Below are 63,575 nucleotides of genomic sequence, written 5' to 3'. Positions count from 1 at the left end.
GGCAGCTGCAGCCTTCACCCTCCTATTGCGGCGCGGGGCAGCAGTGGGAGAGTAGCGAGGAGCAGGCTTAGCACAGCCCCCTCTGCTAGTCATATGTGGGAAAGAATCCCCCGGGAGGAGAGTCCGCCTGCAGGCAGGGGCAGCTTGGCGGGTGAGCCAGGACCAGACTCATGCTGGGGAGGGGAGGAAGGGGAGATAACGCTTAGACAAGTTCATCTTGACCACTGCGCCCCAGTTGCTGCGGGACGCTCCCCAAGAGAAGAGCAGGGTCAGCTCCTCTCCCTACTCCGCCTCTAACCGTGCTGTCCTCGTTGACCAAGACAAAGCTTGGCCGTGAGCAATACTGCCAGCTTCAGTTCAAAAATCATGCAGCAGCCCCCAGAAGTGGTGAGATTTTTACAGAGGGTTGCATTGGCTTGTTTCGCTCTGACTTTGGAATGCCCCATCCCCAATGTGTGAGGCACATTTAGCATTGCCCAAGCTCCCAACTGTATTGGGTGAGGTGATTTTTGGCCCCTGCTGCAGGTTTCCCTCCCACATCTGCCCATCCCTTGCCCAGCAATTAATTTTGCTCCCAACCTCCCAATCAGCCCTGTCACTTCAGCCCATTCCCCTGCCCAGTTTACAATGGAGCCAGCAGTGCCATGGAGCCGGGCCCATGCTCAGAACGGGCCAGGCCAGCTCTGCTTGCACTGTGCCCTGAGATCTTGCCAGCCCCCTGACTCCCCCCGCCCCCACTATTTGCTCCTCTCGGCGTGCCCACCGGCCAACCGAGGGCTCCTCTCCACCCCCTGGCCCCACCCACCAGTTTCTCTCTGTGTCCTGTCCGGACTCCAGTGTACCTCTGGCTCCGGGCAGTCTCTGCTTCCCACCACATGTGGGACCCCACTTGTCTCCCTGGAGATGAGCCGCGTGGGACTGGTGCCGCCAGGGTCCCTTTTCGACCAGGCATTCCGGTCGAAAACCAGACACCTGGCCACCCTATTTGAGAAATATAATGTAGATAAAGTACATTGCTTTTAATGTGTGCTAAATTAGTTAAGTTAAAGCTTTAAATTCTAGTCTAGGCAAGGCCACAATTCATGTGCAATGAAAGGCAGAGTTTGACTGGCATTTTCTGAATGCCTATCCATGCAGTCTTAATGTTTTCTTGGCTGTTTTTTGTATGACAGTTCCTAGATTATTAATTTCTTTTAAAAGAACAATCTGGAAAAGGAGACTTTTTCAAGCTTCACTGGCTTGCAAAAAAGACTGACAGTAGCACATGTTAATCCCATAATCATACTGTTTGGATAGACACCACTGGAACATGCACACCTTAGAAAATCTGCAGAACAGAGCCTGTCTCCTGTTCACCTTTGCACCTTAAGGTGCACAGGAGACAAGCAAGGCTTCCTGTGAGGGTTCTGCTTTAGCCCATATATAGCATCAGTACTCTTTTGCTGTGCGAGCTAAATTATCTACACACAATGGAACTTGGCACGTTTTGAGCTTAATGAAAGACCTTATGCAAAATGGACTGTATGTATACAGTTTCAGATGGCCATAGGTCAGACCAAAAACAAATTTCACCATAACACTTTGTGACACTTGAGAACTACTTTTAATGCCAGCTTTCAACTTTCATTCCAACTGTTCTGGCTCCTCAAAGAAAGGAGTCACATTATATTTACTCAATTTTTGTACTGAAAATTGTCTGAACCATTTTTGCCCAAAATTAAAAACAATCACCTTTGGACAGAGACCAATCCTTGTAATGAAGAAAGATGGGAGGAGAGGTGGTTTAAAAGGAAAGACAAGAAGTTTATTTTTGACATGTTTAATAAGAGGAAGCAGTAGGATTTCCATGAGGAGGTGGTATCAGAGGGACATGAACAGTCTGTATCATACATGTATGAATGTAAGCCTGGACAGGCACTCAGATGCTATGGTGCATCACTATATAAGTACCTAGCTAGATAGCGAGGGAGAGCTAGATATCAGTATAAATGTGATGAGACCATAGGAGTGGATGAGATCGCTCAGATAGCAAGTGTAAAAGGGGGGTACCAAGAACAGACTCATTAATATCAACATAGGTGGGAGAAAAGAGGATCAAAGGCAATACTATAATGGTCAGAGAGGTAGGAGAACCAGGCAAGGGGAGAGTCACAGAAGCCTAATAAAAAAACTCAGGGAAAAGTGGATGGATGGTGCTGCCAATGGCAGTTGTGAGAAAATTATGGAGAAGTCGTCTTAAGACTTCAAAAAGGATAGTGGCATTAAAATATATCCCAGAGGTAATGCTGATGTTCATGTTGTAGAGATCATGATTGCTTTTTGATGGAAAGTTAAATATCAGTTCTGTAGAGCAGCAATTTTTGTGCCCTTTGTCTCAATTAAACACACACACACACACACATTTGGCAATTTCACATTAATGATTTGTTATCTATTGGTATTTGTAGTAAGGAGCTACTGAACAGAGCTCTAGCATTAGCTAGGCAATAGATAGGAAGCTATCATAGGTTGTGATTCTTCACATTATGGGAGCTAGTTGTGTGGTTCTACAGAAATTTGAAAGTAAAAGAAGGAGGGAGTAGAGAACAACTCTATATTCAAACTAAACATTAAAAGAGGTAGGGGGATCAGATCTACTTGGTCTGGAAGTTCAATGAGTTTTCATGAATATGCATAAGATTTAATTAAAATTAGAACACATCCTAATTATGCAAGAGAGCTGATACAAAGAAGCTGCTTCTGACTTTTGGCTAAACAATATTCACTGCCTCCTCCCTGTCACCCATTTATTTAAAAAAATAATAATTCTGCAGTTACTAATTTGCCCCAGAGACTTGAATGGCTCTGAACAAAGCAACTACTCTAACATGCTCAGATACATAATGCACTTTGTTTAATGAAGCATATATATATATGGTTTTGATCTCTTGCTAAGTAGTACATATTTCATAAGCTTCCAGTCAGATAGGTTTCTAATTTGCTGGAACCAGGGGCCACACAAATCCCTCTACTAATCATGTGTATCAGAAAAGACACTGACTCAATGTGCCTCTGCAGCAAGCTTCCACCTGATCTCAGACACAATAGAAGCCCCTCCCATCAAAGGTCTGCTGGATTAGACCTCTAAGTATGTCTGCACTGCAATAAAACACCTGGGGCTGGCTGGTGTCAGCTGACTCGGGCCAGCTGGGCTCAGGCTGCGGGGCTATAAAATCACAGTGTAGAGGAGGGTTCTCAATCTTTTTCTTTCTGAGCTCTTCCCCACTGATATAAAAACCCTACAGCCCACCAGTGCCACAACAACTGTTTTTCTGCATATAAAAGCGAAGGCAATTGCCCAGGGCCCCATGCTGCAGGGGGCTCTGCAAAGCTAAGTCGCTCAGGCTTCGGCTTCAGCCCCAGGTGGCAGGGCTCAGGGCCCCTGATTTCAGCCTTGCATAGCAGCACTTCAGCTTTCTGACTTGGGCCCCAGTGAGTCTAACACTGGCCCTACTTGGTGGACTCCTGAAATCTACTTGCAGCCCCCCAGTAGGCCCCAAACCCCTGGTTGAGAACTGCTCGTGTAGACAGTTGTGCTTGGGCTGGAACCTGGGCTCCTCCTCCCTTGGAAGGTATCAGAGCCCAGGCTCAAACATCTAAGCCAAATTTATGGCCCAAGTCAGCTGACATGGGCCAGCCCTGGGTTTTTATTGCTGTATAGACATACCCCAAGAGCCTAGTGGGATGACCATTTACATAGGAATTAATTCTGGTTTCACCAGCAGTAAATCCTTTCTTTGCCTGCTCTCCCAAGTCCTCTTAAGGAACAAGATGGGCACAAAACAGTGCTTTTAGGGTGAAGTGGCCTAGAGACCCTTGTGGAATCATAGAATATCAGGGTTGGAAGGGACCTCAGGAGGTCATCTAGTTCAACCTCCTGTTCAAAGCAGGACCAATTCCCAACTAAATCATCCCAGCCAGGGCTTTGTCAAGCCTGACCTTAAAAACCTCTAAGGAAGGAGATTCCACCACCTCCCTAGGTAACCCATTTCAGTGCTTCACCACCCTCCTAGTGAAAAAGTTTGTCCTAATATCCAACCTAAACCTCCCCCACTGCAACTTGAGACCATTACTCCTTGTTCTGTCATCTGGTACCACTGAGAACAGTCTAGATCCATCTTCTTTGGAACCCCCTTTCAGGTAGTTGAAAGCAGCTATCAAATCCCCCCTCATTCTTCTCTTCTGCAGACTAAACAATCCCAGTTCCCAGTGGAGGGGAGGGCCATTACAGTGATAGGCCAGGACCTTATGGTTCTGTGCAGACTTCCCAGTGGATGTGATGGTTTGGTCCATGGAGAAGGGGATGTGGTGTGTAAAACTCCCTCCCTTCCCAGAAAGAAATCTGTGCCTTTAACTCACAATCTGAGGTGCATGTTTTACACATGAATTATTTGTGGAAAGGTAGCAAACAATTCAAGCAACCCAATAAAAAAACCTGTGTTTAAATAGCAACAGCTGTTACAAAACCAACTAATCTAGGAAATTCAGAGTTCAGCCTGACTGACGCTTTGGGGTCTTTGATCCACAGAGAAATTCATATTCATGTCAGTGGGAATCACATACAGAGGGAAATATAGCCCATTCTGTTAACGACTTACACCATTTTGATTTTCAGAAATAATCTTCCATTTGATATATATTCTCTCACAAAATGTTTTACAAACATAGCCTGATCCTGCAGTCTGTACACACAAAAGATTCCAACCGACTTCAACGTATTAATATGGGTTACAGTACGGAATTATACTGGAATAACTTCACCCATCAGTGAAATGCAGCAGCTGTTCAAATGTGTCCAGGCAACATTAGTTCTCTAAAAGCCAGAATCAGCAGCCTGTCTGATATTTTTTGCTTTATCAGGCCCTAAGTTGGCAGTGTTTAATGCTGCTATCAACTTCATTGATCACAATTTCTTGCCAATTTCACAAAGCTTTAATAAACATTCCATACAACAAGGACTGTGCTAGGAAAACAGTAAATATGCACAGATAAGCACTCAAGAGTCAGAAAATGCAAAGTTCACAGTTCCATGTAAACAACCTTAACCCTATCCTTTTGTGCATATATTACAATATAGTCTTCTAGTTATTACAGGCAGAATTACACTGGTATCACTGAGGTCAGGGACTCTGGAGTAGAAAAAACAAAACTTTAGACTGGCAGGAAACTCCTATCTGATTCACTGCCATAACAATCGAGATGTCTCAACATATCATAGGAAACCCATTATTGGAGGTTTCATTAAAGATAACAACATCGGTCCTGATTCTGCTCTACTTAAAGTCAGTGGTGAGCTGGAGCCAGCCCGCGGGACCGTCCTGTCTGGCCTGCCTGAGCTCCCGCCTAGGGAGGCTCCCCCAGCCTCTCCCCCGCCTTCCCCCCTCGCAGAGCCCGGTGCCAGCGCTCTGGACTGCTCCTGGGCAGCTCTGCAGCTCCTGCCGCTTTGAGCGGCATGGTAAGGGGGTGGGGCTGCGAGCTCCAGCGGGCCGCGCGGCATCCATACACGCTGCCCTATGCAGCACGGTAAGGGGGCCGGGCCGGGGCTGGGAGGAGGGTTTGGATAAGGGGCAGGGAACGGTTGGAGGGGGTGGAGGTTCTGGGGGGGGCGGTCAGGGGACGGAGAATGGGGGGGTTGGGTAGGCATAGGAGTTCTGGGGGTCTGTTGGGGTGGTGGTGGATGGGGTCAGAGCAGTCAGGGGACAGGGAGCGGGGCGAGTTGGGTAGGGGGTGGGGCCCTGGGGGGCAGTTAGGGTGGGGGGGGTCTCGGGCTTGTACTCACCGGGCGGCTTAATAACCGGTTCCCTACCGGGTCTTCGGCAGCGGGTCGTTCACTCGCTCTGGGTCTTCGGCGGCACTGAAGGACCCGCCGCCAAAGTGCCGCCGAAAACCCGGAGCGAGTGAAGGACCCGCCACCAAAGTGCCACTGAAGACCCGGTAGGGAACCGGTTATTAACATTCTGGCAGCTCATCACTGCTTAAAGTCAATGTAGCTGTCTTCTATATAAGTAAATTCTCCCCTCTCCCTTTTTTCTTTTTTTCAGTATTACAAGTAGTTGTAGAAAGCCTTTGCCAATAATAGCTAGTGTGTTTATTCCGTAATCTTTACTATGCATATAGTAATTGACAAGAACAAAAATTATGCAGTGTGTTTAGAATATATGCAGAGTGTTTCAATAGTTAGTTACAAGTAGAGCAGGATGCTTGATGTGGACATTTGCATTTCATTACCCAGAATTCTCTTCCAGCTCACAGCTATTACATAGCATTGCTATTGTCTGAGCACAAGGAACACGCTGAAAAGATTAAGAAGGCTTTTGAATGGACTGAGCTCTTTTAAAGATGCTCTGCTTTCTTTAAAACCATTGGGTTTTATACTTTATGATAATGGAAGTATTTTAAAGCTATTTATGAAGTTAAAATGATTGTTTCCATAATTCATGCAATTAAGACAGGGGTTCTCAAACTGGGGGTCGGGACCCCCCAAGGGGTCGCAAGGTCATTACGTGGGGGGGTCGCAAGCTGTCAACCTCCACCCCAAACCCCACTTGCCTCCAGAATTTATAATGGTGTTAAATATATTAAACAGTGTGTTTAATTTATTAGGGGGGGTCACACTCAGAGGCTTGCAATGTGAAAGGGGTCACCAGTAAAAAAGTTTGAGAGCTACTGAATTAAGACAAATTGCAGCTACGTATTAAGATGTGAACATAAGAGAAATATTGAGTCAGTTCAGAAACATTGCCACTCTTCTATACATCCCTGTTTCCATCATCATCTTTAAAGGGATATGTATATCTGAGTAAGTATCTGAAGAATTAGGCCCCTATTCCCTACCTTGGATAGAATGTGGCATCACAAGTCTGAATTATGATCATTGTCAGTATTTCCTTTCTAACTTTCTACTGTTAACTTTCTCCCCATTTGGATTTTGCAAGTTTCTTTGGAAGCAAAATTGACAGCATCCATCAGCTTTGCATCCCTGTCCCCAAACTAGAGTCCTTCCTCCCCCCGTGTTCACTGCCAATGTTTCCCTCCTATTTGCCAAACCACTAAAGTGTAGTATCAGAGTGGTAGCCGTGTTAGTCTGTATCCACAAAAACAATGAGGAGTCCGGTGGCCCCTTAAAGACTAACATTTATTTGGGCATACTCATGCCCAAATAAATCTGTTAGTCTTTAAGGGGCCACCGGATTCCTCGTTGTTTTCACTAAAGTCTATTCACTTGTCTGCTCACCTCACTAGCACCCTTTCCCCTGATCTCATTTCATCATTAGCCATTCTCTCCTCTCTGGCTCCTTTGCTTCTACCACACTCTTGTTTTCTCTGTCCTTAAGGAAATTTCTATGCATACTACCTCAGTATCTATTGATCCTTTACCTAATCTTATTTCCAAATTTCCTTTCTTGCTTCCTTGCCACCTCCCATCTGCTCCACTCAACCAAGACTGCCCTTACCAGAGCGACTACTAGGTCAGGTTTAAGGGTCCTGGTCAAGTTTAAGGGTCTCTTCTCCATAATCATTTTCCTTGATTTTTGTTGCCTTATAGGCGAAAGACCATACAATTCTGATCAGTCCTTTCTCCTTTTCTCCCCCTACACTCACTCTTCTGGTGAATTTATTCACTTACAGTTGCTATCTTTCTGTTGACTCAGATCTACATCCAGGATCACATCATTTCCTAACCAATGTGTATGAACTGCAGGAATTTACATTTATTTCTCTATTCACCTACCTTAGTTACACAGAGCCAATTTACTGAAGTCATGTAATAATCAGAATCTTAAAAAGAATAAGAAAGCAAAGTTTGTTAGTGGAATATCCTATTAATCTTGGCCAGTGCTGCATTAAAAATATCCAGTGCATTGGCACCCCAGGACAAGGGAGACCCCCATGGCTTCAATCTTGTGCCAGGGCCATGCCCCCACTAGAAGTGACGGGGGTCCTCTCTCCTTCCTGAGAAGCTTGGAAGCAGCAGGGGTGGCAATAGCGAGCTTTCTCCACCACTTACCCCACAAGAAACAGGTATAGCAGCAGAGGGACCCTCAGTACTTGCTTCAACAGCAGAGGTGTATCTGTTTGGGTGGGTGACGCAAAGTCCTCTGCTGGGGTGGTCAGGGGCCCCAAGAGCAGTGAATCTGGGAGTTAACAGCCACTGAGATAATGGAGCAGCTCACACCTCTCTGAGCTATTGTTTCAGGATGTCTGCATACCCTGGTAGGTGTTTTTGCAGCAGTAATCTTGGGTCATGCTTTCAAGTTTTTTTTTCTTCCTAACCATGAGGGAAAAACGTTTTCTTTAAAAAAAAAAAAAAAAAAAGAATCTGATGTAATATTCAGGAGCCAGGGCGCTACCCAGCCATCAGCCTATAGTGCTTATACCATGATCTTGACCAAAAGCATTGGGAATCTCACAGGGAAGTCTTGTTTTACACGACTTTTTGTCTAGACAGATTTCCTACATAACTTATGTTTTCTGTGACAACATGGATTTTTTTTTTCTCATCTCCTTCCTTTTTATTATTTGGGTTCTTTTGGTCACACACCACCTTCCCAGCATAACATTACACTGTGCCCCTTTACCTCTCCAACTGAAGACTCAAATAGGCTCTAATCATGTAAGCTGATCTATATGGATGGACATTTGTGCCCATCCAGAACCCCATTGACTTCCATGAAGGTCTGCCTGAATAGATCAGCTTGCAGAACAGGGGCCTTAGGTGTCAGTAAGCATCATTCCTCCAGCCTGACCTTAGATCCTGGCTAGTCTCAGCCTTGAGTACTGGTGTGACACTGGCAGGATCCTCCACCAGCACTGTGGACTCCCCCCACCCGCAGTCACCATTCCTGCCCCATCCTGGGCAAGAGGCAGCCCCTTCCTGGACCTCAGAGGGGCCCTAGTAGCATGTCCAGTGACAGTGATACAAGGTGAGTGTGCTGCCGGGGGGGGGGGCCTCCCCCGGAGCTTGCTGCTGCTGGCAGGGGGAGGGCTGGGGAGAGTCCTCTCTGGCCCCAGCTGGTGGCAGCCTGCCTGCTCCCCAAACTCCTCAACCCTGGCCCCACCCTACCCCAGAGCCCTCACACCTCAACCCTCTGCCCCAGCCCTGAGCCCCCTCCTGCACTATGAACCCCTCATCCCCGGCCCCACCCTGCAGCCCACACCCCAAACCCCTCATCCCCAGCCCCACCCCAGAGCCCTCATATTTTAACATTTAAAAATATATATCGGCTTACAAGGCAAGCAGGGGGGGCGGGGAGGGCTGGACTTGGACCTGTTCTGGGCACCACTAAAAATTATACAAACCTGCCACCCCTGGAAACAAGCTGAACTTGAAAAATAAACCAGTACAGGTGACTTTTAATCTTAATATAGAATCTGTTTAGCCCACACAAGGTTGTGCTCAGGTTTATGTGGCCCTCCTGTGTAATAAGGGTGGGTAGTTCTAGGTTAGAGCATTCAGCTAGGACGTGGGAGACCCATGCTAAATTCTGCCCTCTTTGCTAGAGGAGGAAAAAGGATTTGAAGTTGGATCCCCCACCTCTCGGGAGAGTTCTCTAATCTCTGAGCTACGGGATATTTTGATGTGAGGCTTCAGTCTCTCTCCTGTTGAAGCTATTCTGCTGTACTTAAATAATGAAAGAGTGGTCAGAATCGCCACAGTGTTGCAGTGCCACCCCACCCTTTGTATGCCCCCTATGCCAGGGCTTGTGGGAGGGTCTTCAGAAGACAGTCTTGTAGCTGTCCACCTCAGTTCCTGCACCAGGGGAATCCTCTCCCAGCCAGATATAGGGCTGGAGTTGGGGGGTGGGGGGAGGGAATCTCACTCTTAATTTGTTGGCAGACTCAGGCCCACAGATTGTGTCAGGTCACATTCTGAAAGTTTTCCTCACACCATAAAGGCTAGACTTAATTAACATAATAAAGGTTTAAATTATGCAGAAACTCACTGGGGAAGAGGCAGCACCATCAACATGTGTGTCACTGCATCATGATGCAACATCACTGACACTTTGAGGCACAGATCTTTTTCCATAGGACAAATAATTAAAAGGTAAAAGCCTTAGTCTGTCCCCTTGAGCTCTGTTTTTTTTACATTCTCTTCTAAAACATCTAGAGAATCATCAGTATTGAAATAACTTTGTAACTGTAACTACATTTTAGAAAACCAAAACATGCCTCAATGTGTTCTAAGTGGATATTGGGAACAAAAGAAAGAAATGCACATTAATAATTAAAGTGAAATGTACTGCATACATCATATTACAGCTATTAATATGTGCTGCAGGGCCACAAAAAGTATACCATGACCATGTGTCTGAAAACTCTCATGGTTCAAAAACCAGGCTGAAGAATAATGGTTTCTCACCTTCATTACTGTATAACATTGACCACAAATCTACCCAACAAAGGACCCCTTTGTGTGCAGCAATTTAACATTCCCCCCCCCCCCAATTGTGTTTTACAATGTAATTGTGAAAATGTGACTGCGAGGTTTGTAATTCATCACTGATGGAGGAACATATGCATTTATAGCCATAAAGGATCACACTTTTTTTTTCTTTTCTTTCCCTTCTCTAAATTGGGACCATGAGCTAATCCAGGATTAGAATTCAGTGTTCTGGGCACTACTATTTAATTTGATTTACCTTCTTCCTTTTTGTTTTTGAAATGTAATATATGGGGCTTTTATTAAGAAGTTCATGCTGTAAATAAGTGCAATTGCTGTTCTAATTTCCACAGAAGTGTATAATGGAACTAAAAATTAGAATGTAATTGTTAATTATATGTTAAATGAAGTGCAGGGTGCTGACTAGCTGTTGGGTAATGACTGTGATTATTATGGGCTCAAGCCGGCAAACAATAATCCTCTGTGACTGCTGGTTTTACAGAAACAATGCAAAACCTCCCGGGCTTCAAGAGAAAACTCCCTGTGGTAAAAAGGCTAGTACCCTTTATCTGATGGCTATTCTACAGCCAGCCTCTCCCAGGGACAGAGTCTTTGATTCCTCCCAGCCCAACTGCCATATACAAACATCAACCAGATTTATAGCAATCATTTTGGGGGAATTATTGAGCATGCTCAGTGAGTCTTTTGAGATCTGACAGATGCTCCCGGCCCTTCCTGTAGCTGTAGCAGACAAATCATTGGGGAAGGAGAAAAGCTCTCTCACTGCTGGAAATGTAATTAAAACATACAAACAACTCAGCTAGCTGGAGTACTGGGTGTCGTCAACCCCTAGGAGAGTTACTCCAGGTTGGTGTAATCCATACAAGCTACAGCACCCTAAAATGAGGGAGACAGATGAACTAAGCATAGGGGAGTATTGGAGCATGGCAGCTGAGGAACTAATTTGTAAAAGCTTTCCTCAGTTCAAACAGCTGTAAAACATCCCATGACAAAACCTGAAGTTGGGTGAGGTGTTTTCTTTTGACTTCTCCCCTGGTGTGGAACCCACACTTGTGCCTATTTACACCTAGGTCACCCAAGCCCCTCATATCATAGTCAATTTGGCATTTTGTTCTGGTTTTCTGGTTATAATTTTATGCCTTAGGAAATTGGAAGCTTTCCAAAGGGTTGGTGTTGAGGGTGGATATGATTTTGCTTAATACTGGGGAGAGGTGCCTGCCTCATTCCTTAAATATCCTTTGGAGCTTTGCTCCCCTTTCATCCTTTCTTCGCTCCCAGATAGTATGGACAGTTGAAACAGTTTCTTACATAAATATTGGTAGCATCAACAATTATTGGTGTGAACAATGCACAATATGGTCTTGCCTTTAGCTCTCCAGAGAAAATTTTACGTTGTATCATGCCATCCATCTTGTGACTAGCACTCCTAAAATTGTGATCCCTAATTGTATTCAAGTTAGACAGCTACCAAGCTAATTAATCTATTTTGAAGTTTAGAATTCATTTCATGAACTTTGCCTTTTAAGGTTGTTGGGCCCCAAAGCGTGTGCTTTTTTATATATGCACACACACAAATCAGACAATTAAATTATTCAAATAATTCTAGAACAGTAACTAAGAAAATCTTTTCTTAAAAGATTCTAAAATGGACAATGTGCATTACATAATGATCGTCATGTGACAAATTGTTCAGGGAGAGGCCTTTAACTCAACAGCAGATTTAAAGCTTTTCAACCAAGTGCTTTAACAATGAGATACAATTAATAATCCTAATTTTTCCATCTCTGACAGTATACTTCAAAGACTTTAACAGAAAAATACAAATCTCAGAGACAAAGCTTCAGCTGGTGTAAATTCTCATTGTTCCACAATGGAGGATTTGCCCCTCAGTGTGGAAGACTGTTTAAACAGATGGCATTTTTATTGCTGCTTATTCAGTAAACATCCTTTCTTATGACATAACATGTATGATCTATTTATTGGGTTTGAAATTGATTGTTCTTTAGGTCCTTTTATAAATACTGGAATATTAGATTATTAAATGCCATAGTGACAGTTTTGTGACACATCCCCTTTGTGCTGCTGTATGTTGGGATCCCCAAGTCCCTCTCCACTCAGTTTGATTCTGGAATTTGTCACTCAGGTACTTTTATCTGGCATACAGCAACACTATGAACAAGCAGGCCAGGCTCAAATGCAGAGGATTGATGCAGGGTACAGTGCAAATCCAAAGTTACACAGCAGATTTTTTCCTTATATTCATCTTTACTAGAACCTGCATTCCTGGCTATACATTGCATCATATGGTTTCATGACTGGCTTGGTTACTTTCCAAGAACCAGTTACTTTACAGCATTCTTTATCCATGTATCACTTGATCTCTACATTTCAGGTTTATCTTGTCCATTGTCCCTAGTATCAGCATGTTCCTGCCTATTTCAGCTAGACTGACTCTAGCCTAATGCATTACACCCTTATTTACAACTTAATCTTCCATTCACCTTCCCAGTCATGCCCACTGAGAAATGAGGTCTGTTTTAGGTCTAGTTATGCCTACATTTCGGTGACACACAGGATCTGTAAAGCTCCTTCGCCAGGCATCTGAGGATTTTCCTGGCATAGAGAAATCCTTGGGTGACATACAGCCAATTCTATGCTACTTCCTCCTCCCAGCCATCCCTAGCCCCCTAGCTCTCTGGAGGAAGGGGGCATGGACAGAGCACTGCTGCGCTCCAGTGATCCCTGGGTGGCATAGTGGTTCTTTGAACAGTAGCCCTCAGGGTTTCTCTAATTTATCCTAGGTATCAGAGAGTGCAAAGATGGCATACCACCACTCCCTTGCTGTCTCCTTTCCATCCAAGGCCCTATGCTGAACACAAGTTGGCCAGATCTGAGGAAGAGCACCTGTGTCTCTCTCACAGAAGATCAGGGTACATTTCCTATATCCAGAGAGGCAGAATACTGCACTAAATGGACCTATGTTCTGATCTAGTAAGGCAAATCAGATTGTATGCTGTTTGGGGAAGAGACCATATCTTAATATGTATATGTACAGCTTGTAGTAAGATGGGGCCTGGATTCTCATCAGGGCTGCTAGTGCACTGAAATATTAAAAAACACTAATAAATCATATTTAGAGAAATTATTCTGTTTACCATCACTATTTCTAGCCAATAGTACTGTTTACACTTCTACAGCATCTCCCCTTTGAGTATGTCAGTCAGCTAAGCCACACAACACTTGGGAGAATTAACCCTATTAACATACATAAAATTGAGGCACAAAGAGGTCATTTGACTTGCATAAATAACTCTTATGAATTGCTGTCTTAAGTGTATTATATTTAAAATTCAACAGACTGTATAAGAAAATAATTTAAAAACAAATATGGAAAACTAAGATTTATTTCTGTTCTGAGAACTCCTTTGGGTTCCTAGAGCTCAGGACCACTCTTGGAGAACTAGTAGATTACAGTGTCCCACAGGTATTGGTATCTTTACTGTAGAGATATAGACCACAGCTCCCAGCATCCAATATTCCATCTTGCAGTTAAGTTTCAATTTACCTGGTTTTATGCAAAAATGTGGTGGTGAAGCTCCTGGCAAACAGCAAAAGAAATCCTCATTTAGGCTAAGTCTGGTTGTCCTAAGGGGCACTCTTTGTTGCTTAGCAATGGACCTGTGAAGCTGAAAACTGGCTGACGTACAGTCCCTCCTAAAATGACAAGTTTATGAAACATATGAGCCAAAAGTGCTAGCTTACAAATGACAACTCTGACTTTTGAACTAGTGATTTTTTTGGTGGGGCACTTAATTTTCAGAGAAACTTAGAAAATATCACAATAGGAGCTGACATTCTCCTACTAGATTTCTGGGGAGTTTTATTTCAAGCTTTCCTTGGATAAAGTTATTTTGAGATTTATTAATCTTCTCTATTAATCACAAGGGAGCTATAATCACAGCAAGCCCTTCAAAGGAGCCTTTAATCTCCCTTCTCATTCCTTTTATGATACATCCTCCTCTTCTAGTCTACTGAAATATATGCCTCACTAGAGAAGAAGTGTAGCAAATAGCAGGAAATACTAAGACTGTTGGAACATAATAATTTAGGTGATTGTTGGGAAATGGTTAACTATTTGAATATCACCAAAATGTTGCTGTATTAGATCCTTGCAAAGGAGAGACAGATTAAACAGTACATGATACTGCTGCTATGTGAAATAGGAAAATGTATTTATTTCTTTTTGATAGGATTAATTTAATACTTAGTTGGTAAAATAGCTCCTCTGCATTTTTTCCTCCCCTCATAGGGAGAGCTGGTGCACAGAGAAGTTACTCTTTGATCTTTCCACCAGCTTCTGTTGCTATAATAGTCCTTTATAGACACAAGAATTTTATTTTCAACAGACCATGGAAGCTCCATATTCTTTTTTAGATTTGATGCACAGCAGATATTACTGATAAATCTTAACACAGAAGGCATCATAACTGTGCCTTGCCTGAAGAAAAAATAAATAAATGTAATGCTGTCAAAATGATATAGCCTCTGGCTGCTCACAACACTGTCTCCATAAATTAATGTGGTTTTGGTAATGAGCAAATTTTACAGGCATTATTTTTAGCATCTTTTCATGGTAGCTTTTTTGGATATTCTGAATTAATATCTTGCACTTTGCAGGATTGAGGCCTTATGCTGTTTGCTATGAGATCCATACAAACATCTCTCCACCCAAGCAGAACCTTACTGAAGGAAATGAAGTTGCACATCTGTGTAGGGGGGCTGCCCACGTGGAGCTCATTGCAGGAATGGGACTTTAGTTTCCATCACCTACTTCCTAACGGTGTCCATCATTTAAAAAAAAAAAAAAAAAAAGCTCAGTAAGATCAGGCTCTGGTGAGCCAGAGAGAGAGTTCTAAAAGTGGACCCTTGTCACTGAATGTGACTGGGAGCATTTTCAAATGCTTCACTTGAGACAGATTGGGCCTGATTTTCAGAAGCGCTGCACAGCTGGCAGCTCCACTTTAGTCACAGAGAACAGTAGATTCCGCCTTTCAAAGGTGGAGAGTATCAAAGTGTTTCAGGTTGTGAGCCCTAAAACTTGAGGCACTCAAAATCAGCAGCCACTTTTGAAAATACTGACCTTTGTTTTCCACTCTCGGAAAGGACTAAAGCAAAAGCATCTCAGCTGATCAAACCAACAGTGATGAACAAGTCAAGAAATCCCACAAGTGGTGTCTCCCTCCCCGCCCAGTATGGACAGTACATCTAACATACCAACTACTGCTGAGCAAGAGATCAATGGAAAAGCTGAAGTACAGCTGGAAAACTTTGCCTTGTAAGTATCTTGGACTCAATCCTAATCCCACTACATGGATGCCTTAGGGGCCAATGCAGTAGTAATGCCGGGCCCCAAAATTATAGATATCCCATATAGCTCCTTATTGCAGTTGGCAGATGACTGACATTTCTCCATAAAGCAAAGGAGAGGGGTAAATATGGACAGATCAGCAGAGAGGGCAGCAGATTCATGCACAGTCCAAATCTATATGTCCCAGTTTAGGAGGGGAAAGGGTAGGCTGTGGCTGATACTCTAAAGTACTTCTCTACCAGGCTTGTATTTTGATTTTGAACCCGAGTGTTGATTCCCCCGCTCTGCTAAATGTGAACAAACTTCTTTTATGGGGACTGTGCTTGTTTTTTCAGGACTGGGTTCTTTGAAATTCAACAACATGTAAAGGCCACCCAAACCTGGATTGTAGAAAAATATACTGCAACTATGAGTTCATGAAAAGACTTGGAGTATTACACATAACATGTCTAATGTTTTATTTCAAGATAAAAATATTCTGAAAAGGATAAGACATTTCAAACAAACAAATATACAGCAGGGACAGTTCCAAGCTTAAACTACTATGTAATATGCAACTTTCATAACCATTATGTCCAAGGAAACATAGCAGTATTACAAGAGAATGAGCAAAACAGGTTGATACAGCTTTTGTGTTGATAGAAATAAAAAAATAGAATCCAAAGCAGGAGAGTTCACCTGGATATTTAGATTTACATACAAAATTTTCTCTTATGGATTTAAGTCCGATCACAATATTACTGAAACATGTTGTATCAGGGCTCATAACCACAACTTGAAAATTAACAGATCATTTAGCCAACAGATCATTAACCCCATAAGTCATTATGTGGGTGCCCTGACATAAGTAGACCAGATTATGGGGCCATTAGTGGGTCAATGCAGGAACCACACATGGGATTTATGTGAAAAATCTTTACAGAAAGAAAGAAAAGCTGCATGTTTAATAATTTACTTGCATGGACTTTGACCTTCCAAATTCATGGATGCCCTGAGTACTGCAAGATTATTCTGTGGATCTCAAAACATCTCTAGAGGGCTGAGATAGTAAGCCTTGGCCTATACACCCCCTTTGAGGGGGTATGACAGCATGAAAACAAATGCTAGCAGATGATGCTCAACAGAGATGTCCTTTGGCCATTCCCCCTCATCCCCCAGACCCACCCCCTAAACCTGCAGAACTCCAAATGTGCTGTTTTCACAAAGTAACTTTTGCAGGGCTGGAGGGTGTGTACACACATATGCATGTGGAGGAAATATTGTGTTGGTGCCCATTCCCACCTAGAGTTTTGAGGAAATATATTTTGTCTGTATATTTGGATCTGATTATTTTAATAGAGATATGGACCACCTGATGAGGATTGCTACCCTTGCTGATGTCAAGCAATCGGTCAAGCATGCAGTGGCCATGTGATCAAGCTCCAAACAACTGGGAGGAGATAGGTCTCTACCACTGGGGACCACTTGGAAGGGTGAGAGAATGGTAACAGGTTTGGCTGGCCCCAAGAACTTCATATATTTGCTGTGGATTTTTCAAATCCAAGAATGAAGCATACATTATTTTCCACCAAATATTTGCAGTTCTACTGCTCTTTACCATTGTATCAAAAATATCACCCCTGGAATTCAAACATTCACATTTGTCCATACACATTCCATTCAGCAGAATCGACTTATCAGGTACCAAAGCAAACAACACATCTGTTCAACTTCATTAATGGGCAGGAAACACCCTCAGTGCAAGGTCATTTCTTTTAAATAATACAGAACTGGTACAATGAAATTGCAAGAATTAGTTTAAATAGCACACCTGACTAATGAGACGGCATTCCTTGAGCACCCAAAGCCCTCTGATGCTAGCAGGACTTTTGGGTGCTTAAGGAACCTGGTGAGAGCAGCAAGTGTTTTGAGGGTAATTAACAGGCATGAATTGGCATTTACTAGCACTTTTCACCCTCTGTATTCAACTCCCTTTCTATCATAGCTGCTAAATGACTGACAATGTTTACATTTTATTTGCTTTAAAACTAAAAAACCTTAAATTTATTCATCTGAGCTCTGATAACTGAGATCACTTAGTCAAGTTTGTTTTCACAAGAATAGATCAATTAAGAAGATTCAGTTGTTTTGGTCATTTATAAGGGTATTAAATCTACATAGTATTTTAAGTGTTACTTTAAAAAAGGGATTCTAATCACTCTAAATAAGAATGTGTTTAAAAATTTAAGTTAAATTTAATCAATGTACAATCACAAACTGCACTTACCTCTACAATGATTATACCAGGGTGGGAAAATTGTAGCCCATGTAGCCAGTGCAGACCATGGCCACTTCCATCTTTTATATACTGATATGGCCCATGGAGACTACAGGATGTGGAACAAGATGAATCATGGTATGTTGGATCATATCGTCTCTATGGGCTGCACCGCCAGATTAATGACGAGGGTGGCTGCAATCTGTTCCATTGTGTGTAAATTATGTGCAGCCCTTCGGCTGTTGGTAAATTGCCAATATAGCTTTTGGTTGGGCATACTTTTGAATGTTCCAGTGTAACATGGTAATGCGAAGTCAAGATCAGCAGCTATTTTCATTCACGTGGCCCGGTATACAAAGTAAACAGTGAATTACTGCCACAGCAACTAGAGCCTGAATGTGACCACAGACAGTGTGTCAGTCCAACAGTCTTTACGGTGTTGTTGTATTCTATACGACACGGTGAGCGTTAATTTCCAACTTTCGTCTTTTTCCAGCCAAGCCTCCTCCATGCCCTCTCAAAGGCCACTTGTCCCATGAGGAACGTGATAGTAAAATTACGTTTGTACCATTCTCTAGATTCCAGCACCAGAAAAACAATCAGTACAAGAAGAAAAAACAGAGAGGATGGGGGGGGAGAAAGAGGTAAATAATTGCATTAGCTATCCTAGAGGCACTGATACATGACAATTCAATTATGACCTACCTTTTCTTTCCTCACAGCATTGATTCCCCTGTCTAATTAGGGCTAATTTGCCTATGAAAATTTGTAAGTACTACTATTAAGTACATGGTTAAAAAGAAGTCACACATTGTGTAATCAGTCTATGGAATGCATGGCTGCAGGCACTCAGTTTAATACGCTACTAGAGTTAAAGAGGGGTTGAAAGTTTTATGGCCAATTATACCAATTACATTTGAACTTATGCAAGCTAAGATAAGGGTTATCAAGCCTCATAGTTTAGAGGGAAAGTTGATCATCAAGCATTCAGGGAGAATTTTCCTCCTTATACAGCGCTGTACTATTAGCCAGGTGTATGTGTATATGCATGCATTTGGATGGGCAGAGTTGATCACTGCCAAAGGCAGAAAAAAGTCAGTCCTGAAAGGTCAAATTATCTGATCCATTATGACAAATGCTAGGTTTATAAGTCAATATATATTTTATTCAGCCAGTATTCTGCTTTGCAAAGTTCATGTTCTTTAAAATTATATTTATTCTTTTACCTTTTTTTTGGGGCGGGGGGAAGGAGGCATGCCTTTAAGAAATAATTCGGGATCTAGGTTAAACAGTCTGCACTAGTCTTTCACCTCTTGATACCTGATTTCAAATACTTTCATTTGTGAGAAGGGTATGGATGTTTTGTCATATCTTTCTAATTCCCAGTGGGCATCTGTCTATTTCACAAAACACTGCACAATTAGTAGGATCTGGTCAAAACAGGCTTAGTGCTGGAATAGTAGTGATGTTACTGATCAGGATCAACTGGCAGAGCTCTATGGGAAAGCTTTTATGTATGGGCCTGGCACAATAAAGGCCTGACCCTGGATCAGGCCTTAATTAGTAGCAAACTACACATAAAATGTAACAAAGATAAAACCCAACAGCTCTCTTAAAATGCATGTAAATCAACAGGTCACACTAATAATATTGTAATTGTCTCTCTTTCCCCTTTACTTCCACAATTATATATATGCTACAATCTCATTTCCTGTTTATTTCCTTTGCTTACACTTTTACTCCAGTTTTCAAAACTAGATAGTGTTTTCGGTATAAATATTGCTAAATGCATATTCCTGGAGCCAATGCAGTCATAGTATCAGTTAATTTTTAAAATACACTAAAAAGCATGATGAATTTTCAAATTCCAGCTCTACTGCAGCCACAACTCCCAGTCCAACTGGCAGTGCTCAGAGTGTACAATTGAACGCATGAATAACAGATTCTATAAGCTAGGCCCTCAGAAATCAGAATGCCTATAATAAGCACTGCTATCTTCTGGGCTGTACAATTACACTGTATAATTAAAATGATGTAATTATAGCCAGCTGAGCTGATCGCAGCATAGCAACAAGGACTACATTCAGGAAGAGATTCTGAACTCTTACCTGATAGGTAGAATATTAGTCAGTTCACTACAGTGAGCCTTCTGATGGCCAATTCAGGGAGTAGCACTGTCTGCGTTCCCAAGCACCAGGCAATACATTTGCTACAGCTGTAACCATCTTGTTATTCAAAATAAATAACCACAGCATTTTTGAGTGTCAGTGTTTTAAGGCTATTGCTGTGTGTTTTTCTGTAGTTAATAAACATTAAGGAATTTTTTTTAAATGGTTCTTATGGTAAAAGTACAAAGTTACTGTACATATAACTCCAAACTACAATTCATAGTAAATGTGTAATATTAAAGATCAGAATATTGTAGCAGAAAAACACTACTTCTAGTAGCACCTTAACTCTTTTGGGTCCAATACCGTTCAACACAACAGAGGAGAAAGAGATGCTGCATGCAAGAATAAAGATGCTAAGGATCTCTCTCAGGAGTGATCTTAGCTTGGGTTCACATACAGCAAAGAAAAACCCATACAACTTCAAGTACCTCACCCTACAAAGCAAAACTAATCAATTTCAGTTTGGTAAGCTTATAGGTAAAAATGGTGAAAAATAAAAAAGAATAAGTACAAATGCTAAATATTATTTAGTTTACATGGCAAAATTTTCTATTGAACGCAAAAACATTCACACATTGTCACTGCCTAATTCAATGTTTAAAAGGGACACGGTCAACTAGAGGTCTACTCAATTTTTCAAAAGTTAAGTGGTTTTACAATCACATTTCCAATTGTAATTTTTTCTCCCGTAGCTGTGTGAAAGACACTGTACAATAAAAAGGGAAACTGACTGACTGAGGGCTGATTCAGCTCCCATCTAAGTCCATGGAGAGACTGATTAATTTCCAGGGGAGCTGGATCTAACTATAAATAGTGGAAATTCTCAAAGTGACTATACATGAAGTTCTGTCACATGCAAAGTAAACAAATTTAAGGGAAAAATGTATTTTTTTCTAATCTCTTTCAAACAACCTTAGGTACTACTTCTAACAGCAGGCAAAAAGTTTCAGACAGAAGAGCGATCTAAGTTGATGGTGTCCCTTTAACTTGGGTAATACACATAATTAACCTAACAGGAAGAGCACACACCTACCTGTTATAACACATGTGCTTTTTAAAATTTTTACTTAAAAAGTCCTTGTAAAAATCTGCCATTTCTTCTGCACTCAATGTTACCTTTTGACCTGAAAATAAATTTCAACATAAATACATCAAGGTTGTTCTTGTGATTAACACACTGAACTGAGGACTCAGGAAATCTTGCTCTGCTACAGAATGTGTGTGTGACCCACAGGCACCATTATGCAAAGAGCTACTGTAGAGATGAATGGTCTACCACACACCTGCACAGCCTTTCAAACCCTGACCAACCCGGCCTTGTTGGGCCACAGAACTGCATTGGCAGTACTGCCAAGTGATGCTCTGCAGCCATGGAGGCAGAGGCAGGATTTACTCTTAAGTTTTTTTTAGGAGAGTTTAAACTATTTGGTGAAAACTTAAAATTAACCAGAACCCTCCCTTTCAGAAAGCATTTAAAAATTTAAAAACAATGATCTCACTAACCTGTTTCATCTTTCATTTCCAGACCTTTAGCCTTCAGTCTTGAGTAAACGAATTCCTCTTTTCCCTAAGACACATTTAACATTATAATTAAATGTATTTAATTCTTGAAGTCAGCTATCTTACTGATCAATAGTTTCAAGAATCTGAGCAATATTTATACACCCGATAATGACTACCAATAATCAGTTAACTGGATCCTCTTCAGGAAACAATCATTTGGTCAGTATTTGGTCCTGCCATGCGGGCAGGGGACTGGACTCGATGACCTCTCGAGGTCCCTTCCAGTCCTAGAATCTATGAATCTATGAATTTAGACCCAATTCTGTAAACTCTTAAGAATGTGCATAATTTTATTCAGGCAAACAGTCTTACTGAAGTAAATGGCACTACTCATGTGAGTAAAGGTATGTATATGCTTACCTGTTTTCAGGATCAGGACCTTACATTGTAAGTTTTAAATAAGGCAACATATCACCTTTTGAGGTCTTCCTGACTTATGCCTATTATGGTTGAATTCATAGAAAGATCTTAAGCCTTTTAAAATAAATTCATAGTTACTTAATAGAATTTTAAAAATTGGTTGCTATTTTTTTTAGTTAAAAAAAATTTCTATCTTAAAAACAAAAACAAAAAACCAGAAACAGTTTTCATCACAGCTGGAGGTGAATAGATGAGTTGGTCCTCTCCAAACCTAGAATTCAACATATTCTTCCCATGTAAGAAAAAAAAAATTGAGAGGGACCAGGAGTGAAATGTACTGCTTGTAGCCATTATTTAAAAAACACATCAACAGGACAGTAAAGTTGGTGAGGGGAGCTATGTCCCTCATTTTCCCCTCAGTGATTGCATCTATGCCATTGGAGTTAGAACAATAGCTCAGTTTTCAGTAACGAGCTTTAATCTCACATTCCAGATCCTCCAGAAAAGAGGATAGTCACAACCGTATATTTCTAATGTAAAAAACAAACTGCAAAAAGTTTGGAGAATCTCTTTATACATCCTCAAGCAACAGTAAAGTACACACACTTTTTAGCTTTGCAGCTCATCTTTATATGCACTCCTCAGTATTGATAAGCCTATTTAATGGCAAAAAGACTCTACTATTATATTAATCAACTATAAAATCAGTTTAAAGCAAGGGATAAATAATTGCAAAACCACAACATTTAGTAATAGTTTATAAAGGTAAAATAATTAGTTGTAGTGCTCTCAACTATTCTGAACAGCTATACAATACAAAATGATCATGGTTCAATGTCACTATACAATGCAAATTGTGAAAAATCTTTCATCTAGCCAAACAGAATCATGTTTTCTATCAGCTGCTAATGCCGCAAATTCTTAAGGAAACTCAGCACCACCAAGTGGCTTAGTACCTCATCTACATGCTCACCTTTCTGAATGACACATTTTGGCTTGCCCAGAATTGTTGGTTCCAAACTTGAGTTTCCTGTCTAAATTCCCTAAGTCTTCGTCCCAGTGACGATTCATTTTTAGGAATATGAAATACTATTGGTCGGAGGTTTGACTGTCTGTCAGGAGGACCAATCCAATCATTGCAAGAATGTGCTGGAGGGCAGAATCTTGAAGCCTTAAAAAAAATTACATTTAAAAAAAAAATTTGCATAGTGTTTCTTAGAAAAGTATAATAAAAATGTCTCACACAGTTGAATCTAATCTTAAAACACAATGAAAACAAAAAAGTTTTGAGAGTTCAGGTTAGCTTGATTTAAGTTTACATCAGTAATTCACTTTTATGATATGTTTATCAATCTGTCAGAGAGGCACAAGTGACTTTGGGTTACAATCAAAGACACAGACTAAAGAAACCCTTAGATCACACTTTCATTTCTTCATGTCATGGACATTCTGTCTTGTTAATATATTTGATGGTAGCATAGGAGACTGTTAGGTACAGGATCAGTCTCGTATATATTTTCATTTGCAGTTTTCCTTGCAGTTTATTCTTTGCTTGTGTATGCTTGTAAGAGTGCACAAAGGAGATACTAACCAGTGGTTTGTTGAGGGCGGAGTAGGGAGAACTCTGGACTACTACCATACTCTGTTAATGACTCACTTTTTGATTTTGGACAAGTAACCTACCTTCTCTGTTCTACAGTTTCCCAATCTACAAAAAAAGGGTGATATTTGTCGGAGAAGCATTCTGAAGTATGTAAAGCACTTTCAGATGAAAGGCAAGGCACTATAGAAATATAAATTATTGTATGCTACCAGCATTTTTAAAGTTAAGCTTTAAAAGGGACAAAGTTATTAAACAACAACACCACATTCTTATTTCTCCATTTATAATTAATCTTAGTTGTATCTCGTAGGCACGTAAACTAGTGCCCGTATGTGGTTCACGCTGCAGGAGTACTCTCACTGATTGCAGTGGGACTATGCACAGTGCATAAAGTTAAGTGCATGTATAAATATTTACAAGATCGGGTCCCTAATCTCATGTTCTTTATTTAGAGAGCTGAGTGAACAGGTAACACCTGCACTGTGCTTAGAAAAAAAAATTCTAAACCCAGGTCTTGTGGAATCAACATTTAGAACAGGGATCGGAAACCGTCCCAGGCCAATGGGGGCTGCGGGAAGCGGTGGTCAGCACATCCTTCAGCCCGCACTGCTTCCCGCAGCCCCCATTGGCCAGTGGGAGCTGCGATCGGCCAAACCTGCGGACACTGCAGGTAAACAAACCGTCCCAGCCTGCCAGCGGCTTTCCCTGACGGGCAGCGTGCCAAAGGTTGCCAATCCCTGATTTAGGACTTCGCTAATTTTGCTATATTGAGGAAATTTGGATTGTGTAAAGATTCTCAAACTCTAGCTTCTACTTGTATGATAATGTAGTAATTAGGGTCTGATTCCAAATCACTTGCTGGTTGGGTTCCACCAGACCTTACTGTTTCCTAAGCAACACGTTCATTTATTTGCTAATCAAGAACCACATACAATTAAAAAGCAGCTAATGAGGTTTTATGAGACTTGCCGTGACCCTTGGAAAATGTTTCATTTCTTGAGAAGTGCTGTCCAAATACTATTGACGGTTTTACAAAACTTCTTCAAACAATTAAACAGGAAATGCAAGTAAAATCCTGTCATGAGAAGCCCTGGGAATACGGGAAGCATGATAATCCAGGGAAAATATAACCCCAGAATCCACACACATACACCCCCCCTTCTCTCACCAGAGCCAGGAAGAGAACCCAGGAGTCCTGGCTCCCAGCCTCTAGCTGCTAGAGTCTAGCACAGGGGTAGGCAACCTATGGCACGCGTGCCAAAGGCAGCACGCGAGCTATTTTCAGTGGCACTCACACTGCCTGGGTCCTGGCCACCAGTCCCAGGAGCTCTGCATTTTAATTTAATTTTAAACGAAACTTCTTAAACATTTTAAAAACCTTATTTACTTTACATACAACAATAGTTTAGTTTATCTGTTATAGACTTATAGAAAGAGACCTTCTAAAAACGTTTAAATGTATTACTGGCACGCGAAACCTTCAATTAGAGTGACTACATGACGACTCGGCGCACCACTTCTGAAAGGTTGCCGACCCCTGGCCTAGCAGATTCCCTGCTGCCCCCGGGGGAACAAAGCGCACGAGTCCTGACACCCAGTGCCTAGCTGCACCCAGCAGGGCCCCAAGTCTTGTACCCAAAACCATGGGGCAATGAGGCTCCATGCAGGTCCAGCGGTCCACCTGCCTGGAGCCTGAGGCAGGGGTGGAGTCCCCCCTCCCGGGAGAGGGGGATCGAGAGTTCTGGCTCCCCGCTCTGCCTACAGGACTACCCAACTCAGCACTACAACCCCGGCGGGGTGGGGGATCCCTCCCCCAAAACAAGGGGACAGACCCCGGGCGGGCCGGGCCGGGCTCTCAGCGGAGACTTTCCCCGTCACCCTGCGCCCCCTCTGCCTGTTTACCCGGCTCTCCGGCTCGTGCCCCCTCTCAGCGGCCAGGAGCCCCGCGCCGCCACCGGCTCCGGAGAAGCAGCGGCGCGCCCCGCTACACACGCGCCCCGCGCGCAGGCCCGCTCTAAGCGCTGCTGCCGCCGCTGCCATCGCGCCTCTCCCCGCCGGCGGCGGCTTTACGGCCTTGTCGCAAGGAGAAGGCCGCCCAAAACTTCTCCCTGCGGTGCGGCAGGCGGCGCAGCTCCGGCCTCTGGGCGGCGGTAACCGGGGATAGAGCGTCTCGCTCGGTCTCTCGGCTGCGCAGCTCCGGCTGCCCTTCGCTCCCTTCCCCGTGCGCCCCCCCGCCGAGTGAGGGCGGGGACGGGGGTCCTCGGGTTAGCCGCCGTTTGGCCTGCGGGCTGCTGACAGCCGCCGGCGGCCCACAGGTGAGAGGCCGGCGGGGAGGGGGGGACAGAGGGGCCGGCCCGGGGGACTGTGTAGCCGGCCCATGTTCCGTGTGCGGGAGAACCGCGTCTGCTGAGCCGGGTGAGGGGCGGACGTCGCGGGGAAGAGCAGAGCAGGGGCTGCCTGGGGAGGGGTCGGGCTGCCGGGGCGGTGCGGGGCGTGGAGAGGGGGCGCTGGTAGGGAAGGGGTCCGGGCTGCCGGGGGACTGAGGAGAGGGGGAGGCGGGGTCTCCACGCGGGGCTCTCAGCCACCTGTGGCCCCGGGGCCGGGCTTTCGCTCGCTGCCGACGCCGCTAAGGGGGAGCCGGCTCTGGGCCCTGGCACTCGCTCTCCGTTCCCCCGGGACGCCCCCATTGTGAAGTCACCACCTGCCGGCGGTGGGGTGGCGCAGCGCGGCCCGGCGGATCCCGGCCCCTCCTGCAGGGATGTAGCGAGTCCGGGCTCCGGGGGGATCGGGGCCTGCTCCAGGGGACTGTCTTCCCCCAAGGCTGCTGGCTGGGGTAGGCGCCATGTGGTTATCCCGATCTGTGGGGACTAGGGACCATCTCACCCCCCCCCCTCCTATTTTATGCAGGGGCCGCAGTGCTGGGGATGGTTATGGATGATGCTTGGGGACAGATGGTGCTGGAAGGGGGACCTCAAATGAGCTGGAAAGAGTGAGGAAAAGTGAAGAGTGAAAGTGATTAGTGAAGGGCTGCCGGGAGGGGTGGGGGGTGAAGGATACTGAATGAGGTAGGAGAGGGGTGCCAGGACTAGATGGGCACAGGTGAAGAGCGCTGGATGAGGTGGATGCGGGTGAAGGGCTCTGGGTGTGTAGAAACAGGTGTAGATTGTCAGGGGTAGATGGGTGCACGTTAAGGGCACTGGATGGTGGAGGAGGCTTGTGAGGGTTGCTGGGGGTAGATAGATGTGGGTAAAAGGCTGACAATGTTGGTTGTTTATAATCCCTATTCTGAATAATGCAAGTGAATGGGAAGGGTGTATTTATTTACTAGGTAGGGGTGTGTGTGTATGTATGTATATTGTACTAAAAAAATTAAGGATTGGAAATTGCCTCCTTAATTTTTTTCATTGCTGAAGTAACCAATTTGTTTTGCATTGCTTGTAATTGTTATAGCTGAGGGAGTGAACAAAGACTTCTAGCGGTGTAAATTCAAAAGTGCATATTAGGGCTGGTGTACTTGTGGCACCTTAGAGACTAACAAATTTATTTCAGCATAAGCTTTCGATTGTAAGAGGCCAATCAATTGGCCTCTTCCAATTGGTATGCGTACTTCCACCTTTTCATGTTCTCTGTATGTATAAATATCTTCTGTCTGTGTGTTCCACTCCATGCATCTGAAGAAGTGAGCTGTAGCCCACGAAAGCTTATGCTGAAATAAATTTGTTAGTCTCTAAGGTGCCACAAGTACTCCTGTTCTTTTTGTGGATACAGACTAACACAGCTGCTACTTTGAAACCTGATACTAGGGCTGGTGATTAATCACATTTAACTCATGCGATTAACTCAAAAATTAATCGCAGTTTTAGTCGCACTGTTAAACAATAGCATACCAATTGAAAATTATTAAATATTTTTGGATGTTTTCTACATTTTCAAATTTATTGATTTCAGTTACAACACAGAATACAAAGTGTTCACTGCTTACTTTATATTATTTTTGATTACAAATACTTGCACTGTTAAAATGATAAAAGAAATAGCATTTTTCAATTCACCTCATACAAGTACTCTAGTGCAATTTCTTTATTGTGAAAGTACAACTTACAAATGTAGATTTTGGGGGTTTTTTTGTTACATAATTGCATGGGGTGAAAGTAACTTAAAGGACTTATTGGTACGCAGGGTGGACGGGGTCCTAGGCAAGGTTGGGGAGGGTGGCTCTGGGCCCCCAGAAGGGGAGGGGCCTCAGGCAGAAGGGGCAGGGCTGGAGCCAGATTCCCCCAGCCAGTGCTGCCTGGCCAACGCCGCCCGGGGTTCCAGCAGCGATTTAAAGGGCCCGGGGCTCTGACCACTGCTGCAGTGGCAGTGGTGGCTGGAAGTGCTGGGGCTTTGGTGGCGATTTAAAGGGCCCGGGGCTCCGGCCGCTGCCGCGAGCCCCAGGCCCTTTTAAATCGCCAGGCCCCGGTGGCCCCCCGTCAGTGGCGCTGTCGGTACAGCGCTTTAATGTTGGCTGTGTACCGGCCCATACTGGCAGCCACTTTTTTTACTGGTACACTGTGCCGGCCCGTACCAGCTTACTTTCACCTCTGAACTGCACTCAAAAACAAAACAATTCAAAACTTTAGAGTCTACAAGTCCACTCAGTCCTACTTCTCGTTCAGCCAACTGCTAAGACAAACAAGTTTGTTTACTTTTACGGAAGATAATGCTGCCCACTTCTTATTTACAATGTCACCAGAAAGTGAGAACAGGCGTTAGCATGGGACTTTTGTAGCCGGCATTGCAAGGTATTTACTTGCCAGATATGCTAAACACTCATATGCCCCTTCATGCTTTGGCCACCATTCCAGAGGACATGCTTCCATGCTGATGACGCTTGTTAAAAAATAATGCCTTAATTAAATTTGTGACTGAACTCCTTGGGGGAGAATTGTATGTCTCCAGCTCTATTTTACCTGCATTCTGCCATATATTTCATGTTATAGTAGTCTCAGATGATGACTCAGCACATGTCATTTTAAGAACACTTTCACTGCAGGTTTGGCAAAATGCAAAGAAGGTACCAATGTAAGATTTCTAAAGATAGCTACAGCACTCGACCCAAGATTTAAGAATCTGAAGTGCCTTTCAAAATCTGAGAGGGATGAGGTGTGGAGCATGCTTTAAGAAGTCTTAAAAGAGCAACACTCTGATGCAGAAACTACAGAACCCAAACTACCAAAAAAAGAAAATCAACCTTCTGCTGGTGGCATCTGACTCAGATGATGAAAATGAACATGCGTCAGTCCACACTGCTTTGTATCGTTATCGAGCAGAACCCATCATCGGCGTGGACACGTCCTCTGGAATGATGATTGAAGCATGAAGGGAAATATGAATCTTTAGCGCATCTGGCATGTAAATATCTTGTGACCCCAGCTACAACAGTGCCATGCAAACACCTGTTCTCACTTTCAGGTGAAACTGAACAAGAAGCGGGCAGCATTATCTCCTGCAAATGTAAACAAACTTGTTTGTCTGAGCGATTGGCTGAACAAGAAATAGGACCGAGTGGACTTGTAGGCTCTAAAGTTTTATATTTTGTTTTTGAATGCAGGGTTTTTTTGTACATAATTCTACATTTGTAAGTTTAACTTTCATGATAAAGAGATTGCACTACAGTACTTGTATTAGGTGAATTGAAAAATACCGTTTCTTTTGTTTTTTACAGTGCAAATATTTGTAATAAAAAATAAATATAAAGTGAGGACTGTACCATTTGTATTCTGTTATAATTGAAATAAATATATATGAAAATGTAGACAACACGGAAAAATTTAAATAAATGGGATTCTATTATTGTTTAACAGTGTGATTAATTTTTTTAATTGCTTGACAGCCCTAGTGCAGATCATTTAATAGGAAGAAGCTTGCAAACAGCATTAGAGATATATGCACCAAAGAACAGGGAATATTGTATGTTTTGAAGTTGTGGTTCACTCCTCTTTTTTAAACTTACACCAGTAAATAAAGTCTCTGTAGCTTTTTAGCTCAAATTACTTTATTAAATATTTTAAAGTGACTTGAGGCCTTATAAAAGTTGTTAAAGGTAGTATGAAATATGTCTGTCAGCGTCTGATATAATTTTGTCAGTCATAGTTCTTATTCTTGCCTTATTTGTAGTTCAGTTGGAACTGGAGATATAAGATAATGGATATGGGTAACCAACACCCTTCCATCAAAAGGCTGCAAGAAATACAGAAAGAAGTCAGAGATATTGAACAGCAGGTGGTGATTTTCAGTGGCCTGTCTACTGACAGGGATTACAAGAAACTGGAGAGGACTCTGACTAAACAGCTTTTTGAAATAGATTCTGTAGATACTGAAGGAAAAGGGGACATCCAGCAGGCGAGAAAACGAGCAGCCCAGGAAACAGAGAGACTACTCAAGGAATTGGAGCAGAATGCGAACCATCCACACAGACTGGAAATAGAGGCCATATATAAGGAAGCTCAATCATTGGTGGAACGTGAGATCACACCTTTTTATAAAGGTGGCAACTGTATAACTGATGAATTTGAAGAGGGTATTCAGGATATTGTATTGAGACTCACTCAAGTGAAAACTGGAGGAAAAATCTCGTTACGGAAAGCAAGATATCGCACTCTGACAAAAGTGTGCGCAGTTCAAGAGATTATAGAAAGCTGTATAAAGCAGCAACCTTCCCTGCCACTCTCCAGTGATGCACATCCTTCGGTCTCAAAAATTAACTCAGTTATGTGTGATGTGAACAAGGCTAGGGGAACTCTTATTGCAGTCTTAATGGGAGTAAATAATAATGAGACTTGCAGGCATTTATCCTGTGTGCTTACAGGTCTGATTGCTGATTTGGATGCTTTGGATGTTTGTGGTCACACAGAAATAAGAAATTACAGAAAGGAAGTGGTGGAAGAGATCAACAAATTACAGAAATATCTGGATTTGGAAGAGGAAGCGGACTCTGCTCATGCTTATGACTTGGCACAAAATCAATCCATTCTAAAAATAGAAGAGATCCGCAAAAAAATGAAAGAAGTTCATTCTTTACTTTTCAAAGCAGAAAATGCTTCTGATTTGTACTTGGGATGCAAGGCAGAACTGCAAGGTTTAATTGCCCATTTGGATGAAGTGAGTCCAGGAAAGAACCCGTGTATCAGAGAAGCCAGGAGAAGAGCAGTAATAGAAGTGCAAACTCTTATAACATATATTGATTTAAAGGAAGCACTTGAAAAAAGACAAATGTATGGTGAACAAACTGTTGTGGAACACCAATCCCATAAGGCAGTCTGGAGTGTTCTTGGACACTTGTCTCAGATTCAGAGGGAAGTGCTCTCTTTTGATGGAAACAGAACTGATAAGAACTACATGAGACTAGAAGAGCTCCTCACTAAGCAACTTCTGGCACTTGATGCTGTTGATCCACAAGGAGATGAGCGATCTAAAGTTGCCAGAAAGCAGGCAGTAAAGCTTGCACAGAATATTCTTTACTATCTAGACATGAAAACAGATGAGTGGGAGTACTAGAAAAGCAGTGGCCTGATGTTAGATATTGCTTTCTTTTTTGCACTTTATGTAGACTGATAGTTCCCATGAGCTGCACATGATTAAAAGTTGTGTTTTTATATTCACTCGGGTTATGGAGATTGTGTAAATAGTTGGCTTGACTATATGGCAGCTATCCCACACTTTCACCCACTTGCCATGGCAATTGTCAGTACACCATTTTTTCAATTTTGGTCACCATGTTATGTGGGAGATATGGCTTTCTTGAGGAATTGCATAAGTATCAGAGTCTAATATTTGGTCAAACTGTTTTTTAAAGAAACCTAATGCAAAAGTCAGAGAATGCACGTTTCTCAAAGATGCAGGAATTTCCTTAAAATACAGTACTGGAAAAACTATTTAAAGAAGACTGGGAATTTAAGATTATTGGCCAAATGCAAGATTAGATCCATCAATTTTACAGCAGCATGGACATACTTCTAATGTGTTATTCTAATCAAAAAATTAAATACAAAAAAATGTTGGCTATTCATTTCTGTGTTTGATTTGGTTCCATCCATTTCACCTTATTGTGTTTTTGGTTTTACAATGTAGCTGTATTATAATACATGTTGGAAATTAACATTTACATACATAAATGACTGGTTGTATCCATTTTCTTGTTGTACTGGACATCTAGGAAAGAGTCCCTCAAATTCAGGCTGTCATCTTATTAGAAGGTAGCTATGAGACTTGAAAGACAGGAAAACTATAGTATACATTGATTAGATAAATGTGAGGGTTTTTTTTACTGCCATCCATAAATCCCTGAAAACTGCACTGGATTATCTTTAATTGCCATTTAGATGTATTTTAACTCAGTTATTGGATCTAGATTTGATGGGTCTTCTCAGCAACCTGTGAAAATGGAAACCACTTTAAAATGAGTTAAGTCAGTGGGTACTTCTGATTTAACCTTGTAAATATAGTTAGTCACAAAATTGTTCATAATTTATGTCGCATTTCATACTGGTCATGTGTGATCTCAGACATAAGACTCAGAAAAGGCTTGTTTTGGTGTGATGTTCTTCCTTCATCTCACAAGCAGTTAGGTTAGTTCTACAGCTTGTTAAATAAACCTGATTCTATTTCTACATGCACTTTCCTCTTCCTTTGTGGATATAGGAATTTAGTAGCCAATATAAATCATACCAAAAGTGTGCTACTGTAGAAGTATCATACAGAATGCTGCACTAAGTGGAATAATGGGTCAAAAATGTTTAAATATAGCTGTTTTCCCATATAGCTCCTTTCATGTTAGATTTATAAATTACTACTTTGTAATGGATTATTTATTTGCAACATTTTAACTAGTGTAAATCATTTCAGATATTTTATATTTTAAATACACTAATTAGAGAAAACAAAATATTTTTTGAGAGACAAGTGCCTTTTAACAACACCTTAAAGTTACACCACCTTAGATAGATACAGGAACTGTTTGTCTAATGGCAGCATGATGCATTTATAGTCATCTCTACCAATTGGATTTTTCTATTTACAATTCAGCTATAATATGTATCAAATGAAATAAAGTGATATATTAGGGGTCAGCTGTGACTAGATGTTTGAGAGTGGGACTTGGACTCAGGAAATTTGGGTTCTGTTCCCAACTCCCCACACAATGACTTGCTTAGTGATCTTGGGCAAGACAGCCAGCGCCTCAGATTGGAAGAAGGGGATAATAATAGTTACTCACCTTTATAAAGTGCTTTGAAATCTCTGGATGAAACAAGCTATGTAATTTCAAAGTATAATTATTTTGATTCACTGAATTTTTGTTCTACTGTTGACTTCTTTGTACATTATTTGTCAAAGAATTTTTTTTAAATTAAATATAGTTGGTAAGTCATAACCCAATACTGAAGATGTATTCTTCAGATGCTTCTCCCTATTTTTTCAATTCATGTGGGCCCTTACCTGTACTCATCTCGTCCTTTTTTTTTTTTTTTTTTCTTTTTTCCAAAATCATATCTGCTTGGAATTACAGTTTAACCTATCTACTTTTGCATTTCTTATTCTGTTGGCTAAAACAAATTGATTATTAATGGTGTTAAACATCTGAATTATTTTGCAAATGTTTACAAAGGTCATTTCAGATTTTGCTAAGTACTTAAATTGTAGTCATAACTTCTAATATACAATTGCAACTTTCATGACAACAGTTGGATAATGCTTATTATATTTAAGTTTAATTACTATGATAATTGTTACTGTCTGGTCTCTTCAATGGTTAGATGTACAGCCATTGTTTAAAAAAAATCAAAGCATTCATATTCCTCTGTAGGTCATGTGAAGCTTTCAGCATTTCTAATTTTTTTTCTGTAAAGGTGAATAAGAGAGTTTATATTTTTTTCTATTTAAGATTTGCTTATCTCAGCTTTTGTGAAAGGTTGATTCTTTAAAAAGGCAAAAGCATCAGATGGATTGAAAAATGATTAACTCAATAAATTCCAGTTCCAACATATTGTGTGATCTTAGCTTTTTGCATTTTTAACAGTCTTCTGCTCATGAGATAAATGTGCAGCATTTAAGATTTGTGGAAATCCTTATCTGGTGCAGTATTTGTAAGCAGTTTCTGCATGAATAGTAAACTAAATAAGCTAAACCAAAAAAAGTATGGTGCATGGATTTTACAGAATCCAGTTTCTGTGCTGAAGAATGTAATTTCTTTGTTTTGTATACAAGATGGCTGGGGAACACACTTGCTTTCTGGTAAGTAACTATCCAGCAAGATGTAAAAGGACCAACTCACAAAAAGCCTACATTTTATTAGTAAGTGGAATGGAAAAGCTTTTGTGTGTGCTGTGCTGTTGCATCTTAGCAAAATAAATGAATGGATGTATTTTTTGTTATGTTTTGAGAAAGTTGTAAATCATGATACTTGTTTGCTGATTATATTGATTTATGAGCAAATTTGATTTAAAGTATCCCAGTCTTGATTTCGTGGTAACCCACGACCATTTCCTCCCTCCTTCTTTCCAGTTTAGTGGATTTTTTTTTTTTTTTTATTTTTTTTTTTTGGAAATTTTTTTACTTTTTCTTTTTTTTTTTTTTTTTTTTAGTGGATTTTTTTTTTTTTTAAAGTATGCTTAATGGAAAAGTTTGTAACTAATGATTGTACATAAATCTTCTTTAAAATGTGTATATCCAAATTTATCTGTATGCATTATACTGCATTGGTACAAATTCAGAGTTAAATATTGTTTTATTATATCCTTAATTATTAATAAAATATTTTGCTGCCGTGTACTTGTAGTTGACTTATGTTCTCTCCTATTGCCTTTCCTTAAATTTTTGAATGTTAATTATCAGAATGTAACTGATTTCCTTGACAGGAAACTCTGAGTTTTTATTAAAGATATAGAGGCAAGTTTGTGTTCTCATCTTTATTTTCCTAAAAAAACGCAGTAAAGAAACAAAATTTTAAAATTCAAGCTGTGGGATTAATTCATCTCCCTTTTAAATCTTGCTTCTTCAGTTTGCTGTATACCCAGACTGTGCACCAAAATAATTAAATCAATTTTAATTTGCACTTTATTTCAGTGCAAAACTGTCCATGGATTCTCTTATTTTTGGTTCTCTCTTGATTGTATAATCTGTTATTACCTTATAAAAGAATCACTCTTCCCACATAGGTGTCACTGTGAACTAAATAAAAAACACATTCAAGCATAAAATGGTGGTTTTAAAAATAATATGATGTATTTAAATAATACTGAAATAATCGTATATCTTAATGGTATGCTTCCACCCAAAATACTATGTTCAGTTTTAATTATCCTCTCTTAACCCCCCTCCTCCCCCCCAAATCTTACAGTAGAAAAAAGGAGGCCCACCGGTGGGCGGTGAAAATTTCTAACAGCATAGAAAGACCTCCGTAGGAAGAGAAACTGGATAGAGAGGAATGTTAGTTTAGTGGAGGGGACAAGATAGACCAGTGGCTCTCAAACTTTTTTACTGGTGACCCCTTTCACACAGCAAGCCTCTGAGTGCGATCCCCTTATAAAATAAAAACACTTTTAAATATATTTAACACCATTATAAATACTGGAGGCAAAGCGGGGTTTGGGGTGGAGGCTGACAGCTCGTGACCTCCCATGTATTAACCTCATGACCCCCTGATGGGTCCTGACCCCCAGTTTGAGAACCCCTGCAATAGAGGAATACAAATGAGCAGTATAAGGAAGGTAAATCTGCCACTATTTACCTTTTAAAAGAAAAATACAAAAGCAAAGGATCGTCCAATTATGTTGAAAGGTAACAAAAAATAATCTTTGAAACTCACTGCTGTAAGATATCATGGCCACTAACAGTATAATTTTAAGATGGTATATTAATTAATTCTTCACTAATCACTAACCGATGATGATTAGAAAGAAATACTCCCCATGAGAAGGTTATTTCACAAAATCCATTATCTAGGGCTGTAGCATCTGATACTAGACACTGGCAGAGACAGGATAATGGTCCAGATGGACCACTGGCTAGACACAGTAATTTCTAGGTCTGTTTTTGTCTGTAAGCTCTTCCTACAGGAAACAGGTTTTAGGAATATCCATCTCAGTTATGGAAATGTACAGTGCCCTTCTTAACTGGGCTGTTTCTCCTCATGCAGTCATGACAGGCAAACTTCTGTCTCGTAGATGCTGTTCCAGAAGCTAATTGGAAAACATCTCTTGATGGGAGGAGAGAATAACTCAGCACTGTTCCCTTAACAAAGTCCTGCCAACTAAAAATGTCCTATTTAGCGCTCAAACTTTATCAGGTACACTTTGCATGCATGGTCTCCGAAGAGCTTACAAGCCAAATAGAGAGAGGCTGGGGTGCAGTGAAGCAACAAATAAGCAAAGGGACCAGGCTGCTGTTTGCCAAACATCTTGCTAGTTCCTTGATTTAAAAAAAACAAAACCTAACAGAATTCCTTTTGCTGTTCCAGTTGTCCCTAATCTACCCAATCCCAATGTGTGTGTTAACATTTCTCTTCTCCACCTCCCTCCCATGCCTTCCTTCAGGGCACAAACCAACTTCTAACTAATGGGCATTAGGACTAAATTTTCCCATGGGGGAAGATTATTCCATGACTGCCTAGGGAAGGGGTGGCCAAACTGTGGCTTGTGAGCTGCATGTCTCTTTTACAGTTGAAGTGTGGCGTGGAGCTCCCCACCCCCATTCTCTGCCTACCAGATTGGGGTGGGAGCTCTGGGATTCTGCCCTGTGGTGGGTTTAGGGGCTTCTTCCAGAGTTGACTTGTGCCTGCTGAGAGTGGGAGGGCACAATTTAAAGGTTTGCCCACCCCAAACAGCTTGAGCCTCTTATCCTCAGTGGCCTCTCCCCGCAGCTCCCAGGTGTTAGCTCCGCATGGAGAGGGGCAGTGGCAAACAGCTGGGAGTTGCAGGGAGGGGCCATTGCTTTAACTCCAGGGCGAGAGGCAGCAGCAAAAGCAGCCGCTTTCCCTGCAGCTCCTAGCTGTTTGCTGTCTCCAGCAGCTGCCATGCAGGGAGGAGGCCTGGCCACACCATGTGACTGAGCAGGGCCAGCAAACCCTGGCAAAAATCTGACCCCAAGTGCCCCGCGCAGGCACTGCCTCTGCCTGCCCAGCAGCATGGGGTAGGGACTCAGGGCTTCAGCCCCGCAGGGCACGTCTGCCAGTGCATGGGGCTTCAGCCCTTCATGGCGCCCTGGGCCCCAGCAGGTGCCTCTCATGGGGCTGAAGCCCTGAGCCCCAGAAGGTGCCTTCCACGAGCCCTGGCAGCCGCCCCCCATGGGGCTGAAGCCCTGAGACTCGGCAGGCGCTCTCCAGCTCTCAAACTTCTGAAGATTGTTGAATGCAGCTCAGAGGGTCAGTAAGTTTGGCCACCCCGGCCTATGGCATAGTTACTGTACCTATCCTTGCCTCTAGTAAGACGGAGACTCTCATAACTAGGTGTCAGCTCCCTGACACCACAAGCTTTTCAGCCACTCAAGCACTCTCTTCTTAGCCATGCCAGCTCTAACTTCACCTTGCAGGTTGTCACGGAGTCACCGGGCGATGCTCTGGAACTACTCCATACGAAGCCAGGCAGGACTCTGGGGGAGCCTCCTCTCCGTGAGCATACTGTCTCCAGGGCAAGAAGCTTACCCAGTTCGGCCTTCCTGGGTCTGGCCTCGGAGCATTCAGCATCCCCTTCCACACCGTGCGCTTCCCAGAGCGAGTCTGCACAGGCGGGGCTCCTGGGGAAGCCAGAGGGTCCTGCACCCCAACTCCGCAGTCAGACGTGACTCAGCCAGCCAGCAAAACAGAAGGTTTATTAGATGGTCTAAAACAGCTTGTAGGTACAGAGACCAGGACCCCTCAGCTAGGTCCATCTTGGGGAGGTAGGGAGGCCAGAACACCTTTGGCCCTCCCTCCATTTCCCCAGCTAGCTCCAAACTAAACTTTCCAGCCCCTCCTCTGCCTTTGTCCCTTTCCCGGGCCAGGAGGTCACCTGATCTTTGTCCTCCAACACCTTCAGTTGGCACCTTTGTAGAGGAGGGGCCCAAGCCATTAGTTGCCAGGAGATAGTGTGGGCCATTCTCTGTGCAGCCAGTATCACAGGGGCCCTCTTGGTCTCTGCAACAATCACACACCCTGATCCTCCCACCTAGATACCTAAAAAATGCATAGGGGAAACTGAGGCACCCACACAGTATTCAGAGAAAACATTAAGAACATTCCCACTTCGTCATACAGGTTAACAAGAGGGGCACCCTAAGTCCCTTTGATGTAGTGTAGACATAGCCTTATTGTTGTGCAAGGCTAAACAATAGAGCCTTGAATTCCATCACCAGCCAAACTGAGTGGGGTAACAACTTCCCCTTGGCTGAATGGGCCATCACCGAGATACATTATCCCCTGGTAACTAAACTCCAAAGCCATAAAGCATACTTTCAATATAAATACATTATTCCTTAAATGTTGTCTGTACATACACCCCACAATGATTACGAATCTTGACAAGTTGAGCTTTCTGTAGAAAACTGACATGTTGCTCTTTATGGATAAATATTCTGTAAAACATGTTTGATGTAGTAAGTTTGTCAGGCCTGAGGTGAGACGTGTTTGCAAAGAACAGGGGACCCTTTGCCAAGGGGCCTCTGTGTCACAGGTTCCTTCAAGTAATAATGATAAAGGGCCAGATTTTAAAGTCAGTTTTAAAGTTTTAAACCTCCGCAATTTTCACTAGATTTTTGAAAGAGCTCAGCTCCCATTTAGGCCTCTTGATAAGAGCCAGATTTTTAGAAATACTCAGTACCCAGCATATCCCGGTATGACACTCAGGACTCACCATGCACCCAGCATACTAAGCTTTTTTTGAAAATCTGGCTCATAATTTGATGCCTAAATGGATTGTTGAATATTTTTGAAAATCTGGCCTGTGAAACAGAGGTGAACTCTCTACTGCTACTTCCGATTTTCAAGACCTTTAAAGGTTCTAAAGGTGTTATATTTCATGCATACATGCAGAGAAGTTAGATAAAAATACTGGTTGAACCTCTCTAGTTCAGGACCTGACTGGTAGCGAACCAGAACATTTGTCAAACAACGGGAAGTCAATGCAGAGTGCCAGCGGGTCTCCATAGGCGTGGGAAGTAGGGGTGGGGAGTGCTGCAGCACCCCCAGGCTTTGTGCCCTGTGTGGCTCCCCACCCGGGGGCCCCGCTACTGCCTGGGGTCCCAGCCACCGGCCCCCCGCCCGGGGGCTCTGAGACCAGGCCCCAGCCCCAGGTCCTCCCCCTCCCTTCTGGAGCTTGAACGCCGCGAATCAGCTGTTTGCAGTGCTCCAGAAGCACTGGGAGGGAGGAAGAGGAGTTGGTAAGCGCAGGGCTGCTGGTGGGCGGCAGAGGGGGGAGCATGGCGCCGGTGGATGCTCCGCACCCACTAATTTTGCCCCATGGGTGCTCCGGGGCTGGAGCACTGACGGAGTCAGCGCCTATGCTGGACCACGGATAGTGCTGGATTAGAGAGGTTCAACCTGTATTAAATACTCTTGCTGAAAGGTTTCATCATAACACTACCTTTTTTGTTAGAATTCAGAACAATAACACACAAGAACCCCAAAACAGAGAGAGACAAAGCAGGCTTCTCCCTAAAATGCAGAGGTATACCTCAGCCCATCTTACTCTAGGACAGAGGTGGGCAAACTACGGCCCACAGGCCAGATCCGGCCCACGGGCCAGATCCGGCCCACGGGACCGTCCTGCCCTGCCCTTGAGCTCCCAGATGGGGAGGCTAGCCCCCGGCCCCTCCCCGGCTGTCCCTGCCGCAGCCTCAGCTCGCCGTGCCGTCAGCGCTCTGGGCAGCGGGGCTGCGAGCTCCTGCTGGGTAGTGCAGCTGTGAGAGCTGCGGGGGCGTAGTGTATTAAATTGCTCCCCATAGGAATGTGCTACTTACTGAGCACCAGGACTGGCAGCCGTAAGTAGTACACCGTAAGTAGTACATTTCTATGGGGAGCGATTTAATACACTACACCTCAGGTAGGGAAGGCTGTGCCTCCCCAAACAGCCTGGCCCCCACCCCCTATCCGCCCCCTCCCACTTCCTCTCCCTGACTGCTCCCCTCAGAACCCCTGACCCATCCAACCCTTCCTGCTCCTTGTCCCCTGACTGCCCCTCCCGGGACCCCCTGCCCCTAACCGCCCCCCTGGGACCCCACCCCCATCCAATCCCCCCTGCTCCCTGTCCCCTGACTGCCCCAACCCCTATCCACACCCCTGCCCCCGACATGCCCCCCGGGACTCCCACGCCTATCCAACCGCCCCTGTTCCCTGTCGCCTGACTGCCCCCCGGGACCCCGAGCCCCTTATCCAACCCCCCCACCCCCTTACCATGCTGCTCAGAGCACCAGGAGTACACTGTAAGTAACACATTCCTACGGGGAGCAATTTAATACACTACACCTGGCCCTCCATACAGTTTTGGAACTGCGATGTAGTCCTCAGGCCAAAAAGTTTGCCCATCCCTGCTCTAGGATGACTCTCTGGAGACTGATTCTGATTGCACACTTCCCTACAAAGCCCTCTAGCCTGCAAGCATGACTAGGAAACCACTTACACATTAAAGTGATAGCTTGTAATTTTAAACACAGTTTTCAATACACCACTAAAAGGTGTCTAAAAATAATGCTTTTAAGGACATCAGGTCATCTTAATATCTTTCAGCAGGTGATTAAGGCCTTATTTCAAAGAAAATAAAAATTCATTTCACATATGTGACTGTGTATTTCTGAGAAATGGCTGAACTGTTTAACCTGAATCTTCCCCAAAATATTTATCTTGAGGCAGACACCCAGAATGGAAAGTTTCAGCTCAAATGGTTAAGTGTTGGCAGTTATAAGCAGGGCCTTATAATGGAAAGAGGTACTGCCCTTACTATGTTTTCCTGACAAGTGGCTGGTAAACTGAACTGTTAGACTGCATTTGTATTACTATTTGTTACCTGTATGGTTGCTATGGCAATCTACAGTAGAACCTCAAATATACGAACACCACAGTTAGGGACTGACCTAACTGGACACCATGTGAAACCGGAAGTAACCAATCAGGCAGCAGTGGAGACAAAACAAAATAAAAACAAATATTGTACTGTGCCTATATTGCATCTTAAAGGTAGGCACATCTGGGCTGCCTGTCCCCATCCCTATCCCCACGCTCGGGGCACCCCCTTACAGCTAGGAGTTGAAGACGGTGAGATTCTCAGGCAAAGCTGTGAGTCCCTGCTGTCAGCCCAAGACAGCCAGAGCAGAAGCAGCATTGGGGTCTACACTGCTTTCCTGTAAGCGGTGGGTGCTGTTTTCAGCTCCCCTCCCCCAGCTGAGACGGGGGCTGCTGTTTTCACCCACCTGCTGCTTTCACCACCACGCCGTCTCACCTCAAGCTTGCCTGGGTCCTGCGAAAGACGCTGCCTGCAAGGAAGCTGACTAGCTGCCTCTGGAAACTGTCCCGGAGTGTGAACTGCTGGAGCCGGAGTTACGAACATTTCAGAGTTACAGACAACCTCCATTCCCGAGCTGTTCGTAACTCTGAGGTTCTACTGTATCCATAACCTATGGCAGTGGTCCCCAACCTTTTTGAGGCCAGTAGCACATTCATGTTTTCAGAAGAGTGTGGCGGGCGCCAACAATTTTTCAAGGCTTATTTTGTATTTGTACATTAAATAATACGAAAAACATCATATTTAATATTACATAATATATGAATCCAGAGAGAAGAGAGAAGCCGGAGAGAAGCCACAAGGACAGAGAACACCGGCGCCCGCAGCCCCGGAGTACTCTGTCCCCAGCAGGCACGGGGCCCCGGCTTCTCTCCCCTGCTGGGCACTAGGCGGGCCCCACACCTGCCGGGGACAGAGAACACTGACACCCACAGCCCCGGAGTTCTCTGTCCCCGGCAGGCGCGGGGCTGCGGCTTCTCTCCGGCTTAAGCCGCGGCCCCGTGCCTGCCAGGGACCGAGAACTCTGGCGCCCGCAGCCTGCAGCCCCAGAGTTCTCTGTCCCCGGCAGGTGCGGGGCTGCAGCTTCTCTCCCCTGCTGGGCACTAGGCGGGCCCCACGCCTGCCGGGAACAGAGAACACCGCGCCCGCAGCCTGAGTTCTCTGTCCCCGTCATGCGCGGGGCTGCGGCTTCTCTCCCCTGCTGGGCACCAGGCGGGCGCACATAAATGCCCCAGTGGGCGCCATGGCGCCCGCAGGCACCGCGTTGGGGACCACTGACCTATGGCCTTTGTCACAACTGGTCTCCTCCTTTTACTTTTTGTCCTGCTCTATTGTAAATGCTACCCCCTTCATATTTATATATATTCACTCATCTTTCAGGGGACTGACTCATACTTTGCCATTTGTTGTAAAATAAATGTAGAGCATGGAATAAGCATCTAAATAGATACAATAACAGATGTAAAACAATATATTCGTTCTGGCCAAGATTTTCTAAAGTGATTAGTGATTTTGGGTGCCCAACTTAAGCTACCTTAAAGGGCCCTGAATTTCAGAGGGTGGGTGCTCAGCACTGTCTGAAAACTGAGACTCTTTAAGCTGGCTCAAGTTGGGCACCCAAAAATTGAAGCACCCAAACTCTAGCCACTTTTGAAAAATCTTGGCCTCTTTTCTTTCTTTCTTTCTTTTTTTTTGGTAGTCCCTGAGCTTTCTTCTTCTGCCACACCCTTCCTTAGTTTAGATGTTCAGCTGCTGACAATAGGTGTCTCTCCTGTTGTACTGCATGCTGATCTTTTGAGGTAATAAAGAGTTCTCTTGCATTTTATAGGCATGTTTAGTCCATTGACACCAAATGCAATAGCTTTTTCAATAAGATTTGGATCAAGGTGGACTGTGCATTATGTCACCTCAGATAGTGTGTATCTGGTTATGTTTTTAAGGTGGAGTCTTGTGTAATTTCTCTTTACTATTTGTGTTCTATTTCTGGAGGGGATGGTATCTAGTAATTTGAACATAGTATTGAGTGTCAGAACTATAATGTGCCCTGACAGATCATGATACAGGATCTAGCCCTTGGATCATAAATACTTCAGGGCAGAGATTATGTCTTTCTATGTGTTTGTACAGTGCCTGACGCAGTGGGACCCTGATCTTGACTGAGCCCTTTGGGTGCCACCATAATAGCAGTAATAAATAACAATAATAAGGGCTTCAGCTACCCACACACGTGAATTGAGTGCTCCCTCACCCCCTCTTCCCAGGCTGAACACTGACTCTCCACTCTGCACCTGCATTTAGTAATGGGCCTGAGCCATAGAGTTTGGTGTGTCTGGTAGATCAAGTGGCAGGGTCTAGCCCTAAGACAAGATGTAACAAGTGAAAGCAACAAACAAAGCAACCTCCTCAGTGTGGAAAGTACACTTGGGCTCACTTTCTGTTGTTTGGATATGATTTTTAAATTTAGATTTGTTGTTTTTCCCTTTCCTTACATTAACTAACCTCATCTGCCTCTCAGTCAAGCATATATATATATATATAGATAAATAGATGGGTTGGGTGTAACTGCTGCCTTATATTCAGGATAACTGTAAAGAAGCTCTAGTAAAGAAGTGGCTGAAAGAAGAGTAATAGCACCCAAAACATGGGCCCATGAAGAATCTTCAGTAGAAGGCAAACCATGCCCTCCAATGTGTTTCAAATGCTGGGGGTAGGGTTTGATTGATGGAACTGTGAGTTCTTGTGTGTGAGACAGAGAGAGAAAGACAGCACAAGGACACACACACACACACACACACACACACACACAGCTGGTAGTACAACCCTGAGAAAAGCCTAGAAAAAGCTTTTGATGTGTGCTGGCTGACAGATGTTTGATCCTGTGAGCAAGGAAGCTGCCTCCTGTTGTTTGCTTCCTCCTGGATTCCAGGAATCAGAAATTTCTCCATTCATTGTAAATACACAAGAATGGATCAAAGGTATCAGACTCCATTATCAATTTCTTTTCTGGCTGGGAACCAGTGCAGCTCAATCTGCACTCAGATGCTTTCTGTGCAACCTATATAGAAGAAAGTGGTCACTTATTCTCACTGCAAAGGGAGAGGGAACTCAGCCTTTTTACAGTGGCTACAATATGACACTCAGGCACTTCCAGCACAATGTGATTCATCGTTTTGTCTGCTGCAGGCAGTCTTTTGTTTCCTGTAGGAAGTGCCCTCGTTTGGGGCAGCAATAGATCACTTTCTGCTGTGGGCTCTCTCTCATCTTTTGTCTTCGGCACAGGTGGCTGGCCCTTTTTGGCAAGACCCGAGAGTGCTCTGTGCAGCTCACGGATTCTCTTTCCAGTTCGGTATCTGCTGTGTCTTTTTTTATATCACAAGGACATTTCTTCTTTGAAGCAATAATCCATGTGCTTTGTTTGCTGGCTGCTGTGTTTTCCAGTTTGATGGAAGTGGGTTTCATGGGGGGTTGAGGGGAGGGAAGGATTCTGTTTCTGTGCTGCCATCCCTCAGTACTGTATAGAGATCTTAAATAATTTAATTCCTCTCATGCAATTACCGCCTTACTACTGTAGGAACCTCCATTTCAGCTGTTTATTTTGTATTTTTCAATTCTGCCCGACATTCTCCTTCACTTAAGCTGCAGGCACATCTTATCCCCTAAATCCCAAGAGCATCGTGAAGGAAACAGGGCACCGCCTAATATGATATTTTCTATACACAACTGGAATGCATGACACACTTCCCAGAATAAACTGCAGTATCCAGCAATTACTGCATTAACTTGCGTGAAGGGGAGTAGAGTCCTAGCTTTTCAGCTTCCATGAGTGCTTTGCCAGCTAATCAGACTTTCAAGTCTGCTTACTGAAAGCAGCAGGGATTCTACTCCTTTAATTACCTCACCCCCTCACAAAACAAAAATAGTAAATCTAATCAAACAGATGTACCTTAATGGCATGTTGGCGACTGCTGCTCTTAGATAGTGGGCCTGGTTCTGTGCTCATCAGAGTCAAGTGGCATTCTGCCTTTGACTTTGTTGGGAGCAGGATTGGTCCCAACAGTTTATTTAGATGGAGAACTCAGCTCCAAGTTTCCTTTCTTTTCACTTCACTTCTCCTGCTGGATCTGCATACCTGTTAGGGGCTCAGTCCTGTAAAACTTCCAACTCCCATTGACTCATGTCAGAATGCCATGCATGGGAGGAGAGCTTGCTGATCAGATCACAAAGGAACTGACTGATGTTTATAAGGGTGATGATATGTCTTTGGCCCTGGACGTTAGCCAATAATTGTTAAATTCTTATGTCTGAGATATCTGATAAAGAGTTAGGGCTTGTCTACACTTAAACTGCTGCAGCAGTGCCTCTGTAGTGCTTCAGTGAAGATGCTACCCATGCTGATGGAAGGGCTTTCTCCTCGGTGTATGTAATACAACTTCCTAAGAGGTGGTAGCTATGTTGATGGGAGAAGCCCTCCTGTTGACATAGTGCTGTCTACTTCAGGAGTTAGGTTGATATAACTGCGTTCCTCAGGGGTGTGGATTTTTCACACCCCGAATTACATAGTTACATTGACATAAGTTGCTAGTGTAGACCAAGCCTTAGACAGCATGCTACCAGTTTAAAAAATAAAAAATAAAAAAAGAGTTTGTAATTCTGCAACAATAAAATAAAATAAACTGAAACCGATTTATATTCATGGTCCATGCTAAGTGAATTTCTAAACCGTAATTCAGCAGCATAAATGCGGGAAAGTAATTTAGATCTTAAAAATTCTTTGAAAAACACAGATGGTGCAAGGAACAGAGCAAAGGGTATTGTTAAGAAGTAAGAGGTTTATGTTAATAATGTCCCTTTACAAATATTATGAATCTAAAATTTTAGCCAACCTGAAGGCAGCCTGTGACTTGGATCATTTAGCTATTTACACCCTTAGAAGAGGGTACTCATCACGTTTTGCCAGCACAGTCATTAGTATGTGGAAAACTGGGCAAACCGACTAGGAAGCCTAGCCTGAAAATTTGGTCCAATCCAAAGTTTCTGTCTAATCTGCACTGGCAAAGCCAAGCATAGAAATGGAGATTTCATTCCTCAGGGAATCTCAGCAAGAGGCAGAATTTAGCCCATGGTTTGTGCCCACATGGTCAATTCAGTTAGTAACAATGATAGCTAACAGCACTGGACTCTTATGATAACTTGGATTACAAATTTACCCTAACTGTGAGCTCAACTGTAAAAAGTGAATGAAAGTTCATAAGGTGTCACAATAAGTTATACCAATAAATGATAATGGGAAAGTTCGCAAATGAGAGCAAGAAAAACTGAAATAGTCTAAACAAAAAGGCCTACTGATATAATTCAAGGACTGTTTTAAAATCGTGCCTGGTAAACAAGAACAAAGTATGAGACAAAAAAAATCAACAAACCAAGATTGGTGTGTCAGAAATTAGGCCTAGTTGATGGACCAAATAATGAGAAGACAGGCTATTCCATCCATCACTTCCTTTTGGCAGTCCTTAAAGAAAGAGACTTAAAGAAAAATTGACTATAGAGTGAGCTTCACTATCGTGGCTGCCAACTCCAGTCTCCTGGGACCCTGGATCTTCTTCAGCCAATCCTGAAAGATGTCCCAACCAGACCGGGCCAAAGAGTCGGAGCCAGCTGACATTACCACCTCCACCAGCTTTGACTAAATCCCAAATGCTACCTGGGATGTGAGACATATTGTCTCCACCCCCCAACACTTGTGTATCCTTTTCCTTCCCTACCCTTTTTCGTCTCTCTCCTATCCTTGTTTTTCCTGCTGCCTACTAAGAGTCTGGCTTAGTTTGCCAAGATGACATATTTTGAAATGCTGCCATAAGCCTGTGACCAGAAAGAGGCAGCTAAAAGCAATGCCCTGAACAGCCTGATGCTGGTATGAGTTTGGCAGCTTTTGGAGTAGCTGATCAGAGCCGGCGCAGTGGCCATGTTTCTCTATCAGTGAGATTGCAAGCAAAAAGACAACAAAGAGCAGCTGCATTTTCTGTCTTTGCTGCTCTTTTCTCTGCCCTTTTGCATGTGTTTGTCTTGGTTTGTCTTCTAGGAAATGAAATCAAACTTTAACAAAGCAGCAATAACAACAGCTCCAGTCCATCTTGACTAACGACTTCTCTTTTCCACAAAAGGACAGTTATTACCATCTTTAATACTATCTAAAAGACTGTCAAACAAGGGTTTTTTCCTTCAAAAAACTCTCTCCAGCTATGGGGAAAGGGAACAAATAACGTTGAAATAAAAGCCTCACTTAATATTTGACATTTCAAGTGCTTTAAGTGTTTCCCCTCTTTTCTGTATCTTTAATAAAAGGTTTAAAAAATTCATAGTACATTTGTCATTGTACTAAGCAGGCTAAAGTCTCTCCATACCAACCTCTGAACCTTGTTTAAAACTGTTTAATGTTGGCCAGTAACTAAGGGTAGGTCTATGCTGCAATAAAAGACCCTCCACATGGCCATGGCTGGCCCAGATCAGCTGACTCAGGTGCTTGGGTCTTGAACCGTGGGGCTAAAATTGCTGTGTAGGTGTTTGGGCTCAGGCTAGAGCCCAGGCTCTGAGACCCTCCCCACTCACAGGGTTTCAGAGACTGGGCTCCAGCCCAAGCCCAAACATCTACACTGAAATTTTTAGCCCCCTGAGTCAATTGACCTGAGCTCTGAGACTCAGTGCTGCGGGTTTTTTATTGCAGTATAGCTATACCAAGAGTTATGTTAATACCTTTAGCCCATATATTCCATCTAATTTAATACAACTCTTGCCAGTGATTAAGGCTCATATGTGGTTTTCTTCCTGTACCTGATTTGGTGCATTTTTTTTGGTAGTGTTGACAGGACCCCTTAACTGTGCCAGTGAAACCAGTTTGGTTGGCCCTTCCTCCTCACAACTATGTGTATAGTAGGAGAGGCCAGGGAGCGCTGTCCCATGAACTGCTGTTGCCATTGTCTATGCCTGTTCTCTAGGCCAGGAGTTCTAACAACAAAATTTGTGGTGACTCTTGCTGGTGGCTGCTCTGACAGTTTTTCCTAAACTATGAAGCTTGAGCCTTAGCATCTCGGGGCTGAAGCCAAAGCCCGACCCCCAGCACCCCAGGGAAGATAGGTTGGGAACTCACCAGCCACCTGCGGAGTGCTAGATTCCTCTGGCATTGTGCACACCAGCCCCACGTGTCTCCAGAGGTGCTGCCCGGAGCCCCTGAGGAGGCTGCATAGTGCAAGGTGCTGATCCTTGCTGGTAGCACCAGTGCAAACACCAAGGAGCAACAGCTGGATGCTGCAGGGAGTGGCCGCTGCATTCTCTCTCTCCCCCTCCCCCGCCCATGCTTTGGAGGCTGTCGTGGCCACAAAAAATCCACTGATGGATGCACACAGCCTGGGTGGCCGCATTTGAGAAATGCTGCTCTAGGCTCGATTCTCCATTGCCTTGCACCTTGTGTAGTCCTCTACATCTGTGCAAAGTTGATGTAACAGGCTACTATTCTGAACTGATAGCAGTTAACTTACTTTGCACCGGTGTAAATGATTACACAAGGTGCAGCAGGCTGGAGAACCAGGCCCTCCCTCTCATACTGAGGCAGAGTGGGATAGCTGCCCCCATCTTCTCGGAATACAATGATACAAACACAATTAGGCAACTGTGATAGGTACAGATGCACAAATGAGGTTATGTTGTGGAAAAAAAGCTGCTGTGTGGCTGCAGCTTCAGGGTGTTTGTTGTAAATAGGTCAGATGAGAGTGTCATAAAAATAGGATTGTACTTGTACCAGAGAGAGCGCCTAGGACATGCCATGATCAAACATACTCAAGCACAAAGAATTGTTTAAAAAAGTTCACATCTTTCCTATTTAGAATTGCATCAATTCTCATGTTTAACCTCACTCCATCTCTGTGACACTGTTTTAGAGCTACATATAAAGAACCAAGGCTGGACATTTTCCAACTGAGTATTTTTCTTTTGGAAAATGCCGAATAGTTGCAAGTTTTGTGGAACCATGTCAATTTTGATGAGATTTCATTTAGAAAGAAAAATTGGGGGGGAGGGGGGAGAAAGGAGCATTTCAGGAAGGTCGAAATAGAACTTGTTGATCTTTTTGGCGCAGAGCATTTGATTTTCCATTTAGAAATGACTTTTCATTTAAATTTTTAAATATAAAATAATATAAGTCAAAATCAGAATGAAATATTTTGATAGATCGAAAACAATTGGCTTTTTTTTTTAATTTAGTTTCACAAAAAGTTTGTTTTTTTCTTTTCATTCCATTTTACAGTGGAAAAAATATCAAAATATCAAAATTTCCCATTAAACTAAAAAATCCAGTTCCCATTCCACTCTAGTTATGTCCTTATTCTCAGCAACTGCTGCAGGTACCTGGTAACTCTTGATGAGGTGAGTTCAGGTACAAGTTGATCCTCCTTGAACAGCAAGTTCCTTTTCATTTGAGGAGAAAGCATTTGTTTGACCAGTTTTACCATTGGTATTTCTTTTTAGCCATAAATATGGGGCACAGAACAGATGTTATAATTGTACTGACTTGGCTCGGATAAAATCAAAATCTATCTAGCCGCTATTGATCTCCTGAACTTTCTGCCCAGATTTTGCCACTCTTAGATTTTCTTCTTGACCTCTAAAAAAATAAAAATACTATGTTACATAATTTTGTGTACAAATGATTTACAAAAGCAGATCTGCCCTTAGGCTGCTCACTCAGTTCTAGGAGGAATGAATGTCAAGCATACTTGACAGACCTCTAACTGCTGATTCTGTATGCAACAAGCTTTGACAAGAATTGGTCATTCGGCAATCTGTGGGAGTGTGGGCTCTGGTCTAATGGGAAATGAGAGACAGAAGAATGGGTGTTAGTGGTTTGAGATCACAAGCGGGCACTAAGTGTGGTGTATTGACTACTGTGTTGGAATTGCACAATGTGATGTGATGTGTACCTCACACAGGCCCTGAAAGGGTTAATGAGGGTCTGAGAAGCCAATTACAACACCTGGTGGGGGGAGAAACCAGAGACCCAGGCTAAATTAGAGTTTAAACCCCGCTGCGGAAGTGATTATAAAGGAGCAGAAAAGGGGGCTGCAGGGAGAGGAAGGAACTCTGTAATCACGCTCTGGGACTAGAGAGTAAGGAGACCAGATGGAGAGACAGAGATAAGCCCTGGGATCCTCACTTGAGTAAAAGAGACTGGCAAGTGGCCAGCAGTGACATAGAACAGCCAATGGAGTGGAGCAGGCTCTGGTGGGAAGTACTGGGAAGCCCTTGCAAAAGGTGTTCCAGGGAGAGAGCTCGGAGAGGGATGTAAAGTCAGGCCCAAGGAGGATGCAAGGAGGTTTTTGTTCATACTTTTTGGCTTGAGGTTTTGTTGGGGAAATTGCAGGGGAGGGTCCTGAGAGTACCAACTCTGAAACAAAGGTGAAGTTAGAGCGGTTGTAGGGGAGAAGGCCTGAGAGAGATTGGGAACAAAGAAGTTCAGGGAGGCAGCAGCAAGGAGTTGTGTGGAGCAAACCTTGGCTCCTGGTTATAGGGTCCCTCTGGTGGAATCTGGTGTAATGACAGGCTCCCCTACTAGCCACAGGAGAAGCCCATCCTCATGTAAGGGGATAAGGACATTGGAAAGCCCTCAGAGAAGCATTGAGGTGGTGCTAAAGACCTTGTGTGAGGACATTTGGTTGGACTTCCTGTTACTCCAAGAGGGGTGGACTAAATTGTGACCTGGCCAGAGGGCTGAGTCACTGAAGAAGTGGTCCACTGGAGGACCAGAGTGGCTGTCAGCAGGGGGCACCATCTGGGGAGAGACATGCACTTTAAGGGGGGTTAAGAGGTGTGTGGGGTTTACTGGGCCTGCTTGCAGGGTAGGGGGCTTGATAGGGAAGCTTGTGAGCTGCAGTCTGTTTGCAGCTAACCAGCCTACAGTAAGATGGAGTGAAGTGTGCTGTGCTGCCTGAAGGAGTAGCTGGCTTTATCTCTTTCTCTGTTTTTTGGGATTCTTGTGTGTTCTCACTCTGAATTTTAAAAAAAATATAGTGTTGTGTTGCACTGCACCCTTCTAGCAAGAGTTCTGTGCCACAAATATAACATCAAACACACCTGAGCTTGAGTCCTCTCTCTAATGTGGCTTTATCTGTGGCCTTGGGCAAGTCAGTGTCTCTCTGCTGTGGTTTTCCCAACTGTGAAATGGGACTAATAAAGGTGCAGGCATAAGGAAGGGGTCTAAGGTGTCCACCTGCAAACTTGCCATGTAAAGAAAATCTTGTGCTCCTGCATCTCCACACAGGGGAAGAGACAGGCCAGATTGATGGAGTACTGTCTATAAGGAGCAGGCAGCAGAGCATTACTTATTTGGTTGAGGACAGAGCAGGGTAGATAAAGGGGATATAGAGATCCACAGGGAAGAAGACAGATGGAGAAGGTCTCACTTTGCCTTCGCTCTTCCACAGCCGCTTGCTACTTGTTGCAAAGATCCTGTCCTGCATTTCAGATACCGCTGGTTGTGATGAATGTGGAAAGGAGAGATAAATCCTTCCTGGGTTATTTTTTTTTTTAATTCCCAAAATCTGGGAGTATTTTAATGTTGTTAAATTATTTATTTTGATGAACAAGAAAATATTTTTAAAAGTTCCTGGCCCCTGCTTTGCACAGATTTCATGCTTCTTTAGAAACACATCATATAATGAAGACCAACCCAGCAGGTATTCTTCACCCTTTGATTATATTAATCATAATTATACCTAGCTCTTTGCATCAGTAGAAATCAAAGCGCTTTACAAAGGAGGTCAGTGTCATCATCCCCATTTTACAGAGGGGAAAACTAAGCCACAGGGAGAGTAAGTGACTTGCTCAGTGTCGTGCTGTAGGCCAGTGGCAAAGCTAGAAATAGAACCCAGGTCTCCTGAGGCCTCATCCAGTGCACTATCCACTAGGCCACATGTCTCCCATAACCAGCCACTCCCTTAGGACAGTGAAAATACCCTTCTCTTCCCCTGACATCCCTCAAGAAAATCCATTGCGAAGAGATGAGCTTTGCAACGTGCCCCAAAGGTCATGTTTGGGAAGTTTCAGACAAAGGGACGTGGGAGGATGTGAGTTTCTGAGCAAAGAATACCTCTGCTGATGTCGTTTGCAGCAGTATCATGTGGGGAGAGGCCAACACTCGGGTCCCAGGTCATTTAGGGCTTTCTAGCTCAAACCCAGATATAGCTGGAAACCCACAGGCAGCCAATGCAGATCCCTGAGTATCAGTGTAATGTGTTTACAGTGAGATGCACCACTTAACAAGCAGCTTCAGTTTCCGAGGCGAATTAAAGTGCATACCAAATAGAGTATACTGCAGTAGTCTAATAATGAAGCAATAGAGGCATGGAACATGGTAATGAGATCCACAGACAAAAGAAATGGTTTATATAACCTCTTGTCCAGATGTTGATAAACAAGACCACCCTAGCCACTGCAGTACATAACCACCAATTGGGAATTTAATCAGATTGTTAACTTCAGTAACAAATGATATATGGACACTCTTAGGTATACTCTTTCCCAGTTCGTCCATTTATACTTCCCAAGCAAACACCACCACCTCTGTTTTATTTAGGCTGAACACAGTATCGAGTAATTGCAGCTGGAGGGGTTGGCTCAGTGATCTAAGCATCGGTTTTAAACACCCAGACTACATGGCACCACACCTTCAAACTCAGACAGGTTGAACTCAGCGCTTCGTTGTTCTCAGGCAGATACATTGAACTGCCCTAATTTTAACACGTCTGGGGCTTTTGGGTGTTTTTCTGGTGTTTTTCTTGTCAAGAAGAAGATTTTTGGGGTCTTGGAGTTTCCTGTTTGGAACGGAAATTGGGGATACAGAATCAGGGTATTTTCTTAGTGTAATCTGTTTATGTACAATATGTACACAAGCCCTGTTTCCTTGAATGGCATGGTAACAAATGACATGCAGGAAACTGTTCCTTGGAGGAACCTCAGGTAAGGCCCATTAACCCCCTATGCACATATTTACTCTGATAGCAGTGTAACCAGTTATACTTTTTACATTGATACTTTGTTCTTCAGTAAAATTGCTGGTGTCTTAATGGGAGACATGTAGCCATATGCTGAGGGAAGGAGGAGGTCAGCCCAACACAAATTGCCATAGCAATGCTGGAGGCAAGCTGATTGAGGGCTTCTATTTCCTGTTATCCTTGCTTTTCAAGCCAGCTTTGGACCCACAATTCCAGCTAAGACACATAGCTGTTTTGCAAGCCAACACAGGTACCAGTGATGTAAGGGATTGAATTTATAGCTGAAATCAGTTCTTTCCATTAGTACATCAAATGGCTATAAGGCATCCTTGGCAATCACAACAGCCACTCCAGCAGAATTGAAATAAAAACTGAAAGAGACTTGCTCTGGAATAATTTATGGTGACAACGAATAGCTCTTTAGTAACCAGTATAGAGCAGGGGTGGGAAAACTTTTTGGGCCGAGGGCCACATCTGGGTGCAGGGCTGGGGCAGGGGGTTGGGGTGCGGGAGGGGGTGTGGTGTGCAGGAAGGGACTCAGGGCAAGGGATTGGGACAGAGGAGGGGTGTGGGGTGCATGAGGGGGCTCAGGGAAGGGGGTTTGGGTGCGGGAGGGGGTGTGGTGTGCAGGAAGGGACTCAGGGCAAGGGATTGGGTCAGAGGAGGGGTGTGGTGTGCAGGAAGGGACTCAGGGCAAGGGATTGGGACAGAGGAGGGGTGTGGGATGTATGAAGGGGCTCAGGGAAGGGGGTTTGGGTGCAGGAGGGGGCTCAGGCAAGGGGTGCAGGAAGGGTGCAGACAGCGGGAGGGGGCTCAGGTCAGGGTTTGGGGTGCAGGAGGGGTGCAGGGTGCGGTAAAAGGCTCAGGGGGTTGGGGTGCACAGGGGTGCAGGGTGCAGCAGGGAGCTCAGGGCAGGGGGTTGGGGTGCAGGAGGGGTGTGGGGTGTATGAGGGGGCTCAGGGCAGGGAGTTGGGGTGCAGTAGGGGTGCATGGTGCAGGCAGGGGGCTTGGGGTGGGGTGCAGGAGGGGTTCGGGCTCCAGGGTGGCAGTGGTGCGCACCGGGGCCAGGGCAGGCTCCCTGCATGCCTGCCCTGGCCCCACACCGCGCTGCTCCAGGAAGTGCTGTGGCCCCTGGGGGGGGGGGAAGGGGCGCAGGGCTCCGAGTGCACTGCCCTTGCCGTGCCTCCAGGTACCTCCCCCGAAGCTCCCTTTGGCTGCGGTTCCGCGTTCCTGCCCAATGGGAGTTGCGGGGAGCGGTGCCTGGAGGCAAGGGCAACACACAGAGCCCTCTGCCCGCCCCCCCCGCCCGGGAGCCGCAGGAACTTGGTGCTGGCCGCTTCTGAGAGTGGTGCAGGGCCCGTGGCGCCACGGTGGGCAAACCTGTGGGCCGGATCCAAAGCCCCGAGGGGCTGGATCCATCCCGTGGACCGTAGTTTGCCCACCCCTGGTATAGAGGGTCTACATCTACATTGTACAAGTTTTTTGGCCTTCAAAAGTTTTTTGGCCTACTGATAGTCCAACAGCTTCTATAAAATGGAGGGGATGGTTTACAGGTCTAAGCATCAGGTTTGGCATAACTGCATTGCTTAGATCCACAGATTTACTTGGAAAGGTAAATTCAGCCCTTCATTCTTCTGTGGGAGATAAACTGATTAGCAGTTTGGATTGTTCTTAAGAATCATAGTAGTTTTATTTTGCAGATGCTCAATGTGCTATAAAGTTAGCTTGTTGCAATAATGCATGCCACCATTTTCCTTATTTCCTGGACTGTAAACTCTTCAGTGTAGGGCTGATGTCACAACTTCTATATGTGGCATATATCTTTTGTGTCTGGTCAGTGACTTAGCTGTTGACTTCAGGAGTCCTGTGATTTTTTAGGTCTATGAAGTGCTTCTTCTCAAAACCAGAAGAGCTCTCGTTGTAATGCATAAGACTGAAAAAAGAGCTGTCTTAAAAAGTAACAATACCAAATAATTGCAATAGTGCTGCAGTAGAACCTCACTTATCCAAAGGCCTCAAAGGATATCCAAAACATTTGGGTAAACAAAGTATCAGATGAAAAGAGGAACAGGCCACCTGGAGTAAGACCTGGGTCCCCTCCTGTGAAACACAGTGAAGAAAATGCCAGATGGCTTTTCATAGTGACTGGTTTTAAAGATGCCGTATTCTGGGCAACACCAGCGTATCTGTACATGTCACAGGGGAATGACTGGACTTTAATTTCCACACAGAGCAGAACCTCAATATTGTTACAGCAAAAAGTCTTGAACATTAGGGATCATTGATGGGTAAGCATCCATGATTAAATTCTCCATAGGAAGAGTTAAAGATGCCATGCAGTAACCACCTTCAGAGAGTCATTAAGAGTATTTTATGGGTTAAAACAACCTTTCTTCCTCTTAGACTTTTCGGCGTTTCCTGTATGTTGCACAAAAAAAAGGGCTAAAGGCCAGGCCACCTTTCTAAATGATGCAGTACAACAGGAGCCTTGCACTAGTGGTTTCCCAGGTGTAAAGTACAGCAGCTGAGGGAGGAAAACAGGCACAGAGTGTGTTAAAGTAGGTGGATCTGTTTGAGAGAGAGACAGAGGCCCAAGGACAGTTGCTTCTTGTGACAGGGTAATCAGGTATTTCTGAGATTTGTGCTGAGATAGGATAATAATCAATCATAAAATACATTTATGTAATACTGTTCTTTCCAATGTATTCTAAAGCTCTTTGCAAACTAAAGAAGCTGAGACTATACAGGGGTCACTTAATTTACCCCGGAATTGCAGCCATTTGTAGTGTGAAATGCAACATATTTTTTAACAGTGCCCAGTAACTCTACAAAAGCAGGAGGTCTCAAGTTTGAATCACAGCAGACATACCTTTATGTAGTAGGCGAAAATAATTCCCTACACACAGTGGTTCCCTTCTATTTTAAATTTCTATGAATAATGTATCCATATGAAAATGCAAAGAGAATTATCAGTTTCAGACTGATTCTGTTCTCAGGGGCGGAATGGAGTTCTACCAGTGCAGTACTACTCCAGAAGGTGATGTAGTAGCAGAGTACCAATCTAGCCTACTCTCTCCTCACTGCACCTCTATGTGTGCACATATACTACATATTGTGCTGCATAGTTTTTGCTGTTGTTGCCCCACAGACCATCATGTTGCATCCTATATTGTTAATCTGCTGAGTAACATTTTAAATAAAGGGAATGCTTATGTCTTATTAGACATTATTGAATACTGAGCAGTGACAGCACAATGCTGTTGTAGATACTTTTAATTATGTATAAAGACCACAAAAGACTATAATTTATATCAATTTATTATGACTAACTATAATGGTAGGCGAATTGAAAGCTGAAATCAAGCAGGAAAGGGGTCTAGGTCAGGAATTCTCTGATAAACAATGGATTGAAATATGTAACCAAATACATAACCTTCATTAATTGGAAGATACACATCCTATAACTATAATCACATACATGCACTGGGTATCTCCAAAATCTCTATATAAAATTATAGTAACTATGATGATAAATATAATATTGAATCAGAGAATCTCAGGTCCTATCATAATTCTGGGATAAAGTTTCTAAAAGTTTTCTTGGGAACTCATAATTTATGCCAACCTCAAGTTTGCTTTATGATGGTGTCAGAGACGCAACACACCATTCTGGCAGAGAAAGGGTTAATACAGACTCCAACAAGAAGCAAGGCTAGGACTCACCTGCAGCTGCAGTTATAAAAAGGTTTTGCAGTCAGAAAATGAAAAGGGGCCCAGGGCTGAAGGATGGGAAGTGAGCCTTCTCCCATAGAATTTTGTGTGCTGAAGGTACCTGAGAAGAACTGTAATATGGTCAGTGAGCAAAAGTCACCAGCAGTCAATAGGGAATTTCAGTGGGATTGACTGAATCATACTATCCCTTAAACTTTGTTTTGCGCAGAGTTGCATTAAGAGGCAAGTTATATCTGTATTTGAGGGCTTTTGAGGATAGAGGGAAATGGTCTGTGGGTGAAGTTTACAGGGGATGAATAATCAAAGATCACACACACACACAGAGCTTAACCTCAACCAAAGCATCCTGTGTCACTTCTTAACAGGATGGCCCTAACTAACATGAATGCTAGGTGAAACATCTACACACTTGCTTCATGATCCGTCTGACCTTTCTGTAGAGAGATGCAAAATTAAATTCACTGTCTGCTGTTAGGAGTTGAAACACTGGTGGAAAGACACTGTCCCATCAGTGAAAGGATAGATGAAGTTCTGTAGATACTTGTCTTCCTCTGATGAAAGTTACCTGTATAGCCCTTCTTTCAGGTGTTGCTGGCAGAAAGAAGGGTTGGGTTTGATATCTTGGGGGGGGGGCCCTCTTAAAATTACAAAAAAAACCCAAACAATTTAACCCCCCCCCCCCACCTGTAAATACCTAAACCTGAATACCTCTCTTGGGCACCCTGAATAGGTAATACCTATACACTGGTAAGCACAGAATCTGTGTACAACACATACAAAAAAACCCTTTTATTAAGGGGACACGAAGCACAGCATTAACTTGGAGAAACACAGTAACAGTGAATTAACAATATAGAGATAATAAGTATAACACCCACACTACAGAGTATTTTTGGCAGCAGTCTTCACCGGTTTCCCCACCTGCTGGTGTGAATGTGGAATGAACAAATATCCCTTTAACACACCACTTTCCCCCTTCCTTCTGCTGTACCGCACTCACGGTTTGTTGTCAGAGGTTACCGAAGTCCCAGAGTCCACGGGTACATTATGGTGGTTTCACTTGCGGCCTCCGGTGGAGGAGATGAGTGCTGCCTGACTTCCATGGCAGGTATCATCTCTGCAAAAGAGCTCTGCTCAGGAGGTCTCTTCTTCAGAGGACTCTTTCTTTCCAGAGCCCTCAGTGCTTAAAGTGTGAGGGATTGCCAGGGGACACAGGCCTGACAAAAACCCCAAAACTAAACATACTTTAAGTCTTGTCTTATCAAAGCTGCTACTCTCAGATTATGATAGACCCCTCCACTTTTTTCAAATCACTTTCAGCACTGAGATGGAGCTGGGCAAATAATTAATTGTTCAGTCAGAAAACTGAACAATCAAAACATATATTCTGTTTGGTTCTGAAAATATTCAAAATGTGTCAACAACTTGGAAATGTCTGTTTCAGGCCAGCAAACAGCCTGTGTGTCCGTGTCCCCTATAAGCCAGTGGTTAGGGTTCTTGCTGGAATGTAGGAGACCCCAGTTTGAATTCCCACTCTTGAGCAGGCAGTTGAACTCAGCTCTACTAGTTCTATGGTGGGCAGCCTAATTACTAGGCTATTCTGGGATAGACTGCTCTCAATCTCTCCTGTAGAAGCTGTGTATAACTACTTATTAGAGCAGCAACTTGACCTTGGTTCTCCCCCGCCAGGTGAGTACCCAGACAGGTTAGATCTTGGGAGACAGACCTGTCCTCGCTTACAGACAACCCCCCAACCTAAAGCAAATACTCACCAGCAACCACACATCACTGAAGAAAAACACTGACCCAGGAACCTATCCTTGTAACAAAGCCCGATGCCAACTCTGTCCACATATCTATTCAAGTGACATCATCATAGGACCTAATCACATCAGCCATACCATCAGGGGCTCGTTCACCTGCACATCTACCATTGTGATATATGCCATCATGTGCCAGCAATGCCCCTCTGCCATGTACATTGGCCAAACTGGACAGTCTCTACGCAAAAGAATTAATGGACACAAATCTGACATCAGGAATCATAATACTCAAAAACCAGTGGGAGAACACTTTAACCTGTCTGGTCATTCAATGACAGACCTGCGGGTGGCTATTTTACAACAGAAAAACTTCAAAAACAGACTCCAACGAGAGACTGCTGAGCTGGAATTGATATGCAAACTAGATACAATCAATTTAGGATTGAATAAGGACTGGGAATGGCTGAGCCATTACAAACATTGAATCTATCTCCCCTTGTAAGTATTCTCACACTTCTTATCAAACTGTACTGGGCTATCTTGATTATCACTTCAGAAGTTTTTTTTCTCTTACTTAATTGGCCTCTCAGAGTTGGTAAGACAACTCCCACCTGTTCATGCTCTCTGTACGTGTGTATATATATCTCCTCAATATATGTTCCATTCTATATGCATCCGAAGAAGTGGGCTGTAGCCCATGAAAGCTTATGCTCTAATAAATTTGTTAGTCTCTAAGGTGCCACAAGTACTCCTGTTGTATTTGACTTAGGTTCCCTACTTAATGAATATTTACTCCAGACCTCTACTTTCTTCTCCGCTTCCTCTTTGAAGGTGAAGGAGGTAAGGGGGGGAGGGTGTTAACTTTTGCTCCTCTGCTTTCCTGTTACTGTGTGTTCTAAAAACTAAATAAATAAAATGGTTCAACTTTTAAGATAAGCAAATCTGCCAGTTTCATCCCTATCCTTTTGGGAAGGATAAAATGATAATTTACTGTGCTTCACCATTGCCTTTACACCCATCAGCTTATAATTTAAATCATCAAAGGAATATTCCACAACTACTATCATTTGATAAACTAGCTAGTTCAACAGTCTCTCTGGAATAAACAATGACTGACACTGCTTTTGCCTCTTTCATCGAAAGAGCCAAACCATGGGCTAAACTGTGTCTATTAGACACTGGCCCATGAGCAGGTTGAAGTAGAACCAGAACCATGCTCTTGAGGAGACCGGTGAGGTAAATAAGGTAAAGTCCTGTCCCCATGGACTCAGTGGGAGTTTTGGCATTGACTGCAAGGGGGCCAGGATCTCGCCCTCTGCATTTTGCCTCTCAGAGCTCCCATAGGAGCGTGCCCACTGCTACATCCCTTAAAGGGTGGAGCAAGCATTCTCCTCTGTGGCCAGCAAGTTCTTCTGGTTGGTTCAGAGAAAGATTGGACCATGGGACCACCTCTTTACTGCTGCTTTATGGGGGCTAGAGCATGCAATGATGCTGGTGGGGGAATGACTTTGCTCTCAGGACTACCATCATCTCTGACACTTACATGGGAGGGAGGGGCGCGAAGGAAGAGACTCCGTGTGCCCTCTCTGCAGAAGCCAGGCACAATCTCATGTTCTCTATGTAACATCGACAAAATGCAGCCAGAGCTGGACAACACTGCACAAGAACAAGTCCTTCTCCATTTGAAACTCTAGGGAAATATTAGGTAGAATGGAACATTATCCAAATTGTGAGGTATTCGAGACACCAGGGTTACCTCTTACTCTTGTGAAAAAGATGTGGGATTCTGAATGACCACATGGCATCAGGGCCTCACTTTCCTATCTCACCCAATCAACAATAAGCATTTCCAAGTATTGTGCCTACTGAATCACTACTGGAGCACATTTGTCCCTAGAAGTTTCCCGTTAAAGTACTGACCCACACCAATATCACAGCTCATATTAATATGACACCAGAGATACTCCTGTCTAGAGAGATACGTTTTAATGATTTAAATAAAAAGTATTTTTTTCTTAGTTCAACAGTGAAGATGTGAGGCTGGAGGATCATGGACATTTTTAAGGGAAGAAAAAAGACAGAATTAAGCCACAAGGTGGCAGTCTCAGCATATAGTTCAGCTGAGGTTTTAATCAAAATGTTCAAGGTGTTTGAGGAAATTCCTTCCATCCAATAACACAACCTAAACGAGATGAGTAATGATTAGGGTGACCAGATAGCAACTGTGAAAAAACGGGACAGGGGGTGGGGGGTGCCTATATAAGAAAAAGTCCCCCAAAAATGGGACTGTCCCTTTAAAAACGGGGCATCTGGTCACCCTAGTAATGATTAATTTAAGGGTAACACTCCTTCATGTACATTTCCATGAAACTATAATTACTAAGACAGTTGTTACATTTATTTCAGTGTTTCAAAACACAGGAGTCCTAAGGGGAAAAGAAGGAGGCACATTAACTCTCTGTTTTCTTGATGTGCCCTTGCCTAATTGTTTATTATGTAGTCTAACAGTTTTGCCTTAGCATCTTGTTCTTCTAGGCATTCTCTGCAGTTAAAATAGCACCTTTTGGCATCTCTTCTGAATTTGTTTCTCTTTTTTTAATGTAATATTCTCCTGTCATCTAGCTGATCTCAAAATAACAACTTTAATTCACGATCTCCAGGTTTTTCACACAAATCCCTTTTTAATTTTTTTGGCTGTGTACCTTTATTTTTTGCAGTCTTCCTCTCTTGTGCTGTATGAGCTTTCAATTTAGGAAGAAATTTGTTTCCTTGTTTTTTTGTTTTTTAAAAAAATATCACAACATGCTCCAGCACTTTTCTAGGATTAAACGTATAGACCCGAACACAGTATTTGAAGTGCCTTTCCACTGAATTCCTCTACTTTAGCAGTGGAGAATCTACTGCTTGTACATAAAAGTAGTTATTAGCTACTCTCCTGCATGACTGTTATTGCAATCAAGAGAAAAGTTGAAGGGACGGTAGTGGATATGTGAAATAACCACATTAAAGAACTGATCAGCACCACAGAAAGTCACTGTAAAACAGCAAGTAATCCTGGAACTTGATGTATTGTGGTAAAGCAAAGGACAACACAAGATAATGACTACAAACTAGCACTATGACAAGATACCATTGACACAGCAATGTACAAATTCTATTGCAGACGTTATGATTGTCCTTCCTGAAAATCTCTCTGTAAATTTCACTTTCAATAACAGCCATGTAACAAACCGGCCAGTCCTGCGCCTATTGAATCCAGAATCTCGTCATTGACTTCAATGTGAGCAAGATCAGGCCCAAAGGGTGTGTATTTAGTACATATGCAAATATAATTCATTGCAAGAGAAAATGGGGCCTTCAAGAGAGTTTAATACAGGAGTATTCAGTCATTTTCTTCCTGTGTTTGTAAAACTCTACTTGTTAACTTCCCCGTCTGATCACTGAAAAGGATTTAAATATTCTAAAGCTCAGTTCTTACTCCTACATCATCTGACCCCAAAACCTCAATATATTCCCAGCCATTCACAAAATTCCCATCTTCAAAGGCGTGAACAATGCAGTGCTTGTTACAAAGCAGAGCATGAGCTCATCCATTGTAATCATTGTACTGCTTTGGCTACTCTTCCAAAGTGAAGTTTTGTGGCAATTTATGAATGTGTACAGGGGAACTAGCGGTACACAAACTTGGGTTGAATCTTCATAGAGTAAAATTGAGTGGATTGCGGCCTTATGGCTGATGTAAGAATAGGATTTCTGAATGCTGGGAAACACTGGCTGTTAATATAATACAGTTCAGTTTCAGTTCAAAATGCAAAGTCTCTCAAAGGATTAGAGAAGCAGTATCAGAGTATAGTTTGTGAGCATCTATACAATCTGATACTCAGATAATCCTTTCATCGTTTGACATTCAGGACTGAAGTGAAACAAAGGTGATAAAAGAAGAAATGCAAATTAGCAAGTTTTGAAGTTAAGGATACAATTTACTGAGGTTTAAACTGTCAGGGAATTTCTGTAACAGCTGCATTTCATGCAAATGAGTTATAATTGTATGGGAATGACACATTTTAATTGGATTAGCTGTTGCTTTCAGTGCAGAGCATCTCAGCAATGCAGTTGCTCCATCAGTTGCTTAAGCTGTGAAGTAGAAAACTTGGATAAAATGGTGCCTTGTGACCTGGTTCCCTGCAATCCAGTGCTTGATGGATGCTATGCACTGATCAGCTGGAGACCATGAAAAGACAACACAACCAAAGGGCAAACTAAGGGCTTGATCCTGCAGATGCTTACTAGCAAAAGCAGTATGGACCAGCACAAATTTTCCCATGGATACAACTGGGTCGTGTTTGCCACTTGGGGCTCTAACTCCATCCTATATTTTCACGTGTGTGAAAGCATAAAATAAAATGAGATGGTTTTTATCTTTATATAATCTAGATAAGAAATGAATCCAGGGTTGAGAATGTTAGGGTGAGAGTGGGAAGACCTCCATTCTATTCTGTGGTCTGCTCCCCACTTGTTGTGTGAACTTGGGGAAGACATTTCACTTCTCTATACCTCCAATGTCCCAGTCTGTAAAAATCAGGCTATTGATACTTTCCTTTCTAACAGTTTGATTCAAAGTCCTCTGAAGTCAATCGAAAGACTCCTATAGGCAGGATTAGATGTTTATTGGTAAATGTCGGTAAACAGCTATTTCACCGTACACACACAAACTGACAAAAAATGTCCATCGATAATCAAAATATTCAGAAAGGCAAAGTAAAAAAATGCTGTTTGAGAACCACTTAGTTTGATTTAAAGATATTTACTTTGACACGTGATGTTGACAATTTGTGTTTTAGACATTATAAAGCTTTAAACTGATACAAATTGGGGGAAAATGCTTACATATAAACATCTATAACTGTTGAAATTAATAAAAAAAATTGAATTTTGCCAAGCCTAACTGTAGAAAATCAAAAGGGCCCAACCCATTTTTTCCCTTTTGTATTTCCCCTTTAGCACTTCACCATAACTGAGTTGAACTTGAAAACAAAAACCCAGATGCATATGCCCTTACACTTTGCTAGATGGGGTTTTGGAATCTGAACCTGGCTCTAGATCCAAATTTTTTTACTTCAGGTCTGTTGGGAGTAAAAGTTGGGAAACTAAGTCATTGCTCCACCCAATTTAGGCTTAATCAATTTTTGCCTTTATTTATACAATTTCAGGCAGAATGGTTGTCACTTATAGTGTCTGAACATGTATTTATATCAGACAAATAATAATAG

General features: G+C 43.2%; 2 protein-coding genes across 4 annotated transcripts; one reads left to right on the top strand and one right to left on the bottom strand.

The window, feature by feature from the left end:
* Positions 1 to 16,416: 16,416 nt before the first annotated feature.
* On the bottom strand, positions 16,417 to 25,831 carry LOC112118777 (apoptogenic protein 1, mitochondrial). Of its 2 annotated transcripts, XM_026654243.2 has the most exons (5): positions 25,669 to 25,831; positions 23,137 to 23,334; positions 21,744 to 21,807; positions 21,274 to 21,364; positions 16,417 to 18,643 (listed from the first exon to the last, which is right to left on the bottom strand). In XM_026654243.2, the coding sequence occupies exons 1-5, from the start codon at positions 25,804 to 25,806 to the stop codon at positions 18,538 to 18,540; spliced, it is 597 nt and encodes a 198-aa protein (XP_026510028.1). In that variant the 5' UTR covers positions 25,807 to 25,831; the 3' UTR covers positions 16,417 to 18,537. The 2 variants fall into 2 exon arrangements, with proteins under 2 accessions (XP_026510028.1, XP_029767961.1); XM_029912101.1 differs by lacking the exon at positions 21,274 to 21,364.
* A 7-nt stretch (positions 25,832 to 25,838) lies between these two features.
* BAG5 (BCL2 associated athanogene 5) lies at positions 25,839 to 33,267 on the top strand. 2 transcript variants are annotated; one of them, XM_026654233.2, is made up of 2 exons: positions 25,839 to 26,081; positions 29,931 to 33,267. In XM_026654233.2, exon 2 carries the CDS (start codon positions 29,953 to 29,955, stop codon positions 31,303 to 31,305), a length of 1,353 nt encoding a protein of 450 aa, XP_026510018.1. In that variant the 5' UTR covers positions 25,839 to 26,081; positions 29,931 to 29,952; the 3' UTR covers positions 31,306 to 33,267. The 2 variants fall into 2 exon arrangements, with proteins under 2 accessions (XP_026510018.1, XP_024072965.1); XM_024217197.3 differs by lacking the exon at positions 25,839 to 26,081 and adding an exon at positions 26,121 to 26,181 and having other exon boundaries at positions 29,926 to 33,267.
* The last annotated feature ends 30,308 nt before the right edge of the window (positions 33,268 to 63,575 follow it).

This window comes from Terrapene carolina, unplaced genomic scaffold (assembly GCF_002925995.2).
Source record: "Terrapene carolina triunguis isolate 2854851 unplaced genomic scaffold, T_m_triunguis-2.0 Scaffold189, whole genome shotgun sequence".
Taxonomy (NCBI): Eukaryota; Metazoa; Chordata; order Testudines; family Emydidae; genus Terrapene; species Terrapene triunguis.
This window is presented reverse-complemented; position numbering and strand designations above follow the sequence as displayed.

What these genes read in the sequence shown, in the direction of transcription:
- BAG5 (XM_026654233.2), top strand. Translation starts at nt 29,953, where the DNA reads ATGGATATGGGTAACCAACACCCTTCCATCAAAAGGCTGCAAGAAATA.
- LOC112118777 (XM_026654243.2), bottom strand. Translation starts at nt 25,806, where the DNA reads ATGGCAGCGGCGGCAGCAGCGCTTAGAGCGGGCCTGCGCGCGGGGCGC. An exon ending in GGAAATGAAAGATGAAACAG is followed by an intron (nt 21,365 to 21,743) that starts GTTAGTGAGATC and finishes ATTTATTTTCAG; the next exon opens with GTCAAAAGGTAACATTGAGT. An exon ending in AAGCACATGTGTTATAACAG is followed by an intron (nt 18,644 to 21,273) that starts GTAGGTGTGTGC and finishes GCTGGAATCTAG; the next exon opens with AGAATGGTACAAACGTAATT.